This window comes from Camelus ferus, chromosome 22 (assembly GCF_009834535.1).
Source record: "Camelus ferus isolate YT-003-E chromosome 22, BCGSAC_Cfer_1.0, whole genome shotgun sequence".
Taxonomy (NCBI): Eukaryota; Metazoa; Chordata; class Mammalia; order Artiodactyla; family Camelidae; genus Camelus; species Camelus ferus.
Window position 1 is genome coordinate 19,021,142 of NC_045717.1, and position 68,649 is coordinate 19,089,790.

A 68,649-nucleotide genomic window follows, 5' to 3' on the forward strand; every position below is an offset into this window, starting at 1 on the left:
CATGCCCAAGGAGGCTGGCTTGGCGGCAGAGGGCACCCCGCCCCTCCTTTGCTGAGTTTTGTTCCCAGCCCCCCATCTGGGCAGGGAGCCAGGCCCCAAGGCAGGGCCCGGTCCTGGGGAACAATGCCGCCGTGTTCCTCCCGGTGGAGGGGAGGTCCGCGGAGGATGAGGTGGGACAGACACGCATGCAGGGAAGGAGGGAGGGATCCAGGCAGGGCCTCTCTCCCAGGGATCCTCTAGGAGCTGGGGAGTTTCCCAGAGGCCCTGGGTGGGTGAGGGGGTGGGGATGCCGGGAAGCCTGAGGTGGGAGGAGACCTAGACCCAGGGACCACCTGGACTGGGATCAGAAAGTCTTCAAGTGCAGCAGGAGAGGGTTGGGTGGGATAAAAGGAGGGACTCTCTGAGGCTGTAGAGTGCACTGTGGAACTGGAGAGAGCAGGGATTCGCGTTTGGCCAGATCCCAGAATCCCCAGGCCCATGCCCTCCCAGGGAAAGGAGGGGGTCCACAGTGGCAGTGTGGCACCGTGCCTCCATCTCCTCTCCCCTTGTCCACGGCCTCTTGGGTTTCTCTTCCTGCGCAGGGACAGGAATTAGGCCAAAAAGGGTTTGGGGGTACACTGGGTATTAGGACCCCTGCTTTCTCCCGATCCCGGCAGAGCCTTCGCTGAAAAACGGGCTGGACCCAAGTCCAGGTCCCGGAGGGGGAAGTCGGGCTCAGTCTGGGGCCCAGGAAGAGTTGGGACAAGGAAGGAGAAAGTTAGGGCTGAGTTGGGGACGGGACTGAGTTGGGGGACCTCGGAGAGAGAAAGTGGGGGCGGACCGGCTCCGGGGGCACATGACGGCGTGCCCGCCCCGCCCCGCGCCCGCCCCCTGCCCGGCCCGGGGGGAGGAGACGGGGAGGTTTTAAAAGCGATTCGGCCCCGCGGCGGGCCGGCCAGTGAGTGGGATGGAACGCGGCCGGCGACCACCCCCGGCCCGTCTCGGACCCGCCGCTCGCCGGCTTGCGTCCCAGCCGGCCGGGCCGGGGCGGCGGCCGGAGCCCCGAGTGCCGGCTCCCCTCCCCCGCGGGTGAGTCGGGGAGGGAACCGGGAGGGAGGCGGCGGCGGCGCCGTGGCGGCGGCGGCAACTTTTCCGCGCCGGACTGGTGGGCGGAGTGGGGGTGCGCCCGGCGGGCCCCCCAGGCCCTGGCGAGGGGGAGGGCGCCGCCCCGCGCCCCGCCGCCGGTGGCTGGGGGGACAGCGCGGCCCGGGCATCTGCTGGTGGCGGTGGCAGAGTCCCGGGGCGCCCCCTACGGAGCGAGGGAAGGGCATTCCACCTCTACCCCGTCCCCAGGGGCCCGCTGCGGGTCCCCCAACCACTCCCCGTCCAGAGATTCGTCAGAGCGTGGTGGGGAGGGCGGGTCCCAGCGCTTCTTGGTCTGGTCACAGTGGGCAGGAGTTGGCCGCAGGGTGGGAGAGTATGTGCCCTGGCTTGGGGTGGGGGGAATGGCTATACCGTGCAGGGGCCCCTGGGGGTGCCTTGCCTGTCTGGGCTTTGTGGATGGGGGTCTCCCAGAGTTTTGTCTGTGGGGGCAGGGGACAAGGGTTCAAGTTCTTGACATGTCAGCCGGTGAGTGGGGGGAAGGCCTTCCATAGAGGAGAGGGTTGGGGGCCCAGCAGTACAGCTGGGCTTCGGAGGGCTTCGGGGACCCCGCTCCTCCTTTCTCGCTCCTCCTGGCCCAGTGGAGAAGGGCTCATTCAGAGGAAGGGGGCCAGGTTTGGGAGATTCTTGGAGGACTGACTCCCTAGCCCTGTGTATTTTGGGGTCTCCGTGCCCTTGGGCTGCAGGAAGAGGGTGAAAGGGCCCAGATGGAACCCTGACACCTCCATCGTAGCCCCAGACTGACCTCTGACCTCAGCATTGGACTTGACTGCTCCCAAAGCCCCCAGTCCTACACTGAATTTCCTATGCAACCCAGCCAGATCCAGACCCAGTGGCTCCTGAATGCCTTGAAGGTGCAGTTGGTTCCCTGTCACCTGTCCCCTCTGCCCCAACCCCAACCAGCTGCCTGCTTATGATGGCTGTTGTATGAGGGTGAGGCTGGGGTGTGTGGGACCCTTGGCATGAGGGGTGTCTTCTGGTAGCCCTGCCCATGCCAGCTTGAGCTGGAGGGCAGTACCCAACAGGTGCCCGGGCTTAGAGGCGAGGTGATGTGGGACACACCCTGTCCGCTCGCCCACGCACCATGCCCAGGCCAGCCCGTGTGCATGTGTTCACATGCCACCGTCCTGGGAAGGCACGAGCCCCAGGGCCTGGTGCCAGCTCTGTCCTAGTGCCCGGGGGTATCCATTGCCCTCTGTCCTTGCAGAATGTCCTCTGGGAGCTCCCTCAAGACCCCAAAGGGCAGGCCTTGTCTGTGGGCCTGGAGGGGGCCCTAAAATAGCTGCCGGCCTGGCTTGGGGCTGGCACGCGGAGCACATGCGTGACAGGGTGTGTCCAGGGGGTTCGGGCCTGTCTGTGCTAGCCCGGCCTATGAGTCTCCACTGACCCTTGCCCACTGGAAAGAAACAGCAGAGGTGGATGCTCTAGGGGTCTTCCTGGGGACCTCCCCCCCGTACGAACTCCTGCCTGTTGCAAGTGGAGGCCAGATGTTCTGTGCAGGCCGCAGCTGTGGGACAGACCCTTGTCCCATTTGCAGCCCGGGGGTAACTGGCCCCATGGGTATAGTGGAGTGACCTGCTCTCCATGGGCCCAGATGATGCTTTGATAGACTGTAAGGCATTTTGCAGAGTTTGCCCTTCACCTTGGGAGGCTGGGTGGGGGAGTCTGTTCCAAGTGAAGAAGGCCACAAGGATCCCTGGGCGGTCTGAAGAAAACTCCTTCTGTCCCTTTCCCACTTCGGATGCACTTTATGCCAGAATCAGGCCTGGCTTTTCCTTATTCGACTTACCGCGTGACCTTGGGCCTGGCTCTGAATCCTCTGGTCCTCGGTTTCTCCATCTGTATATGGGGAGCATTGGGAAAACCAGCGGAGAGACGTATGCACGTCCTCTCCCTGTCCCAGGCCCTTGCCTTCAGATCCCTGTGAGGGCACCCTGGCCATCTTCCCTCCTGCCAGCGGGTGTTCTGGGTGAACACGGAGGTGTGTCTGGGAAAGGCTGGTCATCGACGAAGGACGTCCTCGGAGGCCAATGGGTGTGGGTGTGTGAGAATCCTTGGGCAGAGAAGGACGCCACCATGCTGGGCATGGCTGAGTCATGCTCCATCGGCGCCTTGCCCCAGGGCGCTGGAGCTGGCGCCACCCTGGGTGTGGTCACTGAGCTGTGGCCCTGGGTAGAGCAGGCCTGGGTGGTCTGGGATGGGGTCCTGGTGGTGAGGGGCCAGAGTCCTGACTTCTGGTATGCTCGACCCCTTGGGCCTTGGTCTGGCATCACCATCAATGACTGTTGTCATCCACACCACGAAAATGTCTTGGGGAGCCCGGGAACCCTGAGCTTTGGGCCTCGGAATTGTCGGGGTGCCGAGGGAGAAGGACAGGGCCTGGAAGCCAGTGACTGCCCTTGAGGCCAGTGGCCCCCAAAAGGCAAGTCAGGAGGGCCTGGACAAGGATCTATCTGAGGATAAGGCAGAAGTAGACATGGCGGAAGGGGGCACCCCTCAGTTAAGGGCTCACAGTGGGGATGGTAGGGGTCCCCTAGGAATTCTGGGACTGGCCTGAGGGGGATTGAAGTTGAAGGCAGGGGTTGGAGCGTGGCGTTGTGTGACTGGCCACAATGGGGGCTGGGATGTGACTTGCATGGTTCCCCTATTTATAACAAGTGATTCAGTCCTCACTTACTCACCCCTTCCTGAGCCTGCCCCCCTCCCCTCTAGCCCTGGGTGGGCAGCGGGGCCCACCCACTTGCCAGTGCCCTGCCTTCTTCCACCTGGGTGCCAGCCTCTGCGGTCTGCCCATTGGGCCGGACGCTGGGACTTGGGTGAGGGGTCGGGGGCTGGTGGTCAGGCGGCACTTGGCTGGGCAGCCCAGGTTAGCGGCTGGCTTGGGGCCCGGCCAGGGAGCCTCTGCGGAGAGTCTAGGCCCATTAGGCAAAGCGTTAGTGACAGGCTGGGAGGGCGGGCAGCGGCGGCGGGCAGGGCGGGGCCTGTAGCCCTTGGTATTTTCCGATCCCAGCTGCTCTGAGAGGGTGGAAAGTATTTGGGGACCAGGCTTGGGGGCGGTGGTGGTGGTGGCGCCCCCGGCGGAAGCTGCCCCTGATTCATTCTTGGAGCATGGGGTGTGGGGGGGTAGCATTACGGAGTCTGAGTCCGTCTCACAAGTCCACGCCCTGTCTGCAGCGCATACTCAGACATCCATCCATCCATCCATCCATCGATGTGGCCTGGGGCCTGCCGTGCTCCCCTGGCCCAGGGGCCCGCCCTGCCCCGACCCTTTCAGCGGCCAGGACCTTGGCCCTCCCTGGACAGCATCTCCCGTGAGCCCAAGTCACCTGCCTATGGTGACGGGGTCCCGGCTCCTGGCCACCTGCATGGCAGTGCCCCCTCCACTTGAGACCCAGGCCTTTTGCGCCTGCGGGGACGGGGAGTGGCCTTGGCCCCGGCCCGGGGCTCTGTGCAGGGGAAACCCCACAGGAAACGGGCCTGGCCAAATGGCCGCCCTTCCCGTTCTCGTCCCTGGGACACGAATGTGCTGTCTCACTTCCGGAGGCGGCCCAGGGAGGCTGGCCGCCCTGCGGGGCCTCGTCTGCTCCTGGCTGGTGCCCCTAGACCTGGAGGGGACAGGGCTGGGCTAGGGCCCGACGATAAAGCGGAGGCCAGTGTATGTGTTTTTGTGTGTTTGTGTGCGTCTGTGTGTGTGGAAGGGGTGGGGACACAGCAGGGCACCTCACTCCACCTGTCTCCCAGTGGTGGGTGCCACCAGATCTGGGTGCTGGGGTCCTACCCATGTGCAGCATCTTCAGTTCCATCATCCTTCCTGTTTCTGCCTGGTGAATGATGACAGAGTAGCCCCGTCTTAATTATACGTAGCACTCATGGAACCCTTACCACGACATTAGCCCTGCTTTGCTGATGGGGAAACGGAGGCCCAGAGAGGGTGAGTGACTTGCTCATAGTCACCAGCTGGGAAGCTGAATAGCTAGGGTTCAAATGTGGCCAGACTGGCTCCAGAGTTGGGGTCTCCTATACAGGAACTCTCTGTTTACTGAACACAAGGCCAGCTTCACAGGGTCTCCCCCAACTCAGAAGGAGGGAGCTTGGTGTGATGCTCTGCTGTTGATGTCTTGAAATTCTTAATTTGTGAACAAGGGGCCCCAGGTTTTCATTTTGCATTGAACTCCACAAATTCAGTCAGTGGTCCTGGTGTCAGGTACTTACTGAGCGACACTCTTGGTGAAACCTCACTGTGATATGCCCCAGAGACTCTTGGCTCCATTTCACAGATAGGGAAACTGAGGCTTGGAGGGTATTTGGGAAACGGCCGAGCTGGGATGTGAATCTCGATCCTGGGTCCGGTGCTCTGGCGGTGTGCGTGCCAGGGGGGAGAGCTGGACCCTGGCTGCCGGCATCCGCTCTGGTGGGGCGCGGGCTGAGGCCTGGCTGCTGAGGAGACAGGGCCACGGGGGGAGGCCCTGGTGGTTTCCTCCTGCCCTTCAGGCTTCTAGGAAGTGGCGCCAGCTGGGGTGAGATCACTTCCTCACCCGCCTGCCCGCCACCCCCTCAGCTTCCTCTCCCCATGGCCCCATTTAGCCTGCCCAGGGCTCAGTGGTGGTGGGGGGGTGGCGACAAAAGCGGGAGGGAACTTGGCTCTGGGAGTTCCTGCAGGCTCCTTGGCCGAAAGTGACCCTCCAGGCACCTCTACCTCTCTGGGCCTTGGAGGCATGGCTGTGGCTAAGGGTGTCTAGCCAGGTGGTCCAGCTCTCTCTTAGGGAAGAGGGCTTCCCTGCAAGAACTCAAAGGATGGCAGCAAGTGGGGACTTGGAGGGCAGATGTCCTCAAATCTCATTACCTCCTTTTGTCTCTCCTAGGTGCCAGCCGCTGGCCCTGCCCGGTGTCCCCCCACCCCTGTGCCATGGCCGGCTGGGGTTCCTGGGGATGGGATTTGCTGCCTGTCACAAATCACATTGCCAGGGATTTCCAACCGACCCTGAGCCCTGCCTCTGGGGCCGCTGCTGTCACTGCCACTACCGAGGACCCCGACCCAGGGATAGGGATGGGGATGGGGTGGCAGAGAGGCCCCCACCACCTGCGTCTGGCCTGGGGAGCAGGGCTTAGCTGCTTGTGAGCAGGTCCACAGCAAGTGTGTTCACAGTGGCTAAGTTCCGCCCCCCACGGCCCCGCCTCCTCTGGCCCTGCCACCTCTCCCCTGGGCCTGCCTGTCCCACCGCCCGGGCCTCCCTGGGCTCTGCCTCCCGTGCCTACTGAGCTGAAACACAGTTGATTTGTGCAGACTGGCTCAGTTCAGCAGGAACAGGAGTCGAGCCCCCTTGGAGTCTGTGGCCCTTGCCTTCCCTGGATGGGCCAGTCGCTGCCTAGGGGAAGAGATGAGGACCCGGCCCCAGACCTGTGTCTGGAGGAAATTGGAGATGGGTGGGGCCTCAGATGGGTGAACTCAGCTGTCTGCTGCAGGCCCCCTCCTCCAATTCTGCACTTCAGAACCCCCACACAGTCCCATCACAGGCTGGGCTGTGCTTGCAGGGAGGATGGGGAGATGGGCAGGTGGGTGGCCCTTCCATGAAAAAGGGAAGCCAGCAGTGCCCTGCCTTGCCGACCCTCGGCCCCTCCTCTCCCAAGGCTGGTTGGGGCACTGCTGGCCCTGAACCTTCACAGCAGCCAGTTACCCAAGAGGAAGCTGCCTTGGGCCCCCCAGACCGTTAAATGCCAACTCCGGGCTTCCGGAACCAGGCTGCCTGCCCTGACCCTGCCTGGCCCCTTCTCCCTGGGCCCTGCAGCTTCCTAACTTGGAAGAGGAGCCATGACACCCTCCTGACACATGGGACAGGGAATGAGGTCCCTGTGGGCCCAGAAAGGAGATCAGCAGGCCTGCTTTGTCCTTGGGTGGTCCCAGCGCATGGAAGAATTGAGACTCTGTCCTTGATCAGATAGAGTAGGGCTTTTTTGGGGATGAGACTGGGAGGCAGAGTGAAGCCCCCCAGGCTGTCAGGGTTGACCCAGTGTACGCTTTCCCCATCGGGGCAGGAGCAGACAACAGCTTGGGGTAGACTCTACGCGCCACATGTTGAGCCTTTCTTTTGTCCAATTAAATAAAAGCTGCCTGCCTCATTCTGAAGGTCTGGTGGTTTGTGATTTATTCCCACCGCCATCCCTGGCTTTTGGGATGGGGAAGGTTGATTGGCCTGAATTTACTGCCCTGGCATCCTGGTCTTCTGACCTCATAGGAGCCCCATCTCTCCCCCACCTGCTCTAGGAAGGTGACACTTTAGTCATATAGGTGGAGAGGGTGCCCTTGGTGTAGAAGGGTGACCTGGAGGAGTGTCATGGGGTTGGGGTGGTGACCTTGTAGGAAATTCTGGGCTGGAGGACTGACTTTCAGGGTTGGTGTGGTGACAGGAAGAGCTGTTCTTGGAAGGACCTAGACTAGATTATGATGAGGAATGCCTCATGTCCAAGGCTGGGGGTTGGGGGGATGGGACCCAATTTAAGCTGGCGGTGGTGGGGTGACCCTGAGGGGACATTTGGAGATAACTGGGACCTGAGGGTTTGAGCTAAAGACAGTTGACGGTGACAGACATAAAGGAAACTCGGGCTGGGGGTAAGACTTGGGGTGTCTAGTATCTGAGAATGCTGGCAGGGAACTTGGGCTTGAGGTGTGTGTGTGTGTGAGCCCAAGAGGGTCATGGCTGTGACTTGGACCCGAGGGGTGCCCCAGGTCCGAGACACTTGGAAACAGCTGGGACCACAAGGGTCAGAGCTGATGCAGAACTCTCAGGACTGCCACCTCACCCTCCCAGGCCTCCAGGCGGCGCTAAGGAGCGTGCATGCAGGTCAGTTGCGGGTCCCACTCGCATACCTGCGGAAACTGGAGAGGCGGGGTAGGAGGTGGAGCCAACTCCAACTGGTTTCCTCCAGCGCAGGTCGGTGCCACGAGCCAATCGCTATGCCCAGCGCCACCGATGCCCCGCCCACGGCTGCGCACGGGACCTCGGCGCCCTCTAGCGGTCGGCCCCCCGTCCAGCCTCGCTCTGAGCCCCGCCCCTTCGGGAAGCCTCTGTCCTCGTCTGCCCCGGCCCCGACAGTGACCCAGATAGTCTGTTCCTCTGTCTGTCTGTCTCTAAAGGCAGGGAGGTTCCTGACTTCTCAGGGAGCCAGTAAAGCAAGGTAACTAAGGGCCTTACTGCTATCCTCCAGATCTCATTATTTGGGGACTAGGAGCCTCATCCGCGGTTTGGGAGCCCAGACACGTCCTGGCCGCGCCCCTATTGACCACGCCCACCCCGCCTTGTCAGAACCTCGCCCACCGAAGGCTAGTCTACACAGAATTCCTACCTTTGGGCGGCATGCCTTCCCCACCCAGCTGCACCCAACACCTGACACGCACCGCCCACCCTCCCCGCCTGGTGCTCAGAAACTTGCTGACAAGTACGCCCCCATAACGGGTATCTGGAGCCCGGACACCCCCTAGTGGCCATTCCCAGCGCCGCAGGGCCAATTTGCCAGAAGTAGACAATCAGGAGCCCCGCCCCAGCACGGTACTAAATCAAGCTCTGTCGCTTTCTAAAACGAGGGCCAAAAATAAATAAAAACAAACAAATAAAACGTGTGCCCTTTCCTTAAACTTTGAAGCCTCATCTGTAAAATGTGAATGATAATCCAACTGCCTTGTAGGGCTGTTGTGACAAGTGCTGTAACTGATGACAGGTGTAAAGCATAGGTGTCAGCACAAGGCTTGCTCATAGAGAGCTCTCCATGCTTGTCTGCTGTCATCCATACTATTACCACTGGATGGAACCAGCAGTTGCTCCCGCTGCATCCCTCGCTTGAAGCTGTGCCCAGAGATGAGGCTGGAGATTTTCTGTGGAGGTGAACAGGGGGCCCTGGCAGGGGGCCGTAATGAGACAGGGGAATGCACCCTTAGTCTCAAAATAAAATTAAAAAGAACAAGCTGTGTTCAATCTTTTTAAAAAAAAAAAAAGGAAAAAGGAAATACAATATATGGTTCAATAAATAGAAAAAAAAAGTTACAAAATGTGGTGATCTTTGTCCTTAATTACAGGAGGAGAAAAGACAGGAGGGTGATTGGGGGTAGGACACTCTCCCTCCTCCTCCCTGGGCCAAGGTTGGGGAAGGGAGGCCAAAGAGACAGCAGCCGGGACCTGGGGCTGCAAACAGAAAGACAGGTTAGATGGTGAGACATATGGGAGGGGAGAGTAAGCTGAAGGGTGGAGCAGGGAGGGGGAGGAAGAGAAAGGGAGAGACAGACAGCCAGAAAATGCCACCACGCTGGCCTCTTTCCTTTCTAGCGTGGGCAGGGGTACCTGGCTTGCCTGTGCTTGTCTCCCCCTGACACCAGGTTTGGAGGACAGTGTGAGCCTGGCTCTGTTCCTGAGTTCTATGTCCAGTGACTAGCAGGTAGGGGGAGGGACATTAATGATCCCCCCGCTGGCCCTGGGACCCTGGCACCCAAGGGAATGGAAGTCCTGGCAGGGATGGGGGGTGAGGTATGTGGCCGAGGCCTGAGGCCTCTTCAAATCCTTCAGTGGGGGTGAGCCATTGGTCCCAGTTGGGCAGCCTGGAGTGGGTGCAGGGCTGTGGATGGGGCCCCTGAGGCAGTGAGGAGAGGGTACAAAAGTAGTTTAGATGCCCTAATACCAGCCCCTTGGCCACCCAAAGTTGGGTGTGGGGAGGGTCTGCTCCACTGATTTTGAGAGCCGGTTTCTGGAAAGTCCTGCCTCCCAGCCCCAGCCAGACCTGGGAGTTTGGGGTGGGAGAGCTTGCCTGTTGCTTTTGGGGATGCCCAAGGCGGGGTCATACCAGCTGCACAAGCACACACTCCCTTCCAGGCCTCTGGGTGGTGGCATGGCTTCTGATCCTTGCATCTTGCACACTCCTAGGCACGCAGGTGGCAGGATGCCACCCCTGCCTCCCACCTCCTTCTGGGTGTGGGGGATGGCAGGCAAGATCACCCGGCTCCAGCCGGGCTCCTTCCCTGACTTAATACTGAAATGCCACATAGGCCTCCAGTGTTGAGGCCGCCCGATGGAGAGTGAGTGCCACAGAGGCAGGGGCGAAGGGGGTACCCCCCTCCCCCACCGCCTGCCTGCTGCGCCTCAGCCGAAACGCTCCCGCACCAAGAGCATGAGCTTCTTCTTGCCCTTGTAGGTCTGTTTGAGGTTCTCCAAGAACTGGGCGAACTGAAGGTGCCCATCGGGCGCCAGCAGGAAGGTCTCGCGGGCCTTGCCCAGGAACTCAATGAAGTCGCCGTAGTGCCGCGGGCTGATGTGCGTCAGGCGGGAGTGGCTGGTGGTGATGTAGGCCGCCACCGCCGCGTCCAGCAGCTGGCAGAGCGGTGCCCGGTCGGCGCCCAGGGGCTTGGCAGCCCGCCGGGCCCCGAGGGGACCCAGGCCGGGCGCTGAGAGGGTCCAGCGGCGCAGGATGTCGGAGAGCATGGGGGCACAGTGGATGCTGCGGATGATGAGGGGGACGATGGCAGAGAGCTCGTGCCGGCCCAAAGAGTGGCTGAGCGAGCAGGCCCAGAGCACGTCGTTGACGGCAGGGTGGCTGTCCTGGTTGAAGGCGATGCTCAGCTGCGCCAGGGCCAGTGTCGCCAGCTTGTAGGCCCGCAGCGGCAGGCCGCGGTGCTCCATGTAGCGGGCCACGGTGAAGAGGTGGGCGTGGCCCAGGCCGCCGGCTGCCGCGTCCAGCACGATCTGGTAGGCCGCCTCGAAGGCCGCGTGGTTCTTCTCGCACAGGGTGAGGGCGGGCAAGGCGCAGTTCTGTGGGTCTTTCATGGCGCACTGTAGGGCTAGGGTGCGGGCGCAGGCCCAGAGCTCCTCCCGCCGGGGCGCGTCCAGCTGCAGCCTCAACAGGGTGGCATGAGTGGTACCCGTCACTGCCACGATGGTGGCCGCCTCCACTGGCGTGAATAAGGAGTACCAGTTTTGCATGATGTTCATTAGGGCTTGCGGGCCTGGGGAAGGTGAGAGGGTGGCGCGGGTCAGGAAGAGGGGCAGGGACGTGGATGTGTGCATGGGTCTACCCTGGCCTGCCGTCCCCACTAGCCACGGCTGAAGCCACATCCTCCCTGCCTCCACTCCAGGCTTGACAGAAACTGCACTTTACCTTTCCAAAGGAGAATAGGGCAGCTGATCTGGGCGGGAACTGGGGGTGCGGGCTAGGGGTGGGGCTAACCTTTGGAGCGATGGTCCTTTCTCCAAGCCACTTTAGCCTGGCCAGCCTCCAGGCCTTTCTCCAGCTTGGTTCCCCTGCCCAACATTCCCTTGTGGCCTATCCCTGAGCATAGGCCCGAGTCAAGGAAATTGCTCTGAGTCTCCCTTGTGACTGCTCATTTCCACAGGGAGATGGGTGCCAGGTTCCCCCTGGGGACTCTCACCGATTTCTGTAGCACAGCTGACCAGCCAGCGCACCATCTCCCTCCGGCGCCAGGTCATGGTGTTCAGGGTCATCCGCATCACCTGCAGCATGGGACAGGGGAGAGATGGGGTCACCTCAAGCCAGGGCTGGCCTATAGGAGGGGGTTGGCGATCTGGAGGGGCCCCGGAAAACTCGGAAGTTAAGAGCTGAATCAATGAGCCATAAAATCTGGGCAAAGGGTGTCACCTCTCTGGACCTCAGTTTCCTCATCTGTAAAATGGAGATAAAAATAGTATCTACCTCATAGAGTTGTGAGAACTGAATGAAAGCATGTAGGTAAAGCTCTATGCACAGTGCCTACTGCTCCAAAGTGCTCAGCTGACACCAACATTACTGTTACTGTTATTGTTGGTGTTATCCTAAGGCCCCGTGGATCCCACCTGGGATGACAAACCAACCTGTCCTCCCTCTCTGGAAAGTTCCATGCTTCCTGTCAGCACATTTCCCCTGTAGCTCCAAAGCACCTGCCCTTCAGGCTCCACTTTCTTCAGGTCCCACCCCCCAAAAGTACCTTCCCTGCTGGCCCCTCCCCTGAGGCCCCATCCCCAGGTCCTGTCTGGAAGCTCCTAAACAGTGGGTCACCTCTCTAAAGCTCCACCCTTATCTCAACCCCCACATTCCCCCTACAATGGCTCCTCCCCCAAAGAGGTGCTTCTTCATTCTCAGGACCATCCCCAAACCTCTCCCCTCAGTGGTGACCAGAGGGGCCCCTACAGGCCCTGCCCCCAAGAAAGCTCCTTATTGGCAGGCTGCCCACTCAACTTCAGCCCCGCCCACCCTCTTGTGACCCACCCACTCAACTGCAGGCTCCGTCACCAAGCCCTCTATCTCGCCCTCGCCCTCAGCCACATTCCAGGAGGTAGAGTCTCAACTTCAGGCTCTGCTACTGAGTCACTCATTCATAGGCCCCACCCTCATTAGTGACTCCATTCCCTCACTCTCAGGACTCTCACTCACAGACCCTGTTCCTCTGTAGCCCCGCCCTACAGGCACTTGCATCCAGGCCCCGCCCCCAAAGGCTGACCTCACACTCAGACCCCACCCCCAAGTGGCTCTCACTCGGCCCCGCCCTCAGGCTGCATTCCCCTGACATCATCCCCCCACCTCATCCTCCTGGCGGCCCTCACCTGCAGGCCCAGCTCCAGAGCGATGCCCAGCAGCGTGGTGTCCGGTGGTGCGCTGGCCGGGGTGGCTGTCTTGCAGGCGTCCTGCGCCAGCTTGAAGAGCAGGGCTGGAGAGTGGATGTTCTGTTGGATGGAGCCCAATACTGTGTGCAGCCACTTGGGGTCTCCTGTGGTAGGGGGAGGGACAGAGGACACTGTAGGTATACCTGGCCCCAATCCCTGCTGCTGCCTGACCTGCTCGCAGATTTCTCTACACAGGCGCAAAGGTGTGAGGATGACACACCTGACAGTAGTCCTATGAAGATCTAGGCCACTCTTGGCACTGGCCTTTTCCCTCCTGTGGGAGGAAGCCATCCGGGGACCCACTGGACCCCTAATTGTCAAGGGCATCAATTCTGGACCCAGGTGCTAATGTTCAAATCCTTGCCTGTCCACTCACTAGCTGCGTGACCTTGAGCAAGTAATTTCACCTCTCTGTGCCTTGGCTGCCCCATCTGTACAATGGGTAATACTGTTGCAATGGCATGTGTCTCACAGGGCTGTGGTGAGCCCATACTTGTAAAGGCCTTAATATGGCAAGAGCTACACAGATGTGAGCTTTTATTACTATTGTTAATTATCATTGGCCCAGATCCTACAATTCTGTCACCCTGCTCCAACCACCCCAGCCTCCTCTCTGTTCCTCAAATACACCAGGCACGGTCCAGCCTCAGGGTTTTGCACTAGCTGTTCCCCCTGCCTGGAATGCTCTTCCCAGATGGTATGGACTGAATTGTGCCCTCCTAAAATTCATATATTGAAGCCCTAACCTCCCAGTGTGATGGTATTGAAGGTGGGGCCTTTGGGAGGTAATTTGATTTAGATGACATCCTGAGGGTGGGGCCCATAGGATGGGATTAGTGTCCTTCTAAGTAGAGGAGGAGACCAGAGGTCTCGCTTTCTCTGCCATGTGCAGACAGTGAGAAAGCAGCTGTCTACAAGCCAGGAAGAGAGAGCCCTCGCTAGGAACTGACCATGCTGGCACCCTGACCTTGGACTTCCAGCCTCTAGAACTGTGAGAAAAATTTCTGTTGTTTAAACCACTGAGTCGACGGTATTTTGTTGTGGCAGCTGAGTTAAGACACCAAATACTGGCATGGCTCCACCCTCACCTTCACGTCTTGGCTTAAATGTCAACTTGCTTTATTCCCCTCCGTAGCACTAACTACCTATCACCACGTAACAGTCTTCTTTACCTTATTCATCATCTGTCTGTCCCCAGCAGAATTAACACTACAGAGCAAGGGATTTGGGAATTTTGTTCACTGCTACAGGCTCAGAACCTGGGACAGTGCCTGATACATCTAGAAAGTGCTCAAGGAAAACTGTGGAATTTGGTAAAAAGGATAAAAAGTAGGGGGGCAAGAATGAGGGAAAGGGAGGAAGAGAGAAATGTGGAGGAGGAGGATGGGGCGGGGGATGGGGATGTGGGCAGCCGCCATCCTCACCCTTGGCAGCGGTCAGCATGGCGGAGGCCAGCTCACACTGCCGGGTCTCCAGGTGGCCAAGGATGAACCAGCGAGGGAAGCGGTTGCTCACGATGGAGTCCAGTGGGTTGCCATGAGGTTCTCCAGCTGGAAATGCTGTCTCCAGGACGGGTAGCCTGGGGTGAGAAGAGGAACAAGCCTGCAGTGGGACAAGGCTGGAATCTCCATCCTCTCAAGGAGAGGTCTCCTGCACAGCCAGAGCCTACCCCCTGAGGCCAGCAAAGCCCTGGGCACCCAGGAAGATGGAAGGTGTGAGCTCAAGATTTTCACCGCAGTGTTGTTAAATAAACACTGCGGGGTTGCTTAAATAAATGATGCTCTGTTCATGCACCACAGGCTGATAGCTAAGGGGATTATTTGTGTCCTGAAGTGGCCCCGCCCCCTTTTGCTCACACTGTTCCAGCCACTATCCCCCCTTGATGTCCCTCATGTACCTCAGGGCCTTTGCACAAGCCTGGAACACTCTCCCCTAGACTCCTGTGGTTCTCCCTTACTTCTTTCAGGTCTTTGCTCAAATATTTTTCAGCGAGCTCTTCCCTGACATCCCCAGCACATGTCAGACGGCAGGTTCCCACTCCCAACTCTTTCCATCCCTTTCTTGCATGTCACCATCTGACATACAACAGGGTTTACCAATAAACTTTTTTTTTACTTGAAGTATAGTTGATTTACAATGTTGTGTTAGTTCCTAGTGTACAGCACAGTGATTCAGTTATACATACATATTTTCTTTTTCATATTCTTTTTCTACCTATAAATTTAATTACTATCTCTCCCTCACTACAATGTCAGTCCCACAAGGGCAGGAATTTTTGACTGTTTTGTTCACTGCTGCATCTCCAGCACAATGCCTGGCACACACACAGCTAGTAAACAACAAATGTTTGTTGACTGACTCAATGTCCCCCTAAGATATATTATTAAGCAGCTCACTATTTTTCTTTAGATGTATGTCTTTAAAAATTTTTTTTTGACTTTATTATTTAAAAAAAAAATTGGGGGTGGAGGTAATTAGGTATTTATTAATTTATTTAGGCTGGGGATTGAACCCAGGGCCTCATGCCTGTTAAGCACATGCTCTCTGACTGAGCTATACCCTCCCCTCAGCAGCTCACTATTTACATGCATTTTGTGTTTAGAAAAGTTCTTCAAAGTTGTCAGATGTAGCTGACAGCTTGGAATAGGAGTCAAGATTATTCTGGTTCCAAATAGCTAAATAATTTCACTACATGAGTTTGGATACACCTTAAGCCTGTTTGTGCGTAAAATGAAGGTAAACATACTTATTTTGCTGGGTTGTGTAGATTATATGGGTAACATGAGTCATGGATTTAGATGAGGGGTTGGCATCTCTTTTCTGCAGAGGACTGGACAGTCAGTATCTTCAGCTCCTTGGGCCATTTGGTCTCTGTTGCGACTGTCGTTGTGCGAAAGCAGTCACAGACAGTAAGTGAATGAATGAGTGGTGCTGTGTGTCAGTAAAATTTTATTTCTGGACACTGAAATTTGAGTGTCACATATTTTTCATGTCACAGAATATTAGTTTTTTTTCCCCAACCATCTAAAGATAAAGATATAAAAAACACTCATCTCATGGGCTGTACAAAAGCAGGTGGCAGGCCAAATTTGGTCCGTGGACTGTAATTTGCTGGCCCTGGCTTAGAAAACAGTCCAGAACATGAAAGAGTGTTCTCTAAATCATGCCTCTTAACAGATTATTCTTTCCAAATATTCTGGAAAAATGCACCCCAAATTGTTAACGGGTATCTCTTGAGGACTGGATAAGAGGATGGGGGACAGATTTCACTGTATTTGTTGGGCGTGGCTTACTATAAAGAGAGCCTTTTAGAAATCTGCTTCTTGTACATAAAATAGTAAACGACAAGGTCCCACTGTACAGCACAGGGAACTATATTCAATACCTTGTAATGGCCTATAATGAAAAAAAATATGAAAAGGAATATATATCTGTGTATAACTGAATCACTATGCTGTACACTAGAAATTAATACAACATTATAAATCGACTATACTTCAATTAAAAAAAAATCTACTTCTGCGATCTGCTGGTGCACATGGGAAATGATAACCTGGTTATTCATCGCAACATCTTTTGGGAAACATCAGAAATGTCTGTCTATCAGCTCCAGAATGGTTTTTTGGTGGTGCATCCCTACAGTGGTTCACATGCTATATGACAAGGTAAAGCCTTTAAGATGCAAATGTTCAGTGAAAACAAGGTGCAAAGAATAGGTTCAGGATGTATCAGGGTGTGAAGGAGAACCAACTTTCAATTTTCAGATTACAGGTTTACAGAAATCTTGTCTCCTGTGGTATAGAGAAGAAACTGGTAACATTGCTTGCCTCCAGAGGGATATGGGTAGGTTGGAAAAACCTGCCTAGAAAAGGACTCTGAATTCTATGTCATGCGGATATTTCTCAAATTCAAAATAATAGGACACATTTATATTTAGTAATCAAGAGTACAGGGCAGCCTGGAATGTGGAATGCCAGCATGAGGGAGAGTGAATGAACCAAGCTGTGAGTTTAGGTGGAAGGATGGGGTTCCCAGAAGGCTCCCATCCCCCAATCCTGCCCGGCCCAGGGGGAGTCCCCAGTCTCTCCTCACCTCATGGCTCGCAGCGCGAGGCGGTAAGCCAGGTCAGGGTCGTGGGGCAGCAGCGCGGTGAACAGGTAGCGGGCACAGGTGTGCATGGGCACGCTCTCCCGGAACAGTACCTCTCCAAAGCCGCTGAAGGGACCCCCTGCAGGGGCAGGCTGAACTCAGTCCCCACGTGTGGGCTTGCATCGGCCCCTCCCTAGGTCTCTTCACATCCCAGGCTCCCAATGGGGGATGGATTAGACCAAGGATAGAGCGTCTGGGGCTCGAGAGGTCCCCGGGGTGGAAGCGCAGGGCTGAGACTGACACAAACACTGAAAGATCCAAAAGGAGACCCTGGGCATCCCTGGGTAGAGGGCAGGACTCAGATGCAGGGTAGGGGCAGAGGGTGGAGGTGGCATCTGCTCTGGGGGCGGGGTCAAGCCAGCTTCCGTCTGAGATAGGGGGTGGGGCCTCACAGGGCAGGACTATGGGCAGAGCCAATAAAGTCCAGCTGGGCATCAGCGACTAGGCTCATTGGCTACAGGGTTGGGAAGGGTATGGGAGCGTCTTCACTTCCAACAGTGAAAGGCTGCCAGCACTTTGGGGGGCGGGGCCAAGGTCTGGAGCTCACCTTTCAGGAGACGGTAAGGACAAGGAGGTGGGGCTAGGGGCGGGGCCTCACCTTCCAGCAGCTGTCCCGCCTGCTTGCGCAGCACCTGCACCAGCCGCTCGTCCAGCTCTACCTCCTCCAGCAGGGCCAGCAGCTGCTCCTCGTTGCGCACCACCTTGTCCTGGGCGTACAGCCCCTCGGGCAGGACCCGCTGTTGTCCCAGGCCCAGCAGTGCCACCTCTAGCGCCATCGCCAAGTAGGACTCCCCAGGGCTCCCGGGCACTGGCACATGCTGGTAGGCCACCTTCCGCTTCTCAGGGCCTGAGTCTGAGGGAGAAGGGCATCAGGGCTGCTGGAGAACCCCCTTTCCTGGGACTCCAGTGGTACTTGACCCCAAACATGGCCCAACGGGGGGTGAGGCTTAGGGAGAGCCCTGCTGCTTCCGCACACACCGGGTGGTGGGGCCCACCTTCTAGCAGCAGATAGGCCTATGGCGGCCTCACTTTCACTGCTGGCACCTGGCACTGGCCAGAGGGCACGGCCAATTGTAGGGGGTGTGGCCTCCCTTTCTAGAGGTACCAGGAGAGGGGCATGGCCAAAGGGTGATGATTGTCCCCCCTCCCCCAAGGAGTCCCCACTGTAGTACCTGGATAAAGGGCAAGGGTTTCCTCTTCTAGGCGACAGGCCTCCAGGAGTGCCTTGCAGAGGCAGCCAATGGGGTCCAGGGGGTGGCCCACCCATCCTTCCATGTTGGTGATACAGGTGGAGCCTTTCTGCAGCAGCTCTGCAGGTAGGAAGTGGGGGAGGCTCAATGCCTACTTCCACTCCAAGCCCCTGGGGCAAGGGCTTCCTTTCCCTAAACCCCCAGCCCAGCCTCCCAGTGCCCGCCCACCACCTGCCGCTCCAGCATCCATCTTCTCTTCCCCTTGAGCTCGACAGTAGCTGTCACCTCCACGGCCCTGGCCTCCTGTCCCACAGCCAGACCCAGGCCTGGCAGGACACAGAGTGCTTTCTAAAACATCCAGCCAGCGCCCATCCTTTCCTTATAACCCTTAATCCTTCCCACCTGTCTCAGGCCCAACCAGCTTTCAGGGCTCCTAAGGACTGATACGAAAGTTTCCCCATGGTGGTCACCCACTCCATCTGGAAGCCCATCCTCTCCTTCTCCCAAGCTGAGCTCTCCCTTGCCTCTGAGCTCCTGCCAATGCTGTTCCTTCTACCTGGAACATTGTTGCTCCCTCCCCCTCTCCTGGGAAACTCCTATACATATTTAAGATCTCAGCTTAGCTCTCACCTCCTCTAGGGGGCTTTCCTTATGCCTCCAGGCTGAGTCAGGGCTCTGCTAGGATCCCAGAAACTCCATTCCTCCCCCATTACACCCTGTGTTTAATTTCCTGGTAACTGACCCATCAACCCAACCCCATCGCCCAGAGGACACAACTGGCCACCCTCTTGCCTGCCATATCCAGTTCACAAATATAGTCTATGGGTTTTTGTTCTTCCTAATATAATTTTGAACTTGTTGCCTGTATTGAAAAAAAAAAAACAGTAAATTCCACATCAAATAATCCAGATTTCTGGTCTCTCTTGAAAAATCAGATCTGGCCACACTGGGTCCATGTTCCTGAAAGGCATGTGGTTGGAGGCATTCACACTTCCCAGACCCCTTTGTGTGAGGTGTGGAAGGTGGGAGGGAATGAGGCCATGACTCCTGCAGCGGCTACAGCAGGTGTGTGGCTGTCTGCACCACACAGACATGAGGTTTGCCAGCAGGTTCTGACTTGTCCTCTTCGGAACTGCCCCCCTGTGACGGCTACAGGCTGCTTAACTTCGTGTGCTTCTGAAGTTCAAACTTGTGAACCCAAGCAGTGGCTTCCCTGACTTTCAGTCCTGCAGCCCTTCCATTGGTTTTGTAATCTCCTCTATTAAATTCCTTTCTGCTCAAGACACCTAGAGTGGTCTGTTTTCCTGTTCTACCCACAGACCCTCCAGGTTGTCACAGCCCCCCGCAGTTGGCATTTGTGTCTGCAGCCCCTGGGAGACAGTGATAATATTGATGCCCACCTTTCTTCTGCTGCTTGTAGCTCTCAAGCTGATGTCGCCGCTGCAGCCGGAGTGTGTTGACTATAGCGCTTGCCAGCCGCAGGGCCTGGCGGGGGTACCCGTGGGCCCGCAGGGTGTCCACACGGGCGCAGGCAGTGGGGAAGGGCTCGCCCAACCAGAGTGGGCGGCCCTGGGGGTCGAAGGTTGGCTTGTCACTGCCCACAGTTGCCGGTGAGGCTGGGGCCGTAGGAGTCGCTGGCCAGGATCCTCTGCAGGTGGGTGTCACTCCAATGCAGTGACCCAGCCTGCAGGGCACGGCCAAACACGGTGTGGCGGGAACCTGCAGCCACCACCTCCTCCTCCACTTCCTCCTCCTCCTCTGGGCCTGTGGGAAAGGTGCCCAAATGCAGCCCCGTGAGGGGGGCCCTAGCAATCAGGTGGTGGTCAACTTACCACCACCGAGTGCCAGCTCAGGGCTAGACTCTGGGTGCAGCGATGACTGTGTGTCATCTCCCCAAATCTTTCCGGCAGCCTTTCAAAGGCATGTGTAGTTGTGTGTGTGTCAGGCGAGCTGCTATAACCCCTCATACAAATGGACAATTGAAGTTGAATAACTATGTCCATCCATCTTTCTTCACCCTCCACTCCATTCCTTTTCCCTCCTCCTCTATCTTTCTTTCTCCCTCCATCTCTGCTTCTCTTCATTTGTCTCTTTCTTCTCAATACCTGTTTCCTTTTCTCTCTGGCCTGCCCACCCCACCCCCAACTCCTGCCTCCAAGGCTGGGAGGAGGCTGAGTCAGAAGACCAGCCCAGAACTACAGGCATCTTAAGTATTTCATGTCACTGTCCCTCGGGCTGCCTGCTGCCCCTGCCCTGGGTGCTGGGAGGACAGGAAAGGGTTGGTCCCACTCCCGACCCCATTCTCCCCCAGAACACTATGATGAGGTGGTTGGGCCACAGGCAGTGATGACGGTTTGTGGGGGGAGTGGCAGGAACCCCTCTCCTACCTGGGTTGAGGGTGGCAGTGGGCTGCAGGTTGGGTCCATCGAAAGAGTAGTTGCCCTCCTCCAGTGGGCACACATCCAGCTTGTCCCATTTGCCAAGCAGCTGGAGCCAGCTCTTCCGCTCTTCTGGTTTGCAGTGAGGGCTCAGGACGACGCACACCCACAGGGCCCCTGGGGAGGGAGAGTGGAGAACATGGGCATGGGGAGGCTCAACATTCATGCCAACAGGAACAGCACACATTTATGGAGTACCTGCTGTATGCTGGGCACTGCTCTCTGCTTAATGCTCACTTCAGGCCTCTGAGGTTGCCACAAAACCTCTCTTCACTTTACTGCACAGAGAGGTAAACCACTTGCTGAAGGTCACACAGCTGGGAAGTTAGAAGTCAGGACTCAAACCCAGGCTGCCAGATCCTCTTGCTGTTGTTTTTCTTTTTTCCCTTTTAGCACTTATCACCATCTATCACAGGGGTCAGCAAACTACTGCCCATGGGAAAATCAAACCTGCCACCTGTTTTTGAGTGGCTTGTGAACTAAAATTCATTTTAAATGGTGTTTTAAATGATGTGTGGGGGTGTGGGGAGAATAAATCAAAAGAATATTTTGTGACTCAGGAAAATGATATGAAATTCAAATAAATAAATAGTGCCCCTAAACACAGTTTTATTGGAATGCTGCCACACCCACTTGGTTACATGCGTCTGTGGCTGCTTTCCTGCTCCAACAGATAAAATCACAAGCAGCTGAGACAAAAACCAAAAGGCTGGAAAAGCCAGATCCATTAACTATCTGGCCCTATGGAAAATGTGTGCCGATCCCTGGTCTAATGTGTTTGTAGGATTTTCCCGTCTGTCTCCCCTATTAGGTGTCAGCTCTCAAGGGCAGGTATTTACTCTCTCTTGTTTCTTGCTGCAGCCCCTGAGCTTAGTACACAGGAGGTGCTAATGAGTGGAGGAACGATTAAGGGGCCAGACCCTAATCTCGGGGCGAGTGAGCCCTGGTGCCTGCCACGCTCCGAGGTCTGGGACTTACCCAGCTCGTCCCACAGCTGGCGGCACTTGTCCGTCATGCCGGCGCCCTGTTGCCGCCACAGGGCCAGGCGCGGGTCCTGTAAGAACTGCTCAGTCATGAGGATCAGCATGCGCGCCCCGTTGGAGTCCCGCATCCGCAGCATCTCCCGCACCTGTGCGTTAAGGGTGGTGAGGAGGGGCGGGGCTCCTGCGCCAGGGTCATTTAGCCCCGCCCACCGTGCCCAAGCAGCACCTTGCAAAACATGGAGCGCAGCTGCTGGCTGGCGCCATAGTAGCCGCCGTTGGACAGCAGTTGCTTCACCTGCTCCTGGATCTGCTCCTCGTCCAGGTGCCAGCAGTTGGCATCCTCGATGCCGGCTCCCGCCGTGGGGTCTGGGGCACCTGTGGGGAGGGAGGGAAAGCTGAGGCTGGGGCTGGGGAAAAGGGGCACTGTCGTCCAGTCCTCCAAATCACCCAACCCATCCCAAAGTTCCATCCATCCCACCTGAAAATCCACCATTCATCCATCCATCCATCCGCCTATTCATCTATCCATCCATCTTACCCCAAATATCACCTACCTATCCAAACCACTCAACTGTCTATCCACACCCCTATGTCATGCCATGCATCTTTCCACCCACAGATCCATAACCCTTAGCATAACTACCTACCCCATTAGTCCACCATCCACCCTACCATAACTCCTACCTGCTCATCTATCTATATACCCAACCCATTAGTCCATCCATTGACCTACTCACCCCTATTTGTCTTTATAATTCATCTGTACCAACCATTCAAAATACCCACTGACCTGTTCATCCACTGACCCACACAGTTGTGCTATCATCCGTCCAACTAAACCTAACTTTCCATCATTCTTTCTCCATTAACCACCCATTCATATGTATCTCTGAAAACACCCACTAGCCCATTAGTCCATCCATCCATCCTGCACAAAACACCCACTCACATGATACATCCACCATGTCAACCACACATAAGAACATTCTATGCACCCATCAATTTACCCCCAATCATGCACCTATTGGTCCTTCCAATCTTCCACACAACCCCATCTACCCACTATCTCAAACTCTCCAATCAAAGCCTATCCCGTCCAACCCCATCGCCAGTTATCACCAATTCCCCATTCACCTACCATCCTAGGCAATCATTCCATCTATCTTTCCACACCATCAGTTCACCCCAACACCCCATCATGAACACCTTCTGCATCTACCCATCGCCACCCTCAAATATCCACCCATGCCTCCACCCACTACTCATCCATCTACCCACCCTCCATCCTACTCCATCCTCCCACCATTATAGTTAAGCAACACAACTTGTAGCTCCAAACCACCCCAGAACTCATAACACCTCCTGGTCTATCTCCACCTGACACCCACTAATGTCCACACACACTCCTCATGCCCTCTGCCCATCCATGCTCAGGTCTGCTCCTGTGATCTTGGGATACCCCACCCAGGGGTTGGATCTTCCCATTGGCTGATTTCTGACCATTCATCTGCCCAGGGAGGGCCAGATCAAATCCAAGATCTGCCACTTACTAGGTATGTGACCTCAACCTCAGGTAGTGATGCTCCCCAATCCCTGCTCACAGATCAAGGGTACCTTTGGATGCTGTGACAAATGCCCAGCACATAGCAAGCGACGTGGCTGCTAGCTGGGGCCTCACCACCCCGATCAGACCCCTGGGTGCCCTTACCATGAACCAGGTTGATCTCAGAGCCCAGGAGGAGGATCTCGTCTGCCAAGCGCTGGGCAGTGGGAAGCACCTCGGTATGGTGGGCACTGATGAGGTACTGCACGAACTTCTGCAGCTGGTCCCGGTTCATCTGGGAAAGTGTCTCAGAGATGGGCAGCCGCAGCTCTACCTGGCGGGCATGCCGAATGCGGTACAGTGACAGGGCTACCACGTGGGCACAGTAGAAGAGGTCACGGTTGTCGCAGCCGCAGCTCACGGATGTGATCTTGCAGCGGTCAAAGCTGATGGAAACGTGGTAAAGGCGCTCGGGCTCTCCGGGGCCCCCCAGCTCCCGGATGTTTCCGCTCAGGTGGAACCCTAAGACCAAAACCAAACGGTCACTGCTGCGTCACCCTAAAGATGGGTGGTGCTGGTCCGTGGTGCACAAGACCAGGGGCCAGTCCCAGCTGAGCCACCTAACACAAGTCACTTAAACTTGCTGTGCCTCGGTTTCCTCATCTGTGAAGTGGGAATAAATAGTAACCTCCTCCTCATGCATTTGTACTGAGGATTAAATGGGTTAATATTTGCCAAGTGCTTAGAACACTGTTGGCATACAGTAAGTCCTAAGTGAATGCTTATTCTTGCTCTAATTCTGAATAATATTATAGCAATGCTGCTGAAGATGGTTTTCTTAGCCCTTGGGTAATTGTGGATACAGCCCAGGCTCCAAGCTCCTTGGGCCTTCCTGGAAAGATACCAAAGGCCTGTGAGTGACACTTAGGGGCGAGGGGTGGATGTGGCAAGCCAGGGGCCAGGTCACCCCCTCACCCCCTGCCCCTCCCTGGCCCCTGGGGAGCCCAGATGCCAGGCTCATCCGACTGGTTGGGTAGCTCAGGCCCCAGCCGGCCCTGGCTGCGTCATGCAGGGAGACGGCGGCTTCCTCATACCGGCTGGAGGTGGCCGAGCCTGTGGCCAGCTGGGTCATGTCCAGGCAAGGGGGCCCCCAGGCTGACAGGGTTCAGGAAGGGTCATCTTGGCTGAGCCCCTGCCTCCAGCAGGCAGACATGACCTTTTCCCATGGGACGTGTGGTATTCCAGGGCACCTGCCTTCCGGCTCAGCCTCCACTGGTTCCCTTCTGAGCCCTGCTGCTTGAGGTCTAGAATCATCTTTCATCTCTAGCTCTAAACTTCTGCCCCCTCCCCTCCCGTGGACCCTGCTGCCTAAGCTCTAAGATCATTCCTCCCAGATGATCCTAAACTTCCACCCTAGCCTCCATCGAAGCCTGAGGTCTGAGACTATCCCTAAACCTCTGAAATCAACCTCAACCCGAGTCTCTCTGCCTGAGGTCTAAGACTGTCTCTCAACACTGGATCTAAAACTTTGCCACCAACTCTGACCTAGGACCCTGCTGCCTGAGGTCTAGGATCATTGTTACCTCTGGTTCTAAACCTCGGCATCAGAGCATCCCTGGAGCCCGGTCTGAGGTCTAGAACCTCCTATCACTTCCAGTTTACAATCACTCCTCAAAACTACTGCCTCGGTCCTGCCTTCCTGCCTCATCACAGCTACCCCAACTCCCAAATAAGCTGTCTGAGGTCAAGGCAGATCCCTGCTCTTAAGCTCACAATATCTCGTACAACCCTCCCGGACATCAAAGCCTGAAGTTTGGAACATTCCCTCCCCCTGACCCAGGCTTCCCTCCAACTCCCCGCTCTTTCATGCCTGCTCTGGACCTCCCGGCCTCCCCGGCAGGGGTGGGGGGCAGCCACTCACCCACTTGCAGCACACGGTCCACAGCCCCGCTCTGCAGCAGGTGCAGCCCGCGGGTGAAGGGGACCCGGGCATCGTGCTCGCCCTCTGGGGGCTGGTAGCCCAGTGATGAGTACATGCATATCTCCCGCTCGCTGCGTGGAAATGACCAGAACACGATGCGCTTCTGGACTGGCTCCGGCACCCGGGAGAACCGCTCCTCAACCTATGGGGAGGGCCGGTGTGTTACATACCCCGGTGCTTGGAATCCTGGCTTTGCCACATACAAGTAGTATGACCTTGAGCAAGTCACTTGCCCCTCTGAGCTTTGGTTTTCTCAAGAAGGAGATGTTAAGGGCATCTGCCTCCTGGGTATCATGAGTATTAAATATGCATTAATATGTGTACAGCGCTTACAATAACACCTGGCACATAGTTAGTGTTCTGGAACTTTCTGCTGCTTCATTCCTGGATGTCAGGTCCCAGAGTCCTAACATAAGGTAGTCTCCCCTCTCAGGCTTTGAGGGGGCAGGAGGAAGGAAGACAAAAGTGATAAGAAGACTAGGCCTATGTATTCTTAGCCTACACTGTGCTAAATGCTTTATGAGTGCGATTTCCCTTAATTCTCATAGCAACAACCCAGTGATACTTTTGCAGCCTGGGGAATCTGAGGCTCAGAGATGAGGTGAATTCACTTGTTCAGGGTCCCATAGCTGGCAAACTCCAGGTCCTAAGACAGGATCTCTGTTCTAGCTTCTAAGGGTCCCCAGGGAGGGAGGGGTGTCCTGGCCACCCCTGGGGGCTCTGGGCAATGAACCAAGCTGGTTGAGCCTGTGTTCCAATCCAGGCTTGCAATTCACTGGCTGGGTGTCCTTGGGCAAGTTTCTCAACCTCTCTGTGCCCCAGTTTCCTCAAAGTGAGAAGGAGAACAACTTCCAAAGGGTTGCAGAGGATTCCATGAGCTTCTGTGGGGTGAGAGCTTTCCCAGGGCCAGACCTGCCCAGGGCAGGTACAGGAGAACCCTGGAGAAGGTTTTAGGATAGCGGGTCTCACATGCAATGAAGGCGCAGGGACATTCCAAGGCCCCCAGCCCTGGGTTTCAGGGGGAAGTGGAAGGACCAGTGACTGGCCCTGGCCTTGGGGACAGTTGGCAGATGACTAAGGAGGGAATTTCCAGGCCATGAATCAGAGCCTGCCCCATCCACACTTGGCCCAGACCCATCAGTCCCAGCAGAATTCCTAACTCTGGAGAGGCCAGGGAGCAAAGAATGCCCCCCGACCCCAAGCCAAATGGAAGACAGAGCCTACAGGAAGGCTTGGTCAGGTCCTGGCCACCACTCCAGTTCCCCGGGGGACCACCCTGAAATCTGGGAAAGCAGACTTTACTGTCCCAGCCCTGGGGTATCCTGGCAGGGCCCCCAGAAGCTATTGGGGCAGGATTCTAGGTGCACCTGTTTATAGACACGGACACCCATGCCCTACACCTGCTGCCAAACTCTGGAAAAACTCGGGTGGCTGGGGGGCAAGGAGAGAGTGAGCATGGGGTAATGGGGAGGGGAGACTCTGACAGTGAAGTAATCTGCCAGGAGGGGCTAGGTAGCCCCAGGTGGGAGGTGGTCCCAGAAATACTGAGGGTGAGTGGTTATCACGGCTTGAGGGAAGCATCAGCAGGGGAAGAGAGGGGTCTCCATGGGACAGGTGGGTTCTGGATGCTGGATGCAAGGATGGGGGATAGGAAAGGGGTGTCTTGAGGCTGGGAGCTATATAAGTGGGGGAGTCCTCTACTGGGGGACAGAGATGTAGACTCACGCCAGGTGGGCGCGTGTTGTAGTAGTTGGAGAGAAAAGTGAGGACTGAATGTGGAGCCCTAACTGGGGGATGAGGATGGGGTGGGAATAGAGAGGTGTCTAGGATTGTGAGAGAATCATGGGGCAGGAGCAGAGAAAGCGTGCCGAGCTGGGATCTGGGGCACTGAGCGCATCCCTGAGTCTTGTGGGCTGAAGCGCAGGGCTGGCTGGGGAAGGGATGGGGGTGGGTCAGGGTTTGAAGGGGTGAAATGGGAGGATCAGGTGTCCTGGGACAGGGTTAAGGATCCTGGAGGAGATCTCTGGGAGTGTCTCCGATGGGGGCAGGTCCGGAGGCTGAGTCTGGATAGGGGGAGAAGAAGGCACCTCTGGGAAAGGGCTGGGGGTGAGTCCCTCCCCACCCCCTTCCTCAGTCACCTGCTCGAAGGCCCAGCTCTCGGCTACTCGCTTGGCGCTGAGGTCCAGCAGCGCCTCGGGCCGGCCCCGGCCACGCACGGCCCCGGCCCCGGCGTCGCGCTCCTCCAGTCCCGCGGGGCAGCCCCGGCTCCGCTTGGCCGCAGGGGGGTCCATCCGGACGGGCCGGGGCTGGGGCGGGGCCTGTTGGGGGGGGGTCAGTACGATGCCTGCTCTGCTTCGCCGGCGCCCGCGACCCCTTCCCGCCCTCTTGTCCTTCGTTCGCGCTCGGTAGCCCCGGGACTCCCGCCGCACCCACCCCCGCCCCCGAGCCGGGCCGGCCGGGTGATGCGGCCCCTTTAAGACTCTTCACAACAATGAAGCTGCCTCGGCCGCCGCTTTATCCTCCGCCGTCGTCCCGCCCCCGCCGCCGGTCCCCATTGGCCCCCCCTCCGGCCTCCGAGGCCCTCCTCCTCCGAGGGCTGCACAAGCAGACCCGTCTCCAAGCCGCCACTGCTCATTCGTTGCATGTGCTGCCTGTCTTTCTGGAACGACCCAGTCAGAGTGCTCAGCGAGATGCGCTGTCAATCACCGGGCGCCGGAGACCAATCACAGTGGGAGGACCCCCCGCAGCGCCGGCCTTAAGCAGAGTTTCGGGGCGGGTCCTGGGTTCATTCACAACATTCCTCCCCCGCCCCCCTCGGGCTGGACAGCGCTCCCCCGGCAGCTGGGGCTGCGCCCACACACGGCTTTGTTTACTGAGGGTCGCTTCCGGGCGCCGCGAGGGGACAATCAACATGGCTCGGCCCGGGAGCGAGACAGAGCGGCGGGATCCCCGGAGAGCGTCTCAGCCCCTCCTCCCTCTGGGCTGTGTGACGCGAGAAAGCCTCTCTGGGCGCCGGGTCAAGTTTTGATGCTTTGTGGGATGGAGGGATCAACAGGCCCCTTGGTAGAGCTCATGGGGGCTGCGGACTCCTCTGGAAATAGAGCCCAATTCAAGCCCGCCCTTGAGCCCCAAGCTAAGAACCTCCAATCCATTCTATGCCCTAAATATTACACTGAGTCATACGAAATTACTGATTTTCAATAATATTTGATACACTAAATGGCAATTTCATAAGCTTCAACATAATAGATGTCAAATCCGATCACTTATGATTATTTTTTCTGATTCAGCTTGTCCAGGACACATCTCTGACTTTGAAGCAAGTGGTGGTCTTCATCGTGGCTCCCCAGACCACTCTCACCCCCTGCCCCACTATCCTTCCTCTCCATGTCCTTAGAGAACCCTACATTTCCCCTTCACCACACTTCTCTCCATTGTCATTACATTTCTTTATCAATTTCAGCAGTTGTTTAATTTCTCTCTTCTGCACTCCCATCTTGAGGTCCAAGGGGCAGTAGTCTGTCTGGTGCACTGCTTTACCGCCAGCATCTGAATAGCTCCCGACATACTGCAGCCACTCAATCTATATATAACTTGTTGACTGAACCAACTCATGCTTTGTTCTCATTCCGCTGCAATGATCTGCAGAGCAGGAAAAACCCAAGCTGGCCCCTAAGTGGCCTGATTGCAGGCCCCCTGCTCCTTCCCAAATGGAAACTCTGGCTTTTTCCTTCCAGGAATTTCCAGTTTCACAGCTGCACTTCCTGGCCAGTCCCCAACCCACCCTTTAGTAAACTCCCTCCCACCTGCACTGTCCAGTACAGTCACCACTGGTCACAAGTGGCCTTTGAGTTCTTGAAATGGGACTGGCCTGAATTGGGCTGTGCTGTTAATGTAAAACACATTGAATTTCGCAGGCTTAGTAGGAAAAAGAAAGAAAGCAAAAATACCTCATTAAGAATTTTTTTGTATTGATTACATGTTGAAATGATACTATTTTAGATAAGTTTGGGTTAAGTAAAATACATTATTAAAATTAATCCCACTTGTTTCATTGTATTGTATTTATTTTATTTTATCCTATGTAGTATCAGGGCATTTAAAGTTACATATGCGACTTGCATTGTAATTTCTACAGACAGCAGTGGTCTTGAGAAACCACAGCAGGCCACAGTGACAACGGAAATAACAATAATAGTTCTGTACTGACTGCTCCTGCGGTGCTTTAGCTGTTCAGACATATTATCAAGTTTAAGCCTTCTGATGGTGTTCAAAAAGGAAACTGGCTTGGAGAGGTGGAAACTTTGCCTGAACTCACCTAAACTGGAAAGCCCTAGACTTTACTAGAGTGTGCCTTTCTTGCAAGGATTTGAGGCAAAGATAGCCTTATGGGGAAAGAGTAATGGTGGCGGGGAACAGTGAGGACTTCAGCGACACAAGTCTTTTAGGTGCTTTCCTGGCAAACAGGACCCAGAGGCTGGCTTTTCCAAGAGGCCACCTACAGCGTCTAGTTTGTGGCTGGTCCTTGTCCCCGAGGATGCTTCAGTGGGTGTACTGAGATGTTGAATCAGAGAAGGCACTCCAGGCCAGTGGAACAGAGGATGGGTCATCACAGGGTGAAGATGTTTTATTTTATTCTCTAACAGTGGATACTAATACTGTCATCATCTCCATCTCACGGATGAGAAAACTGAGGAACAGGAAGGTCAGGTGACTTGACCACAGAGGCAAAGGTAGGATCAGCATTTAAGTGCTGGTAGGGGGGGCTGGTCTTGTCACATTGGCTGGAGAATCAAATGCACAGTTTGGGAAACATCAACATTCTATTCTGATCCCTGAATTTTACAGATGAGGGGAATGAGACCCAGAGAGGGTTAGAAAGTTGCCCAAGCCACACAGCGACCCAGGAGAACATGAGAAGTCAGAAAGGCCCCTGGGAAAATGGGGGTGCCAAGATGAGGTCTCCATTCCTATTTCAAGCCTGCCCCCTTCCTAGCAACACTTTTAGGAAAGGAGAGGTTGAGAGCAGGGTTCCAGCCACCAGCAAGTCCTCCCTTCTCAGCGCAGCCAGCAAGTTTGGGCTTCAGGGACATGGAACCACATTTATCCCGCCCGCTTGATGAGCTCATTGTCTAGGCATCCATAGCTCCTGACCCCAAACCCATGTGTCCTCGAGACCCAGGGGAAACAGGGCGACCCTGAGGGCTCAGATAAGGGGACCATGGCCCCCCAGTTCTGTGGCCACCCCACTCTAACTTTCTGAGGGTCACTCCCTCTGCTAGCCCCTTGCAGCACCCTAATGCCTGTGTTGACTCAGGCAGGAAACCAGCAAGAGCAGTTTCACTTCCTGGTCCCTGTCCTGACGTAGCCCCTCTGGCCTGCTGGGCTGGCAAGATCTGCTTCTTACATTTCTTTTCTTTTTTGTTTGGAACAGAAGTTCATGGGCAGAGTGTCAGGGCTGTGCCAGGAAAAAATGGGCATTCCAGGCAGAGGAGGAAGGTGGAGGCAGGAGAGGAAAAGGCTTGAGCAGGAATAATTGTGTCTGAAAAGCCACATTTAATGACTGCCCTGGAGCTGGCAGGGAGGGGCCAGGGAACAGGCTGGGAGAAGATGGGCCTGGTGGCTGGAACTGGGCTTCCCTCCCCGCCCAGGGCACAAAAGCAGCTCTCACAGCCTTCAGGCTCCCGAATTTTCCACACTAGGGGAGGGGTGTGAGGGTCCCCATTTAACAGATGCAGACTGAGGCTCAGAGAAGTGAAGAGACTTGAAGAGAACAAGGAGTGGAGGGATTTCCTGAAGTTTGGGGACCTCAGCTGTAGCACTAGCGGGGGATTTGTGGACAGGTGGAAAGATCTAGCATGGGAGGGAAAAGTTTCCCAGATCAGTGATATGGGAGGGGGGGTGGCGAGGCTGTTTGGGGAGGCCAAGGGAGTGGGGTGAAGAGGGAACAGGGGGGTTGGCATTCCAGATCTCTTATCTGTCACGCCTGAATGCCCTTCCTCACCCCTGGGGTCCCCTTCAAAGGGGCTGGCGTCAAGAGGGCCAAAGGCAGCCAGTTTACAGGGGTCCTTGGCCTGCCCGGGGCACCACCAGCTGCAGTGGACTTGGCCCGGGTTTGAGGCGCCTCCTGGTGGCCAAGGGAGGCACCAGATGGCAGCCAGGGTCCAGCCATTCCCAGCCCTCATCCTTTGGAGATTCCAGATAAAAAGGCTAAAAGATAATTTTCAAAAGCAGTGCAATCATGACGCTCACAGACAAAGATGAAAACATATTAAATTTTTAAATTGAACTCCTGTGGGAACCAGGCAGATGTTATATGAGGTTCAAAAGAGAGTCTGGAAAACGGGCACTTGTACAACAGCTCAGACTACTCCAGTAAATAAACGTGCTAACAGAGGCATATTGGTTTTTCCACAGGGGAGGGTTGCAATGGAACCTCTGCTGGATGGGCCGGAATGAACGTGTCTACAGATAAGAGTGGTTTTGTGTTGCTATCAGTTGCTTGCAATTCATGGAGCTGTAAAATAGTTCAAAGGCGACTTAACGCATCAGCTAACCCGGAAGGGCGTGTTGTCTAGAGACAATGCGTTGAATGGTCAGAACTGATTCACTGAGACGCAAAATGCTCCTTGCAGAAAGAAGAAACAATTCATTCTTTCTTTCATTCAACAAACACCTGTTCACAGGGGACCTACTGTGCGCCCTTTGAGGTGCTGGAGACACAGCAGGGAACACAACAAAGATGCAAAGCAGAAAATGGAGAGGGGCAGTGTGACCACTTCCAGAAGCAGGGGACAGAGAAGGGTTCTCTGAGGTGACACCTGAGAGGGGAAGAGAGCAGGAGATGCAAAAGGCCAGGAGGAGGAGGCAGGGGTCTGGAGGGGGTGGCCTGGGGCTTGTTTTCTGTTCTCCCCACTAAAATATGAGTTCTCAGCTCTATCTAGCTCAGACGCTGGCATGCAGTAGACACACACTAAATGCCCAACGTGCAAACTGACTCCATCTCAAAGGGCTAAAGTCACTCGCTGCCTGCTTAGGGGAGAAACTGCTGGGGAGGTGGGCAGACGGCAAGAAGGCCAGGTCCTGTAAATGGGGTTCAAGGAAGGGTGTGCCCTGTGGGTCACAGAGCCAAGCTAGCAGCCCCGCCCCTCAGTTCCAGGTCTGAGCTGCATCCCCCACCCCCTCCTTCCCCGCAGAAACCCTGAGTGCTGGGCCCAGGCAACTCCAAACTGCAAAGTCTCGCCATCAAATTAGGGTTCTGATGCCAAGATGCCTGGTTTTTTGAGATGTAAATTAGGATTTTTTCCTTTGCGTGTGAAATTGCCCTCCCTGCCTTTTCTCCAGTGGTTAAAATTCACAGGGAAAATTCATCCTTTAGAAGTGTACAATTCACCATCTAGTACATTCAGTGTCTAGCAACCACTTCTATATAGTTGCAAAACTTCTCATCACCCCCAAAGATGATCCCATACCACTGGCTGCCAGTCCCCATCACCCTTCCCCCAGTTCCTGGCACTCCCTATGGAAACGCCTCTTCCCGACATTTCACATAAATGCAACCACACATTATATCTGGCTTCTTTTCAGAATGCTTTCGAGGTTCACCCACGGTGGAGCCTGTATCAAGTGCTCACCATTATGGCCCAATAATATTCTCTCGTGGATAAACTACATTTTGTTTATCCAGCCTTCTGCCGGACATCTCGGCTGCTGCCACCTTTGGGTGACTGTGACCGTTGCTGCTGTGAACGTGCCAGTACGAGGTGTTGGGGAGTCTGTGTCTGATCCCTTGGGGTGTGTGGCTGGGAGTGGGGATGGCTGGGTCATGTGGTAACTCCAGGCTGAACTTACTGAGGAGCCACCAAACTGTTTCCTGCAGTGGTCATTCTCTGCTTTTTAGAAAAATGTTGGAGTTCAGAAATTTTTGAACACCATAGTGTGGGACGAAGAAAACCCACCCGGGGTGGGTGGCGGTGGCCGGGAAAGGACGGGCCACCAGGGGACCAGTCACCCACCTCAAGGGAGGGGAGACAGTCACTGCACATCAAAGACCCCGCCCCCTGCCCCCAAAGACAGCAACTCAGTGTCACCCAGACTATAGCCCCTGCTTGGTCCCTGAGCTGTGACCTGCTCCCCAGCTCCCATTAGAGGGAGGGAGGGAGGTCTTCAGACCAGAGCTCCTAGCAGACTCCACAGGCACTGTCCAGTCCAGCAGACAATTTAGGGAAGGGGGAGCCCCAAACAGAATAGGACAGAAATGGGTCTTGTGCAGCAGAGACAGGCAGCTGAGAGCACAAACTGGGACTCTGCCAGTGGCGGGTTCAAGTCCCAGCTCTGAAATGTTACTTACGTGAGAGTTGAGATGTGTGGACAGCACCAGAGCAATGCCAGGGCCACGGACAGTGCTACATCAGTACTAGCTGTTCTGCCTTTTAAAGATCGAGGTGGCACCAAGAAGTTTCTAAGCACATTCCGGTTTAACTGGCATATTCTCTACAAGGTGGTGGCAGTACTTGTCCTGAGGATGGGAAAGTGGCTCTCTCAGCTGCCTGGTTTGTGCCTGCCAGAGGAAATGACCCCGGGGATGTCCATGGAGGGTGTGCAGATGAGTCACCCAAGGTGGGATAGAAGAAGACTCTCCCCTAGCTCCGAGCCTGGAGGTACAGAAGCCCATTTGTCCTTCCCTGGGCACGTGGCTGGTCTCCTGTGGAAACTGCAGGGGCTGACCCAGTTAGGACACTGTCCCCAGGCCCCAGCATGGCCAGCTCACAGAAGCATGTAACCAGGTGACCACAGAAGGAATGACAAAGTTAGGTTTATTAGCTAAACCAGTGGAGGCAGGATGTGGTGACAGGAAATTTGTGAAGGCATCCTCCTGGCCTTGGGCCTTAGCCTGCCCTGAGTTCTCGGCACTGTGGGAAGTCAACCAGTGCACTTCTGACCTGCTGATCACCTGATCACAGGCCTGGCCCCCACTAGAGTTCAAAGAGCAACCCAAGGCTCTGGGGAGCATGGCCCCTCCTCCCTACGGGGGGGTCACCTGAACAGGTCTGAGCACAGAGGAGGGGGCTGCGGTGATGGCCTCTGCCAGGGCGGCATCCTTAGGAAGGCGTCTTGGTGGTGGAGGAGGCTGCTGCCTTCTTCTTGGCAGGGGCCTTCAACAGTGCCAGCTTCTTGGGCAGACTGCTGCTGGCTTTCATGACCACGTCATGTTCGATCTTCTTCCGGATCCCAACCTCCAGGTTCTGAGGGAGCAACCACGGTGCAATCAGACTGGGACCTGAGGTGGAGGGGGGGCCTGACCTGCTCACTTTTTCCTGTGAGCTCAGAGCAGGGTGGATTGGCAACTCCCCTGCCAACCGCACCTGAGAGTCTGGTGGCTGGTGTTGAAGTCCTGCTCCTGCCCTGCAGTCTTTAGGGCACTGCACACAAAAAATGCCTTCTCATCTTTGAATCTCAGCTTCTAAACCTCCATGCACCCCCATTTTACAGATGGGAAATCAAGGCACCTGCAGCAAGGAGGCACTTGCCCAGGGTCTCTGGCCTCAGCTTCCAGGCAGGCAGCCCTCTCATGTCCCCCATCAACTCTCCTTTGCAAATGATGAACTGGGGCTCTGAGAGATACAGATGTGAACAAGTAAAGGCACAGGAATCAGAACCCAAGTGTTTGGGTCCAAAACTGGTAGTTTAATCATTATTATCTAACCTGCTCCCTTGCCCCATCTCTAAGTTCCAATGAACCAGGACCACCATGACCGTCACCACATGCCTGGGCACAGGGGACACAACAGTGAAGACAAAGAAAAACCTCTGCCCTCATGGAGCTGACATTCAGTGTGTGTGTGTACAACATAATTGTCAATGACACACTCTGTCAAGCTGTTAAAATGGTTACAGGTGATAAGGGCTGCTAGGAAGAAAAGAAAACAAGTGGCCAATGAGGCTGGAGGGAGGGAATAAGGGGAAGAGGTGAGGGCAGGGACAAGACAGGAGCAGAGCACGCCGGGTCTTATGGGCTGTGGGAGGAACTGGGCCCTTCCTGAGTGAGGTGGGAGCCATGGAGGGTTTGGAGTAAGTGCCTTGATTCAGGTGCTCACAGGCGCCCCCTGGCTGCTATGGGGAATGGTGTGGGGGTGCAGGGCAGAAGATCAGGGAGGATGCCACTGCCCTGGTCCAGGTGGGAGATGATGGGGTGGGAACAGGTAGGGGATCAGGGAGGTGGGAAGTGGGTGGATTCCAGATTAATCCAGAAGGCAAAAAGGATGAGATCCAATCTGGATGTGAGAGAAATGGGGTAATCTTGAGTATCTGGAAAGAGACTGTGGCAGGATGGTGATGGGGTGGGGAAGCAGAGAGGGGGTACTGGGAGCCTGGTTTGGTTTTGGACACACTGAGTTGGAGATGCCCATGAGACACTTTCCCTCTCTGCCTGCCAGATGGAGGTAAGCAAACCACTGGGTACCAGGGTCTAAGAAAACTGAGGCTCTAGGGACACTAAACAATTTGCTTAAGAGTATGGGTCAAGTTAGGATGTGGAGTACAATCTGAACTCAGATTTTTGTCGCCACCATAAAATATTTTATAATTTCTCTCTATAATTAAAAAAAACTCTCTGTAACTTCTTTATAAGCTCAATCCTACTTATCTGTATATTAAAAAGCTACACTTGTAGACAATCATAAAAATGACGTTTACTTCAGTTCTGTGCTGTTCTCAGGGTTTTACAGGTATCCTATGGCATCGAATCTTTACAATTTTAGGAGGAAACTAAGACCATTTCATAGGGAAGAGGCTCAGGATGAAGAAATACTGTCAATGGAGCTGCGCTTTGCACGCAGCACTGCCTTCTTGCAAAGCTGGGTTTTCAACTCCTTTCCCACGCATTCTACTCCACTAAGTTACTATCAAGTAGCATAGTAACAGCAGCTACCGTGTATTCAACACTTTTTGCAAGCCAGTCCTTGCTTTGGGAGGCCTGTTGATTGGTACGTAATGTTTCTGTACCCACTGCACAGGGGAAGAAACTGAGGCTCACAGCACTGGGCCCCTCACCAGCCTCCACGCTTCGTCTTTTGACCCCCGCACGCCAGCACTCACCTTCCTGAGCTTTTCCTGCTGCACGATGCGTGTCTTCTTGGGTGCGATAACGCGACCTGGGGAGAGATGCGCTCTCGTGAGGCCGGAGATCCCCGGGCCCACCTCGCCCCCAGCCCTTGGCCCGCTCCTCACCGCCCTTCCTCGGGCCCCGGTTCCGCGCTGAGGCCACCGCCGCAGTCTTGCTCTTCGCCGGCTTCTGCGCCTGGAACTTGCGCTGCCCCTGCGCCATGATCAGGCACGCACGGGAAGAGGTGGGGCTGTGCGCCGCCGCCGCCGGATGGCGCGGGGCACGATGGGATACAGTGGGGCCGGAGGGCGCAGTGGCTCACGGGATACAACGTGGCAAAGAGTTAAAGGGATAGTTGCCCACGATGGTGGCTCATACCCAGCGTTTAGCAAAACTTTCGAAGTAAAGGTTTTAATGATAAGCTAACACTGGGCGCTTATTTGTTTTATAAAACTTATACTGTCTTATGCTCTTTATACATAAAATTCAAGTCTAGGATCTAGGGTGAGGCGAGTGAGGCACTGTGGTGCAAAAGTTAGAGTCCCCCAAACTTCAGTAATCAAGATAAATAATATTTTCAGTATTAACAGTATTTTACTATTAAATCAAGTCGTCAAACTACAGCCTGCAGACTGACTACCTGATGTTGTAAATAAAGTTTTATTGGAATGAGTTTGGTATCAGGAGTGAGGGAAGTAAGGTCAGTGTTCTACTTTACTTAATATCTTAAAAAAAATTTTTTTTTGAAGCTCTTTAAATATGTTTATTTTTTACCCTTCACAGAGGCGCTAGGGATTGAACCCAGGACCATGTGCATGCCAAGCACATGCTCTACCAGTGAGCTATAACCCCCCACCCCTTTAATATCTTGATATTTTGTTCATCTTGGATTTTTTTTTGCATTAATTTTGACTTTTCAAAAATATTGCATGAAACTATTATTTACCTTGATTACTGAGCTTCTTAGTGCCCGCTTTAAAATTTTGCACCTGAGAGCAACCTAAGAAGGTGGTACTAGTATTGGTCCTGAGGAAACAAGAGCATGGAGAGGTGAAGTGACTTGGCCAAAATCACATAGCAGAAAAAGTGGCAGGACTGGGGTATGGACTCGGGCAGCCTGGCTCCAACTGCTGGGCTCTTGGGAGCCATGCAAAGGTCCTGTCTGCTTTCCCTGCTCTGGGAAGAACTGTTTTGGGGAAGGAGGTCAGCTTTTGGGCAGGCCATTCAATATGTTTATTATAAAACCTAGAGGGATGAGGGCAGGATATGGAGAGCTGGGTTGGTTACTTCTGGAGTCCATCTAGGGTCTCCCACTCAGGAGCCCCTGGCACTTAGGGCTGCCCGGAGCTCCTCAGGAGCGAAGACACCCAGCTCCGTGATGATGCCACCGGTGATGAGGTCGTGCGGGGTGACATCGAAGGCAGGATTCCAAATCGCAATTCCTGCAGGGGCAAGGGGGGGCAAGAGGGCAGGTATTTGGTTCAGTGAAAGTTCTCAAGCTATTGTCACCTGTTTCTCCCATGGTGGTTCTTGGGATTGGGGATCCTTGAGAATCTGGGGATCCTCATCCCACAAATTCACAAAGGCATGGGTTTTGACACCTAGTAATGAATTTAGATCCCCTACCATTCCTGCATTGTTGCTGTTCAAGAAGAAAGCTTCAAAGTCTTATATACACCCACCCCACTTATGCCTGCTCCCAGAAACCTCCAACAATCCACCTCAGGGCCTTTGCACAGGCTGTGCCCTCTGCCTGGATGCTTTCTCTCAGATAGGCATGTGATTTGATGTCTCATTTCCTCTAGATCTTTGCTCAAATGTCACCACCTCAGTGAGAACTTCTCTGATCATACTGTTTAATCCTTCCTCACCTCATTTATTTCTCCTTCCTAACATGCACTCATTTTATTATTTATTGTGTTTGTCATCTGTCTCCCCACTGGACTGTCAGTTCCATGAGGGCAGGAACTTTTGTATCTTTTTTCACTCCTGTATCCCCAGAACCTAGCACTGGTCAGGTGCTCAAAAATAGTTACTGAATGAATAACAATCTCTTACACAAGAGGCTGCAAACTGGTGGCCTGTAACTTTCTTGTCTCTGGCTCATCGTTTTTTAAGACCACTGAATTAGCTGCCAGCTTTCAAAATGTGGGAAATTTCATAGTAGCTATCTTGATTGTGGTGGTGGTTCCATAGGTGTATATATCTATCAAAATTCGTCAAATTGTACATCTGAAATATGTGTAGTTTACTGTACAGGAATTATACCACAGTAAAGGTGGTAAAAAAGATTTAAAAAGTAATACTTAAAAAAGAAGTTAATTTCTTTAAACACATTAAATGCACTTATCTTGTTTTAAAAAAAAAGTATGGCTTCTCTTGGAAAAATCAGAAGATCCATCCCCCTGGGGTCTGCATCTCTGTCACCATTGCCAGAGCAGACTGTCGGGGCCCCGGGACGGCCTGCGTTACTCGGTTTTCTTGGGGGAGGGGCAAGGTGAGTTGTCAACTCCGCTTTTCATGGTCTTAGGGATTTTGACCAGTGCTAATTAAGCCTCCAGGAAAGCAGGGGCACCAAAAAAAAAAAAAGAGAGAGAGAGAAAATATTTCAGAATTAATGGATCTATTTTTAAAAAGCTGTAAGGAACCACAGCAGAAAACAACAGAATATTAGGACTTCCTTCCACTTAGCTGTAGTGTTATTTCTACTCTGACTCCATATTCGGACTAGGAAGTGGTGGCCCTGCAGTATTTTCAGTGCTTAGAGGTTTTAACTGGTCCCTTTTATAAAAGGTTTTCAGTCCTACTTGTTAATATTTAATGAGCACTAAGGGCCAGGCACGTTTCTCCATGTCACATGGGTTCACTCACTGAATGCCCTGGGGTGTATGGGGGAGGTCACAGCCAAGATGAGAGAGTTTTAGGCAACCTGGCTACACAGCCAGGAAGTGTGGGGAAAATGAGAAATAGCTGTGTCTCTTCATAGGCACCTGGCCACGAGATACTCTTATTTCTTCTTCAGGTGAGAAAACAGAGAATAACAAGACAATTTGCTCAAGGTTTCCCAACTCATCAGTTATACCTTCTGACCTTGAATCTGACCTCCAAGATGCTTCTGCTCTAAAAAAATGGCTTGAAGGAGCTGCTTATGACACCCCAAGGAAGGTTGATGACACCGCAGATGCCACCTGCCACCCGTAAACGGGCCAGGGTGCCTAAACTGAGGTGCCCAGGCACTGTGGTGCCCCACTGAGCACATGGCTTACCGGGTGCCGCAATCCGGACCCCATTGACATCGGTCAGCTCCTGGCCGGGGCGCTCCTCAATGATGATCTCCTGGCCTGTCTCCAGACGGAGGTCACAGGAGGAGCTGGGGGCAGCCACATAGAAGGGGATGCCATGGTGCTTGGCGGCGATGGCTAGCTGGTAGGTTCCCACTTTGTTGGCTGTGTCGCCATTGGCAACCACGCGGTCGGCTCCCACAACCACGGCTAGGGAATGAGATGTTGTGAGTGACAACCTGCCCCCGGAAACCTGGAGCCCTGCCCACCGGCTCTCCGCCTGCTGACCTGACACGCCCTGGTGGGCCATGGCAGCTGCCGCCATGCTGTCTGCAATGAGGGTGGCGGGGATTTGTTCGTAGACCAGCTCGAAGGCTGTCAGCCGGGCTCCCTGGTTGTAAGGCCGAGTCTCCGTGCAGAAGGCACGCTCTAGACGGCCCAAGTTGTGCAGTGAGCGGATCACACCTATGGGGCCCGGCGCACCAGGAGCAGGCCAGGATGAGACGAGAAGGGACAGATGGGCAGGGTGGCCCATAGGTTAGGGGCACAGTTCTCCAAAGGCTGGCCAGGCAGTCCCAACCCTGGGCCCTTGCAGTGGCTGTTCCCTCTGCCCGGTACATGTGTGCTTAGAGAACACTTTCTTGGTGAGGCGTTCCTGATTCCTCCATCTCACATGACATTAATAAATGTTTGTTGAGTTAATGAAGGAATGCATGCATGAGTGAATGATGGGGCACACAGAAGGTACTTAATAAATGTTGAGTGACTGAAGGAATAGATGCCTGCATGAATGATGGGGTACACAGTAAATAAGCATTTATTAAGCATAAATATTTGTTGAACGAATGAATAAATGAATGTCTTGCCATGAGGGCCTTAGTCTCCAGGCACAAGGGTGGGATGAGGCAGGAAAGGAAATCTCCTGGAGAATTTAGGATCAAGTGGAATCTGCTGCCTTGACCCCCAGGACCCAGTCCTCCCAGTCCTGGTCACAGCTACCCTAATCTTTCTTTAGGAGGCTACATCCTTGCCCTTAGTTCTCCTGGAGTCCATGTCCAAAACACTTTCTAGGCACATGGCTCAGGCCAGGCCTATCAAGTGACTGATCCTGGATGGGCAGGGGACTCCATCAGAGACCCTGATATATTAGGAAACCTCTTGACAGTTGGAATAGAGACCTTTGGCTTTTCCTCATGATTTGAATCTTGACTGACTAGTGGAGAGTGAGGATGATGCCGCCATGGAGGAGTTCAGAGCTTAGGGACAGGGATAGATGGATCCTGATGCTATTATTTGAACCCCTGGATCCAGCCATACCTGAACACAACCTCTGAGCATTTCTGCACAAGAACTAATAAATTCATATTTTGGGGGGTGTACAAAGTGGTTTGGGTTTCTTTCTCTTGCATCCAAAAATGGCCCTCCCACATCCCTGTGGATGCCCACTCACCTAGGGCTGTGCCATAGCCAGCGGTGGCCAGTGCACCAGTGTTGCAGTGGGTCAGTACCGTCACCTTGTCGCCCCCGGGTGCTGCCCGCTCTAGGAGGTGGCGGGCTCCCAGGTCCCCAATGCTTCGATTGTCCCTGAGGTCTTTCTCCAGCATGTCCTCAGCCCAGCGGATCACTCTGGGGCCAACAAGGGGCTCTCAGCATTAGCCACCAGGGTTTATGGCCCACACTAGCCCCTCTTCCCTGCCCAACACTGCTCTGTGGGGGCTCTCCTGCTGAAAGCCTCTCACAGCTGTGGGGCTGGATCCTTTGTCACAGCCACCAAACTATCACTTCATTTGCTCTCAAGACACATGTTTATCAAGCACCTCCTGTGTGTCAGGTGCTGGGGGACACAGCAGTGAACAAAACAAAAATCTCTGCCCCTATGGAGCTGACACGGGGGTAGGGAAAGCAGATGAGTAGACAATAAAGCAAAGGAAAAGGCAGCAAAGTCAGGAGACAGAGGACAGGGGATGAGCTGCATTATACAGGGGGTGGGAAGGCTGAAATCTGAAGGAGAGGGGATTGGCTAGGTGGATATCTGGCTTGCATAAACAGTGTGTGCAAAGGCCCTGAGGCAGGAGCAAGCCTGGCAGTTAAGGAACATGGAGAGTGTGTAGCAGATATGGAGAGTGAGTGAGAAGAAGGCAGGGAAAGGATCAGGGCTGGGAACAAAATTCCTCAAAAGCAAAAACCAGGTAAACGAAGTGGCACCTGAAAGGGCCTTGAAGGGCAGATAGAGCTGGGCATATTCAGGGAAGGTAAGTCAAGGGACTGAGTTCAAGGGCCTCAGGGCCAGGCTGCCCGGTGTCGAGTCCCAGCCCTGCCTGTATGGGCTTGGACTAAGCGCGCCCTGCCTCAGTTTCCCCATCTGTAGAACAGGTCGCCGTGCTAAAAAACTGAATGAATAGCTTTTGGTTAGAGCAGTGCCTGGCACAAGGGTCCTCTACCTCTCCCGGACCGCCTCCTCGGTGGCGCCCTCCCGCTCCGCCTCCTGGGCTGCAGCCTCGGCCAGGTCTCGGGCGGCGCGGGCCATGTTGACGGCAGTGGGCCGGGCGGTGACAAGGAAGCTCAGCGCGTCGCGCACGAAGGCCACGAGCGCGGCGAGTCCCGGTCCCCCGGCGCCCGCCTGCAGCTCCACCGCAAGGCTGAGGCAGCCCACGAGCGCAATGGCTGGGGCACCCCGAACCTGGTTGGGGAAGGAGGGCGTCAGGGACCGCAGGCACCGTGATCCCTCCCACCCAGGGCACGCCGCGTGGCCCCACCTTCATAGCGCGGATGGCCTCCCAGGCCTGGCGCACTGAGCCCACCGCCTCGTAGCAGCTCTGCTGGGGCAGCAGCAGCTGGTCAAGGATCTGTAGTGAGCCCCGTGAGTAGCGGATCGCCTCCAAAGTCATCTTGTCGCCGCCAAGCTCACCACAAGAGCACTCCGGGGGCCCGCGCGCACCAAGGGCGGGGCCAGAACGCGCTAAGGGGGCGAGGCCGGGGCCCCAGGGGCGGGCCTCCAGGAGGACGCGCGTGCGCACACCAACCCGGCAGGTTCTCGGTACCAGCCATCCACGTGGTGGATACTACCTAACCTTCCCGGCCAAGCCTGGACAGTTAGCCACCCCCTCGGAACCACAAAAGTGCCACCATTTATGGGGCAACTACCGCATGCCAGGTCTTGTGTTAAGCGCTTGGCTATAGCAAGACCCCCGAGTCCCAGGTGGGCACCCTTAGGTGCCAGACTCCCCTAGCCAGAGTGAGTGCTGCTTGTCGCCTGACGTAGAGTAAGGCCCTAATTGGACGTTCCATGACCGAACGGACTCTTACTGCTGCCCTGAGACTTTACCATCTCCGCGAGGAGTAAAGGCCTGAGGGCTTTACTTTACTACCACCACCTCGGGGCAGCCAGAACCATCAGCCCCAAGAGGGCCGTGTGTCTGATTTGTTCACTGCTGTATCTCCAGGAGCTAGGATAGTGCCTGGTGCACTGCAAGTGCTCCATCGATATCTGCGAAATGACCTTTCTCCAGAATTTTGGGGCAGGTGGTGGGCCATGAGTCTCCTGGTGGATGCTCAGCTGTTTCTGGGCTGTTTTCTCAGTTTACTCGTTTCCTTCAGGAGAAGGAACGTGCTTGGGACTCTTTCACGACCCTTCCAAGGTGTCCCCATAGGCTGGGGATAATAAACAACCCACACTTGTGTGCTCCAGCCCCGGCTGCATCCGGCAACTTTAAAACCCTCCTCAAGTTGGGTGGGGACCGCGCTGTGATCACAGCATCGGCACTGGCTGGTGAGATGTGGGGCAAGCTTGGTTGGGTGGTGGGTAGGGGTGTAGTCCCTGGGCCCATCTAGTAACCTGAGGTGGGGGTAAAGAAGCAGGGCTTTAATGTCGGGAGGCTGGGGGTCCTACAAGGCACAAACACCCTCTCCAGGACCAAATAAATAACAACTTCATCACTGTGAGAAGGTGAGGTCTGGGGAGGGGGCAGTGACTGAGCTCTCCAAGGGCTGGTGGGAGAGCAGGGCTGCAGTCTGTGAGCTGCCTCCTGGGCGTCTTGGCCTCCGAAATGGGTCCAGTTCCGGGAATCACTCACTCTCTGAACCTGAGTAGTCAGCCACAAGGGAGGAGCTGAGGCTACAGAGCTGTGGTGTGTCCTGGAGGCTGGCTCCCTTCTGGGAGGAGCCAAGCAAGGACTGGGGCCTGTCCTGACAGCTCCCCTCCTGCCCCAGTGGTCCACTGTTCTGGGGGGACTCAGCTGTGTCCTGAGAGCAGTCTCGGGGGGATGCGGACCTGTCCTGGGCAGTCCCCTTTGGCTCCTGGGGTTCCCCAGACTTGGGGGTCTCAGCCGTGTGCTGGGGGCTCTCTGGGACCTCCCGGGACCGCCGCCGCACAATGCCCAGGTGTCCCACAGTGATGGGGGAGCCGGTGGGAGCAGATCTGCGGTTCTGGGCCAGCAGCTTCAGGACGCTGCCGGCTTTACTGTTGCTGCTGCTGCTGCCGCTGCTGGTGGCGCCAGGTCCTGGGGTGGAGGGGAACCAGGAGCGGCTGATGATCTCGGTCCGCTTGAGTTTCTGCTTGTCCTCATATGCTGGGGGAGAGAGGGAGGGGGAAGAAGGAGGTCCAGAGCTGCCCTCTGCCCCAGCAGCCCCCTCCCCTTCCTCTCGTGCCCATCGGCCCCCACGCACAGTCGAGGGTGTGGAACTTGAGCAGGGCGGCCAGCCTGCGGTCATCCTCCGTCTCCGGCACCAGCGGGATGGCCAGGCTCGCCTTGGCCTGCAGCGCCTGGTCCCTCTCCTCCTCCTCTTGCATGGCTTTTTTCTTCTCCTGTGTGGGGGAGACAAGGGATGGGGAGGGATGGCAGGTGTCAAACCAATGCCTCTCTCATGCCCTCTAACCTGAAGCGGGGGCGTCCCTCCAGCCAGCAGCGTCTCAATTTCCTTCCCTTTAAGCTTATGTGAGGAAAGGGCCTCACACAGTGCTCGGGACAGAAGTCGCTCAACAAGCAAGAGACACTATCATTAATATGTGGGCCACTGGGTCCTTCACTCATTCACAAGTATTTACACAACGCCTACCTGGTACCAGGTCTTGTTCTAGACACTAGGGACACAGCAGTGAGCAGACAAAACCCTTGTCCTGGTGGAGCTGACATTCTAGTGGGTGAGTGAGACAAAGTGACAAGGGGAAGAAGAGTGCTGGGTAGGGGCAGGGAGTGGGCAGAGTTCAACCTTAAATGGGGCATGTGGGCTGGAGGCAAGGGTCAGGGACAGTCTCCCTGAGAAGATCATGTTTGAGAAAAGATGTGAGTAAGGGAGCCCTGTGGGTATCTGGTGGAAAAGTGTTTCAAGGTGGAGGGAACAGCCTGTGCAAAAGCCCTGAGGCAGAAGCATGCTTGGTGAGGTTGACAATGAGGAGGCCAGTGTGGCTGGAGAAGAATGAGCAAGGGGAAGGTGGAGATGGGGGTAGGGAGGGGAAGGGGCAGATCATTTGGGCCTGGTGTGCCATGAGGAGGACTTTGGCTTCTACTTTTAGTAAGTGGGAGCCATAGAGGGTTCTGACCACAGGAAGGATGTTATGATTCAGGTGCTTGCCGGCGCCCCCTGGTGGCTTTGAGGGGAACAGGCTGTGGGGACAACGAGGGCTCGGGCCTGGGGACCAGGGTGGAGGGACTGTGCTGGTCCAGGCAGGAGCTGATGGAGGCTGTGGAAAGTGGTCAGAGCCTGACAGAATCTGCTGACAGATGGGGAAGCAGGAGTGGTGGTTACAACAAGACGAACCACAACTGGCTCTGGGCTTTGGGGGCTGAGCGCCTGGAACAAGAGAGATGCCTCCCTTACTGAGAAGGGGAGGATGTGGGCAGGGTGGGTTAGGGACTGAAGGGGGTTCTTTGGGATGTTACTTTGAGGGTCCTTAGACCCTGAGACCCTCAAACATTTTGGGATGCTCAGAGAGCAGGGGACACAAGAGCCCAGGGCACAGGCTTGGCCAGAGGGATACACTTTTAGTAACAAATAATTAGTAAGAAAACCAGCAATTTTACCTCTAATAATAACGACCACAGGATGATCAGAAGAGGAGATGTGGAAAGAAGAGGGCAGCAGGATGATGAAACCAGAGCTTGTGCCCTGCTATGGGGTCACCCAGGCACTCCTGTCTGGGCTCCATTTGGGTGTGAGCTGCCCCACAGAGCAAGGGAAGAGGCAGAGGTCCTCCTGTCCTGAGGGACTCTTCAGAGCCCCGCCGGATGCCCACAAAGGTGAAAAACCTGTTTACATTATACTCATCTGACCCCAGACCCCCACTCCCTGTGATTTAGCTCCATCAAGCATTTTTGGCACAACTGTAGTAGCCACTGTGTCACTGACAACAATGCCCCGGGGTGTCCTCCAGCCAGGACCACGTCCCCCAGGGTCCCGGGTCTGCGTTTGCACCTGCGCCTTCAGTGGCTCTGTAATCAGGCACAGGTGTCTTGCCCAAGCATTTACACAATGAGATACACGTTATACATTTTGCTGTAGGTGACTTTCCCTTTTTCCTTCCAGGGATTGACTATAGGGATGATTTTGGAAATTTTGTTGGGGGCAGGTTGCTAATCTATGGATTTTGTTTCAGGACAGCTGAGTGGGCCCATGAAACATGTTCGGAGCTCTCCCTGCTCTGATGTTGGTGATGCTGGGCACCCACTGCCTGCCTGTGGTCCAGACCAGGGGCCAGAGCTCTGCTCACCCGGAACCTTTTCCGCAGCATGCTGTTGAGGGCAAAGTCGTCCTTCCAGGCGCTCTGGGCCTCCTGGATGTGGCTCAGGGTGGGGAGGGCCTTCTTGAGTGTGCTCCGGTCGGCCTCGCCGTGCTCCAGGCGGAACATAGCATCTGTCTCCAGCTTCTGCTTCTTCTCGTGCTCTGCAATGGTGACAGTGTGGCTGGGCCTTCGGGGCCCCGGCTGGGGGCTGGGGTCGGGGTTGGGGTCAGGCTGGGAGCCCACCTATGGCACTCACCTGTTGTCAGCACCTGCTCATTGTCCGCCATGTCCCAGCGCTCCTCCTTGCGCTGGGCGCCGCTCACAATCACGTAGTCGCAGTTGGCGGGGTCTGTCTGCATTTCGATGTAATTGACGCAGAGGTGGCATTTCATCCGGAATCTGGACAGTGGGGAGGGCAGTGAGCAGAAGTCAGGATGTTGTGACCCCCCAAGGACACCCTGTGACCCCGCCTGCTTCCTTCAATCTGTGCGCGCCATAGGCAGGTGTCACTGAGCACCTACGACATGCTGGGCTCCGTAACTGGGGGTACAGTCATGGGTGAGACAGATGTGGTTCCATCAACCCAGCACTGACTTTCTGTCTGGAGTCTGATCACTAGTTCATCTAGGCATTTATTCATTTGTTCATTCATTTGTTCATGCATTCATTCAACAAACCCTCCAGAGCTAGGCTGCTCTGTGGCGGGCTTGGCACCAGCTGCTGAGGACACAGCAGTGAAGTAAGCCAACCTGCTCTTGTTGGGGCTGATGTTCCAGCACAAGCAACCAGAGTGTCTAGCGGTGAGCGCCGCTTTAGAAAAGTCATCTCTGAGGGGTGGTGTTGAAGCAGAAACCCCAGGAGGGAGAGGGAGCCTTGTAGATGTCTAGGGAAGAGCGTTCTAGATGGAGGGCACCAGGGTGGGAGCCTTCCTAGGGTGTGTGAGGGCCAGTGAGGTAGCCATGTGGCTGGAGAAGGGTGAATGAGGGGGAAGGTAGAAGAAGGTAAGGGCAGGGAGGGGACTGAGCAGAGCTTTCAGGGCCTTGAAGGCCATGGGGAGGACTCAGGCTTTTACTCTGAGGAAGGTGCGAGCCATAGAGGGTTCTGGGCAGAAGGCTGTCCCCTGACTGACAGGCCACAACAGTTTACAGGAGAGGCTCATAGGGAATGGTCATTAGGCAGAGGGTACGAGCTTCCCTCCCCCTCAGACTCCCTCACCCCCAGGCCCCCGGGCTGCCTCTACCTGTAGATCGGGGTCGTGTAGTAATTGCCAACCTTCTTCTTTTCTGCGTTGTAACGAACACCTGGGATGAGGGGGAGAGAATGAGGCTGGGGCTCAGTCCACCCCAATGTTTCTTCCTGGGGTCAGGGGCAGACGGGCTGGTATTCCACCCCCTGCAAGGGAAACACCTCTGGGAGACACTGAAATTCCAGGTGGGAAAGAGCCATGGCTGTGTGACAGGTGCTCAAATCACAGACAAGGGTGGGTCGTTGAAGACTGTGGGTCTGGGGTCAAATCCCGGCTCCACACACTACCAGCTGAGCGACCTGAGGCCAGCTGCCCGGCCCTCTGGCCTCAGTGGCCCCATCTATGGGACAGAGGTGGCTATAACGCCTGCCACACAGGGCTGAAGTGAGAACTGAGGAGCAAATAATGCACGCAGATTGCTTAACACAGGGCTGGGCACTCGGCGAGAATTCAAGAGGGGTTGGCTTAATGCCACCTTTGATGCCATCTCCAAGACCTACAGCTATCTCACCCCCCGATCTTTGGAAAGAACTGTGTTCACCAAGTCTCCCTGTCAGGAATTCACTGACCATCTCGTAAAGACCCACACCAGAGTTTCTGTGCAGAGGACCCAGGCTCCAGCTGTGGCCACCACACAGATTTATATGCAAAAAATAAAGTGAATGAAGCCTGTCTATAAAAAAAAAAAGAGGAGTTGGCTTTTATTATTTTTCTAGAGAATATCCAGGTTTTTTTGTTTGTTTTGGTTTTTGCTGATTAGATTTTATATTCTTGACTGTTTGATCTTGCTTACTGGGTGAAAAACCTTAAACCAGAAAAGCAGAGCTCAGGCTGGCAGGTGGTGTGGCCTGTCTGGGTTTCCCTTACTTGGGGGGCTGCTTCCGTGCATGACCCTGGGGGTGACCCATGTGTGGGGTCAGGCCCAGCCCTGCTCTTTGTCCCCTGAGCACCTGGTGGCCTGTAGGGCATGTGCCCCTGGCTGGGTCTGACTCAGGGGATGTGTAAGGGGCTCACTCGCCCTCCTCAGCAGTGGGGTGGCCTGGCCCCTCCTTCTTGTCCTGGGCCCTCCCACTGAGAGCAGCTGGCTCCTGTTTTCAAAGCGGGATGCCCGGGGTCAGGCACTGTGGGAAGGGCTGAGGACTCCTGTATTACAGAGAAGGAAATGGAAGCCGGAAGGTTGAGTCACCTGCCCAAGCCCTCAGGGCTGCTGACCTGGGCCATGGACCCACGTCTGTCTGTCCACCTGTGCACATGCAGACACCATTAGGGGTCCAAACGCTAAAGTAAGGGCAGCGGCAGCTAGAGTTTCTGAGCCCTCATACGTGCTACGTGCTGTGTGCTAAGTCCTTTAGATGCCCCACGGGCAGGCACTCCTACCATCTGAATTTCACAGATGGGTAACTGAGGCGCACAGAGGCTCAGTCCCTTGCCGAGGGTCACCCAGCTGGGAAGTGGCAGCGATGGGATCTGGACCCAGGGCCTCCTAACTGCTCTGCAATGAGGCATCCATGGCCCGCCAGTCACTTGAGGGGCCTGCCTCCTCCTGGACTCCGGATCAGGGCCCCGGCAGAGCCAGTCGCTTGTGGTGCCCAGCAGTTAAGGGGCTTGCTGTCCGGGGAGGGGGGGGGGGGTGATGGCGGGGGCTGGGGCGAGGGGAGCGGTGGGGTGGGTGGAAGCTCACCCATGCCAATGTGGTTCTTGCAGCCGTCGCACCAGATGTTATACGGCATTTCAAACCTACAGACAGAAAACAGCTCATTGGTCCCTGTCCACGTGGGCTCCCCCTGGGCCTCCACGCCCGCGGCTCTACACTGCAAGGGGGCCTGTACACAGGAGGGTAGAGAACCATTCCTACAGCCCGGCCAGGCCCATCTGCGACTCTCTGGCCAGCTGACCCAGGCTGGGTGCGAGGCTCCGCCGGGTGCCGCCGGGCCTTCCAGGCCCCACCACATCAGCCGCACAGGGTTCCAAGCAGAGGCGGCAGCAGGCAGCCAGGAGCCCGGGGTCCGATTCCAGCCGAGCTAAGCTGTTGTGCCAGCACTGGATTTTCTTTTTACCCCAGGTCTGTAGGGGTATAGCTCAGTGGTAGAGCCTGTGCTTAGCATGCACAAGGTCCTGGGTTCAATCCCCAGTCCCTCCATTAAATAGACACCTAATTACCTCCCTCACCCCCCAAAAAACCCAAAACAAAGAGATTGTACAGATGAGATGAGGGCTCAGCACACACAGTGGATGAGGGCAGGCCCGAGGCAGGCGAGCTCTGGAACTAGAGGCAGGGCAGGAGTTTGGAGGTGACCTTTAGCTCTGTGCCTCCTGAGACCACTGCTGGGATCTCTGCATCTTGACTCTTTTTCTTTTTTTTTTTTTAACAAGTAGAGTTAACTTTAATCATGTATCATTTTTAACCCAATATCCATAAAACGTTATCATTTAAATATATAGTTAATATAAAAATTTAGGATATTTTACATTTTTCCATACTAAGTCTTTTAAATGTAGTGTTCAAAAAAATTTTTTTAAATTGTAGTTGATTTGACTCCTTTTTCATAGACACTCCTGTCTCTGATTTTTTTTCTTTTCTTTTCTTTTTTATTATTTTTTTGCAGGGAGAGGTAATTAGGTTTATTTAATTATTTATTTATTTTAATGGAGGTACTGGGGATTGAACCCAGGACCTCGTGTACGCTAAACCTGCACTCTATCCCTGAGCTATTACCCTCCCTCAATGTCTGCCTCTGATGGTTTTGCCACTAGATCCTCTGCTCAGGCCAGGGCAGACCCTAGAGGCTGAGGGCAGAGTCCACAGGGGAAGGCTTGCCCTCACTGCGTCCTCTGGGGTGACACAAGCTGGCTTCTTCTCACCATGGACGACCCACAGGGTGCTGGCCACAAATAAGAGGAGAACCCTGCAGAAAGGGCCATCATCCTGGTGTGACTGCAGTAATGGCTGTGATCCTTTATCCAGCCCATATCCATGCCCTTTGCAACGGGGCTCTGCAGCAATTCTTGTCAAGCGGTGGAGTGTGCTGCCCCATCCCCTGCATCATGACTTGCTTTGGACAATTGATAAGACAGAAGTGGCAGGGTACCAGCTCAGGGTCTTTGCCTCAAGAAGCCTTGCATGCCTCTGCTGACTCTCTTTTGGAACCTGGATACTGCTATGTGAACAAGCCCAGGCTAGCTGGCTGGAGGATGAGAGACACTTGGAATGAAGTCCAGTCATACCAACCAAGCCCCCAGCTAGGCAATCCCCAAACATGTGAGACAGCCCAGCCCAGGTCAGCCAAGCCCAGCCAGGGACAGACAGGGCCAGCAGAGGCATCCAGCTGAGGTGCAGACTCATAACCAACACAAAATACATGCTTATCATTTTGTTATGCAGCAACTGCTGATTGATACAGCAACTTGCTGCTTTATGGAATTAAGACCCTGCAGCACTGGGCAAAATCAGGGGCTGCTGAAGTCTCCTTGAGGTTGACGCCATGGGACACAGCAAGCAGGGGTCCTCAGGTGATGCCAGGGCCTTACCTGATGATGAGGATGCCCTGGGACAGCTTCCGAGCCCGTTCCCGAAGAGGGTGGCTGTTGTGGTAGCGGTTGAGCGAGCCATGCTGTGAGAGGACAAGGGAGGAGATTAGCACTGCTGAGCTGGGGGAGCTCATGCTCTCTCACAGGCGAGAGAGGCCTCATTCTTCCATCCTGATGGGAGTGTTAACAGCAAAATGGGAGGCACTGAGGCTCTGGTGAAGGAAGCGGGGTTGGAATCAGAATGCATGAGTCTGAATCCTTCTTCTCCCATTTATGAGCTAAAAGAGCTGCATGACCCTGGGTAGTGACCTCACTGTTTGCCTTTCTGAGCCTGGGTTTCTCCCGTCAGTCAACTGGAGATGCGGATCACAATGGCCTCCCGGTGTCGTGGGGAGGATTCGGGGAGATGACAAGACCGGCAATCGTTTGCTGGGTACTTCATGTGCGTCATCTCATCTGAATTCCTCAACGATTCTGGGAGGTCAGGTCGTCTTTATTTCCCCCTTGGACACATGGGGGAAACTGTGGTGTAGAGAGGCCAAGTCGTGTGCCTGACCACGCAGCTGGGATGTGCTGATTTATTCAGCAGGCCCTCACCGAGCGCCCCCGGGTGGGGATACAGCCATAAATGAGACAGATGGACCTCCCTGCCCTCGAGGAATGGACATTCTAGACGGGGGAGATGGACAATAAGCAAGTAAAGGGACGACACGTCAGGGAGTTATGAGGACTACGAAGAGAAATAAAGCACTAGGTCCTGCAGTAGAGAACGAGACGGTGGTCAGGGAGGCCCTCTGTGAGGAGAGACCTAAAGGGAGGGAAGGAGCCTTGTGGTCAAAAGGAGGAAGAGGTTCTGGGCAGAGGGAACAATGAGGAGGCCAGAGAGCTGGAGCTGGGCGGGTGAGGGGATCTGACCCAGAGCCTGTGTGAGGGTCTTCATCTTGGACTCTGCTGCAAACATGCCAAACTCGATGCTGGGCTGGCGTTTACATGGGTCATAGGTGAGAGCCACATCTGCCATCCAGGAGGAAAGGCTGCCTGGAGACTCGAGTGACAAGTTCAAGGTACTGAGACCTCAGCTTGGCCACCCAGCTTCTGCAGCCATGGCTGTGACTCCAGGAGGGGACGATGTGCTTGGGGACCCTGCCTTCTACGGTCGCTTTGCTATCATGGAGCCGGAGAAGGAAGCCTGCGCCCTTACCTTTTCAGGGTTGAAATCCGGAGGGTAGTACTTGTTTACACCTTTCCTTTCACCCTGGAAAGCAGAAGAGAGACTTGACTCAGAGAGGGTCCTGCAGGAGACCTACTCGTGCAGCCTTGTGGGGCAAGAGCAGGACGAGGCAGACAGGGACATCCTAGAGGACGGCCCTGGGCTCCGTGTCTGATTGAGGCCTGACAACTTGGGAAAAAAACCCACTGTCGTCGCTGTGGAAAATTCCATGGGGGTCAGACTCTCCTAGAGTAATGGCTTTCATGGTTATTTTGGGACCATGACTTACTGTAAGACATATTTAACACTGCAGCCTGGCAAATACACATATAATACAGTTGTAGCCCGGGTTTCAGGAAAGAATGCTTACCCAGCTCTCTTTTAAATGCTGGCAGCCACTGGCTGAATTGACTTAATGAACCACCAAAGCAGTGGGTCTCAAACTTGGCTGCAACTTAGCAACCATCCAAGGAGTCTCTAAAATACTGATGCCCTGCATCCACCCCTCCTAGGGGTTCTCCTGACAGAAGACCTGCTCCGGGACACCGTGCCTGGACACAGGGGCTTTTCAAAAGCAACCTGGTAAACACGTTTATATACACTTCCTTGTATGTGCATGTTCATTCACAACAGCCAAACAGTGGAAATGACCCAAACGTCCACCAGCGGATGAATGCAGAAACCAAACGTGGTCCATCCATATAATGGGATATTATCCAGCCATAAAAAGGAGTGAAGCTCTGAAACATGCTACAATGTAGATGAACCTTAAGAACTTCATGTTAAGTGAAAGAAGCTGGATACAAAAGGACACATGGTACACCATTCCATTGATATGAAATGTCTAGAGCAGGCAAATCCAGAGACAGAAAGCAGATTGGTGGTTGCCAGGGCCTGGGGACAGGGGAACGGGAATGAATGCTACTGGATATAGGGTTTCCTTTTGGGGTGATGGAAATTTTGGAAATAAACAGAGGTGGTCATTGTGCAATACTGTGAATGTGCAAAATGCCACTGAATCGTAACGTATGCTTTAAAATGTTAATTTAATATTATGTGAATTTAACTTCATTTAAAAAAAAAGGGAAAGTGGAGGGATAGATTAGAGGTTTGGGATTCATAGATATATTATTACTATATATAAAATAGATAAGCAACAAGACCTACTATATTGCACAAGGAACTATATTCAAGTTCTTATAATGAGCTGTAATGGAAAAGAATATGAAAAAAAAGTATGTATATGTATAATTGAATTTCTTTGCTGTACACCTAAAACTGACATTGTAAATCGACTATGCTTCTAAAAAAATAAGAATTAAAAAAAGGGGGGGAGGGGGCAGATAAAAGCTCCCTGGGTGATTTTAGTACACAGCAAAGTTTGAGAACCACTGCATCAAAAGACCATGGTCCAGAGTTTGAAAATACCTTATAGCTTGGGTTCAGGGCAGGGGGTGGGCAGGGAGAGGAGACTTTCAGGGGAGGGAAGGTGTTACTTAGGGGACCCCTTTCTGCCACCTAAAGGCCAGAAGAGAAACCCAATGAGCACAGCCTGTTTACTCACCATCTTGGGAGCTGCCTACTGGTTCTCGCCCTTAACACGGCCAATCTGAAAAGATGATGAGACACTGATTGTGCTTTGCTGAGTCACTGCCCAGTGCCTGGGTAGCCTGGCAGAGTACACGGCTTCCCTGCAAAGATGCGCTGGGCTGTGTGTGGTGGTGGTGGTTCAGACGACCTTCCACCCAGGTGGAGGTGGTATCCAAGGGGCTGTGTTTGCCTATGTGGGAAGGGAATGTCCTGTTCACTCTCCATCCAACATGTTTTTCCCAGCTGACACTTCTCATCCCTCCATGGCCCCCATCATCCTTTGCCTGGATGTGTATAGTCCTCCCTGGTCTCCCGGCTCTGCCCTTGACTCTCATGGTCTGCTTTCCCCATAGGGGCCAGAAGGATCTCTTAAAATATAAATCTGAAATATTGCTCTCCTGCTTAAACCCCTCCAGTGATTCCCATTGCTTTGAGAATCAAGTCAAACCCCTCCCCACGGCCTGTGGGACCCCCGTCTGCCTCTCCAAGCCCATCTCTTATCCCTTTCCCTCTCGCTCACTCTGTTCCAGGCACACTGGCTTCCTAGCTGCCTTCAAAGGCCAACTGCCCTGAATGCTCTTGACTAGCTGTCCTTTCTTTGCCACAGGTCTTGGCTCAAATATCCTCTCTGTTAGAGGCCTCATCTGACCACCTGATGTAAAGTCACTTCTTCCCTGGAATTTCTATTACATCACCCTGTATCTGTTTACTTCAGTCTGTCTCTTCCGCCAGGTCACACTGTGCTAAATCACTGGCTCCCAATAAACGCTGACTGCATGAACCACTGACACCTGATTGAGGTTCCATAAGAATCAGTGCAGGTGACAGAGGTATCAAATACAGGGCTCCTTTAAGTGGGGACAGGGAGATTTCCTCCCCCTGCATATTAGGAGGGGAGACTTTCAGGTCAAATAAAAAGAAGTTCAACTTGACACTAAAGAGAGATACTATGAGAGACTAAAGTGTATTCTAGTGTGGGGATTGGCAAATTTTCTCCAACAAGGGCCAGAATTTCTGTCCCAAGGATTTAACTATGCTGTCATAACTAGAAGCAACCAGAGATAATATGTAAGCAAATAGGTGTGGCTGCATTCCAATAAAATTTCATTTATGGACACTGAAATGTGAATTTCACATGATTGTCACAAAATATTATTCTTCTTTTGATTTTTTTCCAACCATTTAAGAAGTTAAAACCATTCTTAGTCCGCAGGCTATACAAAATCAGGCAGTGGTCTGGTTTTGGCCTGTGGGTGTAGTTTAATGGCTCCCTGTGCTAGAGTCAGGAAGTGCCCACTTGTTTCTGTCAACTTAGCTGTGTGTTCTCTGTTACTGTGTTCCACATGCCGCACTGAGCCTATCATTGCCTTCTTTACTCTATACCATGTTATTATTACTTCCAGTTGACAAATGAGGATGTGGGAGCTTAAGTAACTTGCCCACGATCAGAAGCCGATGGGAAGGCAGAGCCGGGGTGCAAAGCCCCAGATACAAAGTGTTCCATCTCCCCCACTGCCCCGAACCTCTCTTTACCTTGGATCCTCCATCTGTAAAGTGTGCCCTTGGAAGAGATTTCCCTAAAGTCACTTCCAAACTAAAAATGCTTTTGTCAACAAAATGGCTCAAGTGCCCACTCAGGCTTGGGGGCACGGTTCCCTGGGCTTGAATCTCACTAGCCTCCCTGAGGTTTTATTTTCTCACCTGTAAGGAGTGGAACACGGCAAGAAGACTGACTTCCTGGGGTTGCTATAAATGAAATAATACACTGGGATGTGCCTGCACAGAAAAGTACTTCATTTACAGGAACTAGGGGTCTTACGGTGGTTTTACCACCGCAGTGAATGGCCCAGGTGGGACTATAAGGTGGCTGTACAGAAATATCTGTTCCTCGGTGTCAAGGATAATTATAAACCCCATTGGCTAAGGGCATAGTGCTTGGGCTTGGATCCCGACTCTGCTGCTTGCTAGCGGCTTGACTTTGGGCAAATTGCCTCGCTCTCTGAGCCTGAGTTTCCTCACTTGTAAAATGGGTTTTATAAAAGTATCAACCTGATTAGGTTGCTGTCAAGTCTCAGTGAGACTCAGCACCTGACGACGGCTTAAACATTGGTAGTTTTGATTATTTCTTATGCCAAACCGTTTTACAAGCGTCATTTTACAAAATCTTCACGACGACCCAATGAGGTAAGGGTTTACTGTCCCATTTCCCAGATGAGGAAACCCTTACGCGGTATAACATGCGCCGGGGTCGCGTCTGGGTCTGGGGTCGCCGCCGGGGCCCGGGGTTTTAGGTCGGGGGTCGCGGCTGGAACGTGGGCTGCCTCCGAGCATCGGGCCCACGTCCGCACAGCTCCGCGGCCCCTAGCACGTTCGTCCCCATTGGGCGGCTCCGAAGCTGGATGAGGCAGTGGACGGACCCCCAGTTCTCTCAGGCCTGCCCGCCCCTCTGCCCGCGCGTACTTACCTGCCCTCCTCCTGACGTCACTCCGCGCCTTTTCCGGAAGTCCCTGGTGAGCGCGCGAGGGGGCGTGGCGCACTCCCTGCGTGACAGGGACGCCTGCGCGAGGAGGGGCGAGGAGGCAGCGCCGCGCCGATTGGCTGAATTTGGAACACGCTACACGCTGCACGCTGCCGGAGTAGACCAATCCGGGCCTGCCCTTCTCGACCTCGAGCACTACACGACGCCCCACCCTCGGCTCCGCCCACTTTACCTCGCTCAAGCCATCCAATTCTGATGGCGCCGTCTGGATCTCGCTGAAGTTGTGGAGCGAGGGTCGGAAAACTTATTTTTCAATGGTTAGCGAGCTAAGAATTGTTTTTCCATTTTTAAATAGTTGGGGGAGAAAAGTCAGAAGTAAAATATTTTATGACTTGTGAAAATGATGTGAAGTTCACATTTTAGTGCCGGTATATAAAATTTTATTGGAATATACCTGCGCCCATTCCTTTACCTATTGTTTATGGCTGCTTTCCCATTACAGTGGCGGAGTTAAATGGTTGCATCAGAGAGCCTATGGCTCACGGAGCTTAAAATTTACTATCTAGCTCTACAGAAATGGGTCAGCCCTTTAGAGATTTCAGACCAGCCTGTTGCCCCTTCTGCACTAGGGAGTGGCTTTTGAATGTACTTTTATGCCCTAACAGAATCTGTTTGTTTGTTTGTTCATTTTTTCATTCAACAGATGTTTACCAGGTGCCTGCTAGATGCCAGGATACAGGGATTCGAAAGTAAGAGACACACCCTTTTCTTACTGATGAGGCAGGCATGTCAAATGGCAATTTATCAAGGACAGTGTGGAAAATGATGACATTACTACTACCACTATTATTCCTGTAGTATTCGGTGTCAGGCCCTGTTCTAAAGCTCTCATAAGTCAGATCTCGTGGAATCAATAGTGCTGCACATGAAGTGCTCACTACTTACAAGGCATCATTCATCAGTGCACTATTCACATGGAGCACCTCAGGGAATGCTATTCCTAGGAGATGGATACTCTGTCATGCCCATTTTACTGTTGAGACAGGCTCAGAGAGGTTAAGCAACTGGCCCAAGGTCACACAGCTAGTGAGGGATGGAGGATTTGACCTCCATCTGCTGACACTAAATCTTGTTCCCTTAACCTCTGAACTATACTGCTTTGGGTTATATGCATTAAACATAAGGACTTTGAGAACCAGGAGGAATCTTTAACGTGGATGGGGTGTTTAGGAGTGGGCAGGAGTGAGGGTCAGCGAGACCCCTGTGAGAGGTGACACGTGAGCTGAATGAGGAGGGAGGCAGAGGAAGGAGGACAGGGCAGAGGAATGCTCACATCCTGAGATGGAGCTGCACTCAACCCCAGTAATTTCGCCTGCTACAGCTGGATTTTGCTTGAGTCCTTGTCCTGCACCTGAAAGGAGAGTGTCAACTGAAAAAAAATGCACAACCTAAAAGTTGAGAGTTATGTTTTATTCAGTGGACTTTCTGAGGACTTGAGTCTGGGAGGCTGCCTCTCAGATTGCTCTAAAAGACTGTTCCAAAGAGGCAGGAGAGGAGCCAGGTTATATAGGTTTTGCCACAAAGACTAGGTAGTTGGGACCTACAAGAGTACTGTTAATTGAAGAAAGCCAGGTATCCCAAGTTCAAGAGTTTAGCATTTTTCTCTGTATGAGAAGGTTCAGAGGAGGTCTGGGCTCATTGAAATCATTCCTTTGATATGCATCTAGCTATCTAGGGCCAGTATCCTGTTCTTCCACATCCTGAGTTCCCTCAAGGTGCACTGTTGGGAGTGGCTGCAGAGGCTGGGCTGCCTGCTTGTCTCCATCCTGAGTTCCTTCTGCTCACTATTGGGGGTGGCAATAGTGGCTGATGATTTGGTGGCCACAGCATCCTTTATTTATTGATATGGCAGGCAATGGTTTTCATTCACAAGAGCTAATTACTGAAAAGTCACAAAATATTACGTTGTGAGTAATATTTTTGGGGAGGAGAAGTCTGAGGCTCTACATGTCCCTTGGCTTTCAAGGGACATGTAGAGCCTCACTCTTACTACTCACACGCAGGGCAGGTGATGGAGACAAACAGCAGGCTGAGACATGAAGAGACTGTTCTATAAAGATGCCAAATGCAGGCCAGTTCCTGTGAGGCCAAGGGAACTGACTTGGGGATAGGAGAGCAATTAGCCCACTGGGCAGGGTGGCAGGAAGGGACCTGGATTCCAGCTCTGGAGACCCTGACCAAATCATCTCACCTCTGTTTGCTCATCTATAAAGTGAGTATCTCGGTTCTGCCCATGGGAACGAGTGAGTGCAATAAATGCCCATAAACGTATCTGTAAACAATTTGAATAGGAAGAGGGAAACCAGTGGGCCAGGAAGGGTGTTCCAAGGCCATGGTGTGGCTTTTGGGGACAAGAGCAGAATGACTGAGGAAGAGGTGAACTCTAAGCATCAGGAAGTTCCTTACACAAAACTGAAACCCACTTCCCTGCTATTGGCACCCACTGTGTGGCCCTATTCCTGCCTTCGAGGGCCACAGAGGACTGATCCCTCTTCCACATGACAGCCCTCCAGCTCCCTCCCACCTTTAAGAGTCTGGTTTGAGGGTTTGAGCCTACTTCTGTCTTCATCCTCTCAATCACCAAGCAGCTCAGAAAGCAGGCCCAATAGGTTAGACATTTTATATTTGATCCGTGGCTGTGACCAAAACTTCTGAGGAGCCTGCCCAGCCCCCATCCCTCCCTTTGTGTGAGAACACATTTTCCAGGAGTATTTGGTGGTTGATGGGGCCCAAGTCCAGAGAGAAAATGAAAGCTAGAATCAAGACCTCAAGGAAGCTTGACACATTTTCAAATCAACTGCAGACTAAACAGAAAACTCAATGGCAGACCAATATATTTGCCTCTATAAGATCCTGATGTGATCAGGGCAACACTTGGGTTTCCCAGTTATGCATCAGATTCTAGAAAATCCTCTTCCTAGTGCAAGCCAGAAGACAGAGAGGACAGAGCCAGGTCCCTGGTGGGCCACTCCTCCAGTGGTCAGGCACTGAGCACACGGGGCACTCAGGGAGACTTTGTGCCCTTGGCATGATCCTGCAACTCCAGAGGAGGGGGAAGGAGAGGACCTGCAAAACGAGCAAGTTCAGTGCCACACCTCCACTTGTGAGCTGTAGCACCTGGCGTATTCTGTAGCTAAAGCCTTTGGGTGAAACACAGTCTTGAAAAGGAACATCTTTTTAGAAATGTACATTTTGTTGATGTGACTGACAAGGGCTTAACTTCCAGAATATACAAACAGTTAATACAACTCAGTAACAAAAAAACCCAAACACTCAATCAAAAAATGGGCAGAAGACCTAAACAGACATTTCTCCAATGAAGACACACAGATGGCCAACAGGCACAAGAAAATATGCTCAACATCATTAATTATCAGAGAAATGCAAATGAAAACTACAATGAGGTATCACCTCACACTGGTCAGAATGGCCATCATTAAAAAGTCTACAAATGATAAATGCTGGTGAGGGTGTGGAGAAAAGGCACTCTCCTACACTGTTGGTGGGAATGTAATTTGGTGCAACCACTATGCAAAACAGTATGGAGTTTCCTTAAAAATAAGGGGGAAGGTATAGCTCAGTAGTAGAGTATGTGCTTGACATGCACGAGGTCCTGGGTTCAATCCTCAGTACCTCCATTAAAGATACATAAAAATCTAATTACGTCCCCCCACAAAAAAGAAAAAAACTAAAAACAGACTTGACAGTATGGTCCAGCAATCCCACTCCTGGGCATCTATCCAGAGAACACTAATTTGGAAAGATGCATGCACCCCAGTGTTCACAGCAGCATTATTTACAATAGTCAAGTCATGGAAGAAACCTAATTGTCCATCAACAGATGACTGGATAAAGAAGTTGTGATACACACATGCACACACATGTGTGTACACACACACACACTCTCTCTCTCTCTCTCTCTCTGGAATACTACTCAGCCATAAAAAACGAAATAATGCCATTTGCAGCAACATAGATGGACCTAGAGATTATCATACTAAGTGAAGTAAATCAGACAGAGAAAAACAAATGTCATATGATATAACTTATATGTACTGAATCTTAAAAAATGACACAAATGAACTGAGTTACAAAAACAGAAAGAGACTCAGACATAGAAAACAAATTTATGGTTACCAAAGGGGAATGGGGGGAGAGATAAATTAGGAGTTTGGGATTAACAGATGCACACTACTCTATACAAAAGAGATAAACAACTAGGTCCTACTGTACAGCACAGGAAACTATATTCAGTATCTTGTAACAACTTATAATGGAAAAGAATCTGAAAAAGAATAATATGTGTAACTGAAACACTATGCTGTACACCAGAAAATAACACACTGTAAATCAACTATGTTTCAATTAAAAAAATATTACTCTTAGAATAAAGAAAATCATTAAAGCTAAGAAAAGAAAGAAATATATGTTTCATTTGTGGCAAGAGAGTGGTGATGCAAAGGGCTTTGGGTCCACGCAGGGTAGTGAGAGCTACTTAATTGGACTGTGTCTCTAAAGAGAAGACAGGACTGGTTTACATGAGGGAGCCTCCCTTCCCAGCGGTGGAAGGGCACCTTGGAGCCATCATGCTTTGTGGCTCTGTAACAGTGAGAGAGAACACGGAGGAGGTCTGGACCTTGAAGACTTCAATGCCATCTGCAAACTACCTCCAAACAAGAATACTACGCTTAACTCAGGCACTGCTTTTATTGTACCAAGTTCAAAGGACATTTAAAGGAGGCCTGCGCCTTTGTGGGTTTAGGAAAACTGGATTCTCGGGAGCAGTGGGTTCTATTCTTGGCTCCGCTGCTTGCTATTTTAGTCGACCTGAGCTGCCATAGGAAGGTTTTGACAATCTCTCGCAGCCTACTGTTCTAGAAATTTGAGGAGACAGCAAGGAACTTGGAACACAGAGATGCCTATAACATTTCTGTTTTTCTCTAAGCCTTTGAAAGAATAACTCAACATATTTCTGCTTATGGCCGGGAGGAGGAGGCCAGAGGAGGAGGCCAGGAATGATGGACGGAGCCGACGCAGAGCGCGTGAGGAAGGCATTTCCTGTTCTCTTGGTGGCTCTGTTGCAGTGGTGCTTTATTTACCATTAAATGCCCACAAACGCCTGTATTTACTCATGGCTCTCTGATGGCCAGTCTGAAGGACCCGGGGACAGTGAGCGCAGGGGTCCTGCAATCAGTCATAGGCAAGTAGGCCAGAATTTGGGCTAACACATGCTTTGGTCTTGGCTTGAAGCTTTAGAGTCTAAAGCAGGGTAAGCACACTTTCTGTAAAGGACCAAAGAGTAAACATTTTACACTTGGGGGCCACACAGCTCCGCAGCAACTACTCAGCTCCGAGGCTGTTGAATAAAGCAGTCACAGACAGTACATACACGAATGAGTGTGACTGTGTGCGAATGAAACTGTATTTCTAAAACCAGGCTGTGGGTCGGATGGTTTGCTTAGCCCTGGTCCAAGGGACTGAAAAGATGTAATCTTTATCTTCAGAGCATCTACCAGTCTGACCCCTTTCAAGTAAAGCAGCTGTGGACAGGGTGCAGGGAAGTCCTGTGTTTGAACCGTGATCATCTGTGTGCTGGTTGTTACAGAGATCTGACCTTCAAATCCAGGGGTTTGAATTTGGGCCCCATCACTTCTTAATTTTGGGACCTGGGCAAGCTGTTAACTACAATATGGCTTAATTCCATCACCCGAAGATGGAGATGATGACCCTTAAAACTCAAAGAGTTACAGAGGAGATTTCATGAGATAACACTGGGAAGGCATTTAGTAGGATGCTTGGTACTTAAGTCTAGATTCCACAAATGTTGAATCTGTAGTCTTTGGCTTAGAAAATAGGCTTTTCCTTTCCCACTGTATCAATTAACTGATGTTTATTATCACAATCAAAATGAGAAGACCGGTACTTTTAACTTTTGGTCTTCTGGATGTGGGACACCTAAGTTGAGTCACTACATCAATTCATGATGGTAAACATTACCTGTAGGAGAAATGGCCACAAAGAAAAAGAAAACTGTGTCCAGAATATCACCTTTAAAACAAATTAAAATCTTAAATAAAGTTTGGGAGTTAGGCTTGATATAACCATTATATACAGACAGTTGAAATATGGGAGAAATGGAGTGGACCTTCCCTACCCATACCATCCCCTGGGCTACATAGAGACTTTTTATTATAGACAGCTCTTTTTTTTTTTTTTTTTTGGTTGGGGGGGGGTAGGTAATTAGGTTTATTTATTTATTTAATGGAGGCACTGGGGGTTGAATCCAGGACCCTATGCATGCTAAGCATGCATGTGCTCTGCCACTGACCTATACCCAGCAACCCCCGCCCCCTCCATTTGACACAATTATTGAACGCTACTAGGTGTCAAGCTTTGTTCTGAGCACTGGACATACAGTGATACAAGGATAAACAAAACAGGTGATCTTTGCCCTCTTGAGCTTACATTCTAGAGAACTCAGGTTGGGTTATCCTGGGGAGGCCATTCTCTATATGAGCTGGATCCCAATTCCTTACTCCAAGGTCCTGCTCTTTGAAGATAGAACATAGAATCTTCTGACCTTTTACCCTCCCAATTGGCGATTGCAGAGTGCGTGGAAAGGCAGGTGGGTGCTGAAGAAAATGAATTAAAGGGATGATCTACAGCTTTCTGTGTGAATACCAGCCAGGTCAGAAAAATTTATGTGGATGGCTTGGGACATTCCTATAATTTAAGCACCACATCATGGAGCATTTTATAAGGCCAGTTTCAATTTTATTTTCTTTTTCTTCATGCAAACATCAGGGTGTCTTGTGCTTAAACACCGTAATTTCCCACAAACCGGCCCCTGCCACTGCTGTGGTAAACACCACCGTAATTTACTTGTTAGAGTCAGGAATAATAATGAGTTTGAGTGGTAACAACAGCCTGGAAGAACTGACTCTGAAAGATGTTTAAGGGACCAGGCGAGAAGGCTGAGGGAAGTTACAAAAGATATTTGGAGGTGAAGAGGGCACTGGGAGAGAGGCTGGGTCGTTTAAATAATTTTAAGGTGCAGGGGTGGGGGTGGGGTGGAATGTCTTGTCAGAAACTGAGCATTCCCAGGTCATTAGAAGTCATTTCACTATCCTCATTGACAGAGGGGAAAACCAGTCCAGAGAGGTTAAGGGACAAGGCCACAGCGCTTGTAATGACAGAACTTGGTACAGAACTCAGGTCTCCTGATTCTTGGCCAATTCTTGTTCCACAGTTGACTTGCCCATTACATCATCAACTGTATTTCATAGAATCCAATTGGCATAACCAGTTTCCAGAAAATCAGGGTATTTTAAGACTCTCTCTAGAGAGAGAATGAATATAATATATACTTTGGGTTCAAGAATTCAAAATTTAGTGAAAATGAACAATTGATCTGTCTTTTAATTTTTGGCTCTGGTCAGTGGTTCTCAACTGGGGGCATCTTGTCCCCCAGGGAATATTTGGCTACGTCTGGAGACATTTTTGGCTGTGACATCTTGTTCACCACATCTAAGTGTGGAGAGGCTGGATATGCTGCTAGACATAAACATCTTACAGTGCACAGGACAGGCCCCCACCACAGAGAACGATCTGGCCCCAAATGCCAATAGTACTGATGTTGAGAAACCCCGCGATGGAGGTACAGGAACCAAGATGGGAGCTAAAAACAAAACAAAACAAAACAAAAACAAAACAACCCCCTCAACAAACCAAAAGCAAACAAAAAGCCCACAAAAAAATAAATAAATAAAAAGAAGAAAAGAAAGAAAGAAAGGAAACAAAAAAAGCTAACAGAAAAAAGAAAAAAGAGAGAGAGAGAAAAAGGAGCTCAGACTGGAATCTGGTGGATTGTCTGGACGATGGTGGAGATGCCAAGTGGGCTGAAGAATTTGCCATTAAAGGTATTTCAAATGGTAAGCATCTCTGGGCTCCGAAATCCAGCACTTTTCCCATCCCTTTGACAGTCTGGATGGTATTCGGGGCATTCTGGGCTGCTGTTTCTGGCCCTCATCCCTTCTCCCCACCCCCAACATTTAAACACAACCCGCTCATTCCTGCCACAAGGCACAAGGTTCACCGCACCCCCAGACCCTCCCGTGGGGGTTCCCCCAGGGCGGGCACTTTCCCCCTCCTCGTCCTGCCAGGCACTAGCTGAGCCCCTTGGGTGGCTCTCACTTCACTTTTTTAGCCTGTTTCCTTCCAAGTAAAATGAGGAGAATAATATGCCCACCTCTTCGGGCTGTTGAAGGGGCCCCCTTCACCCCACCACAAAGGCCTCCTGAGCGCTCACCACGGAGCCCGCCCTGTTCCCAGTTTTCTGACTCTTCTTCGGCCTCTGAAGTAGGAACTAGCTGTGAACCCCCGCTCTATTAACGGGGAAACTGAGACTGGCCACGGACCTGGAGCACGGTCTCATAGATTTGAAGGAAGGCGCTGGCCTGGATGGTGAGGGTCTTCTTCAGAGCTCCCTCGGAGGGCCCTCAGCACTATAGAGGGGCCCAGACAGGCTTCTCATCCCTCCTGGGCCCTGCGATCCCGCTTCCACGCTCGACGAGGCTCTAGAGGAGGAGCAGGTAAACAGAGCACTCACGGGGTTAGTAGCAGATCAGGCCTCCGCGACGCTACGTCCGTTCCGAGGCGCATGCGCGAGCGCGCAGCGCCCTATGGGAGGTTGGCCTCATGCCCGAGGCGCCGCCCTGACGCCAGCGCGGTTGTCAGCGCAACCGGGGAGGGGCCGGTGGGGAGGGAATTGGACAGCAACTGCTTAATTTGTTGGTTCATTCTTTTCCCTCAACTTGGTGATGCTTCTCCGAGTTGTTCTTTGTTGTCCCGTCATTCATTCACTTTCCAGTTGGACAGAAGCTGATTGTCTGTTCCTAGGACCATGTGTTAATTAAATGACACCGTGGGCGGCGGATCTCGGTCACGATTAGGTGCTGATGTAGACCACTTTACAGATCTCCCGATGTCAATCCGGTTCACAGTCACGTCACTTTTTTCCTTCCTCTTTTGCCTTTGAGTACTGTATAATTTATTAACGGCATCTATAATTTATCTGACTTCTCCGGCCAGATCTTGCTTAGACCAAGCGCGAATCTGAATTTTGCAGCGATGAATCGGTGTTGACTAATTCCATTAGGAAAGCATTCTTTGCAAAGGAATTCACAGCAAGATTTCTTTAAATAGAAAACTTCTTCAGTGCACTGAAAACGATTTACTCTATATAAAATTCATTTATATACAAGATCCTACCCCCTATTTTGCATATAGATATAAATCGCTCTGTTTGGCTGTTCATGTTGTGCTTGTCTGAGAGGCTAGAAAGGGAATTGAAATTCAGCCTAGGCTGTGTTCCCCAAGTTGAAGGACAGCGCACCTTCTTCTAATTCTATGAGAGTGTATGCCTTTTTCTATTTGCATGAAGTTCCCATATATGCCAGCTACCTTCCTGCACATAATAATCTTACCGTAATTAGTTGCACGGCTTTGAGAGCTTTATGGAATGTTTATGACAAGCTTTTATAATGTTTCATTCCATTTCATTCATACCACAAACTTTGTGTGGACTCAAGTCTTTGATGAAAATTAAACATGATGCAAAGAAGGTCATGTAGGGTTGGATATTAACTCTTTTCTTTGCTCCATCAAATCATCCAGGAACCTAGATTCCTTCCGTCTTGTTGCTTCTACATTTCCTAGGGCCTGTCCTCAGATACACAGTAGGAACTGGCTTGCCTCCACATCCAAGTTCCCAGCGGAAAGTTGGACTTGGAAGTCTAGGGCAAGTAGTTTTGTGCTTAAGGAGATGACCTCCAATCTAATCTGTAAAACGGCTTACATACCCACTTTGGAGAGGGTGTGGTGAGGGATAATGCAAGAAACAAATATGAAAGTTTTAGCATGGTGCTCACTTGGGTGTTGCCTTCTGAACCTTATCTGTAGTAAAAACATCTTACCTTTTTCTTCCCAGTATGCTCCTAATTCCAGGAAGCTGCACAAAAATATATAGTCAAAGGGAAAATAGATAAGAGTGTTGAAATGTTAGCATCACACCTTATCGCTATTAGAAAAATATGTGGAAACCATGCCTGTCACTTAACCTGTTGTGAGCAACAGATTGTCAGTTTCAAAGGAAATAAATTTAAATGCTATCATTACCAAAGAGTAATACAAACATCAGAGAAACCAACTTGAAAGGCCTTTTACAAAATATGTGACCAGTAAGTACTCTTACAGAGTGCCAGAGTCATGAAAGATAAGGAAAGACTGAGGACTGACACAGACTGGAGGAGGTGAAAGAGATGTGATGACTAAATACAACAAAGGTTCCTGGACCAGAAAAAGGATATTAGTGGAAAAAGTGGTGATATTGAATAAAGTCTATATTTTAGTTAATAATATTGTACCAATATTAATTTATTAGTTTTGGCAAATATGTCATGGTTATTTAAGATGCTAACATTAGGGGAAACTGGGTGACGGGTATATGGGAGCTCTCGGTACTGTCCCTGCAACTCTTCTGAAAATCTACAGTGATATCAAAATACACAAGTTTAAACAAAAATAAAAAAATAAACAAGTTTTTAAAAAAGTGATACACAAGTTTGAACTTATTCAACAATTGCTTTTTTTGGTGACAAAGATGGCAGCTGTCTTCCAAAATCTGTTTTCTTTTGCTTCCTTAGCATAGTGCTGTTGCTGTTTTCTGGTGCGGGTGGCACAGCTGGAGTCCACCTTTTGCAGCCCCTACTGCCCAGGCATAGCTATGAAGCACTGTCTCTTCAATGGAAAACAAATGCAAGTGAGGCACGGCGTCTCCAGACCTGGACCTTGATACTCCAGGTGTATGCTCCTCTGTGCTCTCTTCTGCTTTCTTGGAGCTGGAACATGGATATTTCTCCAACCCAGCATCAACCCTGCAGTGGGGACAATGCCCTAGATGATGGCTGTTATGGGTTGCATTGTGTTCCCCCAAAAGATACGCTGAAAGCCTCACCCCTGGTACCTGTGAATGGGACTGTGATATGACTAAAAAAATATTTGGTTTTCATCCCTGGTTCCTGGTACAGAGTTCCTAAGACACTAGCAATTTCCTGAGTAATAGGGGTGATAGGAACATCTTTTGTTATAATGTTTGGTCTTTGTCCCTAGTTCTTGACACAAGAACTTCTAAGATCCTTGGAAACTCCAGAAGGATAAGAGTCTTAAGGATGCTAATGAGATGACTGGTAATTGGGGGCCCCTAGATAGCTTCAGGATGTGGGCTGGTCACCAGAAAGACCAAGGCATGATGAGAGGGTTGCAACTTTCAGCTCCACCTCCCTGACTTCTGGGGAGGGGAGAAGGGATGGAGATTGAGTTAATCACCAATGGTTGACTGATGATTTAATCAATCATGCCTGCATAATGTGACCTCCATCACAACCTCTAAACTGTGGGGTCCAGAGAGCTTCTGGGTTGCTGAAACATCCATGTTCCAGGAATGTGGTGCACCCCAACTCCACAGGACAGAAGGTCCTGCACTTGGGACCCTCCCAGATTTTGCCCTATGCACCTTTTCATCTGGTTGTTCCTCTGTATCTTTTATAATATCCTATATGATAAACCAGTAATAGTAACTAAACTGTTTCCCTACATTACGTGAGCTTATCTAGTGAATCATTGAACCCAGGGAGGAAATCATGGGAACCCCTGATTTACAGACAATTGGTCATAAGTACAGGAGGCCCAGGATTTGTGATTGGCATTTGATGTGAAGAATAGTCTTTTGGAACTGAGTCTTTAACTTTTGGGGTCCAGCTTGAAGTCTGGGTAGTTAGTGTCAGAACTGAACTGAATTGTTGGACACCCAGTTGGTGTCCAGAGAGTTGGAAAATTGGTTATTGGCGTGGAAAGAATACACACATTTGGTGTCAAAATTGTGAGTAAAAAGATCTCACTATTGACCTTATTTGGAAATAGGATCTTTGCAGATATAATCACATTAAGATGAGGTCATTAAAGGGGCTCTAATCCAATATGATTGGTGTCCTTATAAGAAGAGGATACCACAGAGAGAGACAGAAGAAGGCCATGTGAAGACAGAGGCAGAGACTGAAGTGATGCTGTCACGGGTCAAGGAAGCATGGCCCTGCCAACACCTTGCTTTTGGACTCTTGGCCCCCAGAACCGTGAGAGATTAAATGGTGTTTTAAGCCACTCAGTTTGTGACACTTTGTTAACAGCAGCCCTAGGAATATAATACTATAGCAGAGCAAGAAAATAGAAAGAACCTGGGTCCCAAGTGATCAAACAGAGAGCAGCTGCCATGGACACCGGGACCACTTATCTGGGGACGTTACCTGAGGAACATTCATAC

General features: G+C 52.8%; 4 protein-coding genes and 1 long non-coding RNA gene across 9 annotated transcripts; 1 reads left to right on the forward strand and 4 right to left on the reverse strand.

The window, feature by feature from the left end:
- Window positions 1-278: 278 nt before the first annotated feature.
- Window positions 279-7,264, forward strand: LOC116659029. Its single transcript, XR_004314302.1, has 2 exons — window positions 279-1,068; window positions 6,003-7,264. It is a non-coding gene; the product is annotated as an uncharacterized LOC116659029 (long non-coding RNA).
- A 1,834-nt stretch (window positions 7,265-9,098) lies between these two features.
- On the reverse strand, window positions 9,099-27,597 carry ZSWIM4 (zinc finger SWIM-type containing 4). Its single transcript, XM_032465481.1, is given in 15 exon segments — window positions 9,099-11,122; window positions 11,546-11,627; window positions 12,714-12,877; window positions 14,198-14,352; window positions 16,866-17,001; window positions 17,521-17,775; window positions 18,095-18,232; window positions 19,513-19,717; window positions 19,719-19,876; window positions 20,500-20,667; window positions 21,529-21,679; window positions 21,760-21,908; window positions 23,242-23,598; window positions 24,998-25,199; window positions 27,196-27,597. Coding segments are annotated over 15 exon segments (3,333 nt in total). The 5' UTR covers window positions 27,349-27,597; the 3' UTR covers window positions 9,099-10,262.
- A 6,259-nt stretch (window positions 27,598-33,856) lies between these two features.
- On the reverse strand, window positions 33,857-36,422 carry C22H19orf53 (chromosome 22 C19orf53 homolog). Its single transcript, XM_006175367.3, has 3 exons — window positions 36,287-36,422; window positions 36,155-36,210; window positions 33,857-34,302 (listed from the first exon to the last, which is right to left on the reverse strand). The coding sequence occupies exons 1-3, from the start codon at window positions 36,381-36,383 to the stop codon at window positions 34,159-34,161; spliced, it is 297 nt and encodes a 98-aa protein (XP_006175429.1). The 5' UTR covers window positions 36,384-36,422; the 3' UTR covers window positions 33,857-34,158.
- A 519-nt stretch (window positions 36,423-36,941) lies between these two features.
- On the reverse strand, window positions 36,942-43,138 carry MRI1 (methylthioribose-1-phosphate isomerase 1). 4 transcript variants are annotated; one of them, XM_032465482.1, is made up of 6 exons: window positions 42,199-43,138; window positions 41,884-42,122; window positions 40,893-41,068; window positions 39,731-39,907; window positions 39,428-39,652; window positions 36,942-37,603 (listed from the first exon to the last, which is right to left on the reverse strand). In XM_032465482.1, exons 1-6 carry the CDS (start codon window positions 42,328-42,330, stop codon window positions 37,476-37,478), a joined length of 1,077 nt encoding a protein of 358 aa, XP_032321373.1. In that variant the 5' UTR covers window positions 42,331-43,138; the 3' UTR covers window positions 36,942-37,475. The 4 variants fall into 4 exon arrangements, with proteins under 4 accessions (XP_032321373.1, XP_032321374.1, XP_032321376.1 ...); XM_032465483.1 differs by having other exon boundaries at window positions 36,942-38,706; XM_032465485.1 differs by having other exon boundaries at window positions 36,942-38,716.
- Window positions 43,139-43,289: 151 nt separating this feature from the next.
- CCDC130 (coiled-coil domain containing 130) lies at window positions 43,290-56,280 on the reverse strand. Of its 2 annotated transcripts, none has more exons than XM_014551198.2 (10): window positions 56,199-56,280; window positions 53,709-53,924; window positions 52,136-52,189; window positions 50,935-51,017; window positions 49,088-49,143; window positions 47,401-47,461; window positions 46,417-46,559; window positions 46,149-46,321; window positions 44,108-44,246; window positions 43,290-44,010 (listed from the first exon to the last, which is right to left on the reverse strand). In XM_014551198.2, the coding sequence occupies exons 2-10, from the start codon at window positions 53,709-53,711 to the stop codon at window positions 43,508-43,510; spliced, it is 1,215 nt and encodes a 404-aa protein (XP_014406684.1). In that variant the 5' UTR covers window positions 53,712-53,924; window positions 56,199-56,280; the 3' UTR covers window positions 43,290-43,507. The 2 variants fall into 2 exon arrangements, with proteins under 2 accessions (XP_014406684.1, XP_006175430.1); XM_006175368.3 differs by having other exon boundaries at window positions 53,709-53,753; window positions 56,199-56,278.
- Window positions 56,281-68,649: the final 12,369 nt, after the last annotated feature.

Bases quoted from the DNA above. Each gene is read 5' to 3' on its own strand.
- CCDC130 (XM_014551198.2), bottom strand. The intron at 47,462-49,087 runs GTGAGCTTCCAC...CCCTCATCCCAG, and splicing joins CAAGAACCACATTGGCATGG to GTGTTCGTTACAACGCAGAA. The intron at 44,247-46,148 runs GTGAGCAGAGCT...TCCCCCACACAG, and splicing joins TGCTGCGGAAAAGGTTCCGG to GAGAAGAAAAAAGCCATGCA.
- C22H19orf53 (XM_006175367.3), bottom strand. From the start codon at position 36,383: ATGGCGCAGGGGCAGCGCAAGTTCCAGGCGCAGAAGCCGGCGAAGAGC. The intron at 36,211-36,286 runs GTGAGGAGCGGG...ATCTCTCCCCAG, and splicing joins CCGGGGCCCGAGGAAGGGCG to GTCGCGTTATCGCACCCAAG. The intron at 34,303-36,154 runs GTGAGTGCTGGC...TTGCTCCCTCAG, and splicing joins AGCAGGAAAAGCTCAGGAAG to AACCTGGAGGTTGGGATCCG.
- MRI1 (XM_032465482.1), bottom strand. From the start codon at position 42,330: ATGACTTTGGAGGCGATCCGCTACTCACGGGGCTCACTACAGATCCTT. The intron at 39,653-39,730 runs GTCAGCAGGCGG...CTCATTCCCTAG, and splicing joins GGCCCACCAGGGCGTGTCAG to CCGTGGTTGTGGGAGCCGAC. The intron at 37,604-39,427 runs GTAAGCCATGTG...TTGCCCCTGCAG, and splicing joins GGTCCGGATTGCGGCACCCG to GAATTGCGATTTGGAATCCT.